The sequence below is a fragment of the Lepisma saccharinum genome, chromosome 27 (genome assembly GCF_977018435.1).
Source record: "Lepisma saccharinum chromosome 27, izLepSacc3.1, whole genome shotgun sequence".
Classification (NCBI taxonomy): Eukaryota; Metazoa; Arthropoda; class Insecta; order Zygentoma; family Lepismatidae; genus Lepisma; species Lepisma saccharinum.
Window position 1 is genome coordinate 51,228,647 of NC_139255.1, and position 72,089 is coordinate 51,300,735.

The 72,089-nt window shown below is 40.1% G+C and overlaps 2 protein-coding genes across 2 annotated transcripts; one reads left to right on the forward strand and one right to left on the reverse strand.

Annotated features, from left to right (window-relative positions):
• The first annotated feature begins 11,053 nt into the window (after nucleotides 1-11,053).
• Nucleotides 11,054-13,522, forward strand: LOC145980246 (XK-related protein 4-like). Its single transcript, XM_083113257.1, has 3 exons — nucleotides 11,054-11,294; nucleotides 11,871-12,023; nucleotides 13,068-13,522. The coding sequence occupies exons 1-3, from the start codon at nucleotides 11,054-11,056 to the stop codon at nucleotides 13,520-13,522; spliced, it is 849 nt and encodes a 282-aa protein (XP_082969383.1).
• A 2,702-nt stretch (nucleotides 13,523-16,224) lies between these two features.
• Nucleotides 16,225-16,944, reverse strand: LOC145980247 (uncharacterized). The gene has a single exon (XM_083113258.1). It carries the CDS (start codon nucleotides 16,942-16,944, stop codon nucleotides 16,225-16,227), a length of 720 nt encoding a protein of 239 aa, XP_082969384.1.
• Nucleotides 16,945-72,089: the final 55,145 nt, after the last annotated feature.

The following is a 72,089-nucleotide window of genomic DNA, read 5'->3' on the forward strand; positions in this document are numbered from 1 at the left end:
AGAAGATAGGGAGATGGAGAGAGAATGAGAGATAGAGGGACTGATAGAGAAAGATAGATGGAGAAAGAGGAAGAAATAGATACATAGGACAGAGAGGAAAACAGAGAGAGATAAAGAAGGATGTGTGGAGAGAGAGAGAGAGAGAGAGAGAGAGAGAGAGAGAGAGAGAGTAATATATGGGATAGAGAAGAAGAGCTATAGACAGAGAGAGTTAGAGAAAGATGGATAAAGTCCAAAAGAATTTATGATGGTGCAACGTGCCACCACTCGTAACTTCAGGGTATGGAGATCCGAATTGGCAACACACCACTCCTTGATCCGGCTGGTCAGTTGGAAGCACCAGTTCACACCCAGGGATCGGGATTAAGGCGATCCACATTCATCCAGGAAGGAAACCACCTAATTGCGACACGTGACAGTAAATAAAATTCAAATACTTTATAATTAAAATGTCCAAAATCTTTAATCACGAATCGCGCGCGTACATACTGATTCGCACAAGTTAAAATTATATTTTGTTGGGTCATGCACGCTCGCAGGCAGTGATAAGCAATTTATTTAACACGAGAGTCCGCGCACCGCCTTCACAGTTAATAGCAAGACCTCAACTGCCTACCTCAAGCGCAAGGCGCAGCATAACAGATTGTTCTATCTTACAATAATACAAACTCATAACATAAAATAACACAAGAAAAACTGATAATTTATATAACACATCAATGTTAATTATCGATAGTAAGCTTAAAGTTCAAGTTGGCAACAATTACAAATGTCAACGTGGAAGTTTTTACATCGCCAAAAACACGTAGCGTGGTTCCCCCACTAATAACATCAACAGCCAATAGGAAAACGATATTTTATTGAAAACGAGGGAGAAATACTTTGCTATAATATTACAATATTAAACTATATAGAAATAACTAAACTGATATTATCAAATAATTCATATTTGCCCTTGCACATAAAAATGATTAAATAAAGATTTAGTTTATAACGAAGACAAATTACTTCAATCTTGTACATTGTTGAACAAAAGTCGATATTAAGAAGAAATGTATTTAACTTGTGCTTAAACAACAAAATCTGCGTGAAAGATAGAAACAATCCTAGTCATTTTGGATTTGAAAAACAATGAAAACGTTGCATATATTATTTGGGATAATGATTAGCCTATAAATTCTGAATAAATGTTGCAAAAATACGCGAATAATATTATAACATAAGATAAAACGTAAATTAAGTATAAATAATTTAATCCAAGTTCTTAACTTGAAAGTATACGAATAAGATAAATGCCAATATACGACTGAAATCTGCCTAACATGGCGGTCGTTACAATGGATGATAGATAAAGAATATGGGGGGGGAGAGAGAGAGAGATAGAAAATAGAGAGATATGTAATGAATAGATAGTAATTCTACCTTTGTTCCTGACCACAGTAAATAATCATCTTTTAGGTCCTTCGATGTAGATACTTAAACATAGTTTGGTTGCATTCCTGATAAGATGTCAGAGAATTCCAAACGCTATCTCCAAGCACATATTCAGTGAGGAATTCTTATTCAACTATATTGTCACATTTCCTATTAAAAACAGATTTGACCATGGTGAAGATTGAAGACATCTCGTGGTTTATATAACAATGCATTTCCCGAACGATAAGATCTTGTCGATATCATAAGTCTCTTTCGGTAAAGTCATTGACCAGAATGATTACACTTGAATTGCACTCGATTACGTCATATTTGGATCTTCGATATTCCAATCTCGAATCCTAGAGCTCTGGGGTATCATTCTACACCCTCGATTTTCCGCACATTTTAAATATTTTCGTGAAAATATTTAGTCCCTTGTAACAAACAGTGTTTGTAAATAGCGCGGAAGGTAATTTCTTAGATCTACGTGCTACCAAACTTACGTTTTTCTTAAAATTAAAATTCCTTGCGTAACGTGAAAGATGTTTTTCAGGGCTTCCATGATGGCAGATGATGGATTCATGTCACAGGCGCACGTCTGAATTTTTTCTTTTTCTTCTTACGATTGACTTGTGCAATGGGAACATTTGCGATTGCGATATGTTATTTGTGTGATAAATTGGCGGGTTGGACATTTCAGACATTGGATTTCATTTATGCGACTTCAGAAATTGGAATAAATAATTTATTTTTGGCAACTGCAGGCCGAAAAGGGGAGGGTTGTATTTTCTAAATGACTTGTGGGATGGGATAATTTGCGACTTCTTATTTTTATGATGGGAAGGTAGTGGAGGGTGGTATTCTGTGGAAAAGGACAACAAGGACTTCCAACGTAGGATTAACTTCATTTTTGGACTTTGAAATTTAACTTCGACCAGCAATTCAGTGCCTGGCCTTGGCAAAAGGAGGTAAATTACCTTCTTAGGTTTAATTTTAGCCTTCAATGCGGAAAACAGTGAAAAATAGTGTTGGGGGCAGGTGACTCCGCCCAATTTCTAACATGCCTTTAAAAGGGGCCGCGGTAGCGGTAGGGGGCGGTAGGTCAATTACGCCAGGGGCGGAGCCCGGAATCGGTGGGAAATTTGGACTCGACAGTTTCAAACGACAATATCTCAACTTCAAACGGCTGTAAATTCGTAAATACTTGTTTCCGCGCTCCAAAGCTCTTTTCTTCATAATTAGCATCACATAATCTTCATAAAAAAAACTTTCGAAGTCGAGGGTGTAAATGTTACACCGGACCCGACCTATCATCTTAAGAAGTGCACAATTATGTGGCATAGGGTAATACATTTATAGAAAGGATATTTCTGTTGTTTCCAAATCAATAAGTGATTCTGGAAGTCTTATTTTGAATGCTGATCACGGAGATGACATCAATTTCCACTCATTACGTAAGAATGTTTACCTAAGTCAAGATTTTTCTCCAAGTCATTAAGTTCAATCAACCCACCATATCATCATCATCATATGGTCATCATCATTCTTATTGGGTAGGGTGGGGTGTAAGTAACGTCCCGCAGGATTCGGCTTTTCTTCTGAAGGGTGGTGCTAGATAGTAGAGGTAAATTGCGTGCGTTGTTTGGTTATTTGGGATGAATTGTTTGCTTCTGCAACTGCAACAGCTGGAATTTCAAGGGCAGGGAAGTGGTTTTGCTCCGGTTAACTTGGCTGGATCGTGGGGTTATGTCCTCGAAACGGATTGATTTGCCTTCTTAGATGCTGAGCGTGCTGTCAGTTCGTCGGTGGTGTTTTGCTCCCTCGTCCCAATGGATTTTAAAGAAATGAAATGTTCAGGGAAATACATAAAATACATGACTGAGATGGGCAGAAGGTAAATACAATGAAATCAATGGTACATACAAGGTAAATACAAGGTACACCCAACGGCGAAAGAAACAGTAGGCGAATTGTCCAACACCATTTTCATTCTGTCTGTATTACACAATGTGATGACAATGGATTGAAATAAAGACGTCAATAAGCAGAGAGCAATGTCTGCTTCGAACCACCATAGTTTCATTCCTTAAAACAACACAGGATGTAGAAATAAAAAAGTAGTGAAAATAGCGGTAGACAATTTGCCTACCATTATCTTTGCCGTTGACTGTACAAGGAATTGTAACATTTAGCACGTTTCGTGCATCCCCCAAACAATATTCATATATTTCCTTGTACAGTGTCTCTCAAAAGTATTAGGACAACGACATTTTACACTAGGCAACCCAATTTACACAAGGCGTTGGTGGGTTGCGTGTAGAGTTAGGCTCAATTTCAGGGTTGCCACATGCACAATAAATATTTATAAAATACGCGAAAGAAATAAAAACAAGTATTAGTGTATAAAAAGTATTAAAAATATCAATATTATATCGCAAGTGACAACATTCTTTCTGAAAGAAAAATAATAGCTTTTCTAGCATTTCATCACTGATGAGTCTACAGAAAGGAGAAGAGGTAAGAGAAAACGAGAGGTGACAAAGGACAGGAGAAAGAGAAAGCGAGAGGAGAAGAGGAAAAATAGAGGAGAGAAGGAAGAGAGGATAGACGAGGAGAGGAGATGTAGTGAGGAGAATGGAAAAATATTCTAGGAGAGATGAGGAAAATGGAGCAAAGAAGAGAAAAGAGTAGGAAAACGAGAGAAGAGTGGAGAGTAGAGTAAAGGAGAGAAAAAGAGAAGCACGAAAAGAAGAGGAGAAAAGTGAGTGGAATCGGAAATATAAGACAGGAAAGGAGATACGAGGAGTGGAGATGACTGGGATGGAGATAAGATGCGAGAAAAGTAGGGAAGGCGATATGAGATAAAAGCAGAGCAGAAGGAGGGGAGAGAAGAAGGAGAAGGAGAAGAGAAGAACATAAGGGACTGAAGAGAAGAGGTAGTTGCAGAAAATATCGTCTCAGCGTCAAGAATTGATGCATTGGTCAAATTATCGACATCAAACATTCAATAACATTTTGAAATGTATTGGAGAATGTATTAAATCGGTGCGAAATGCCTTTTGGCTTAGTTCAGAGCAAGGTAAAATCTTCCATGTAAGATCTTTGATTTTACCTGCGATTATACCACTAAAAACATGAATATAATTTTAATATTTATAAGAATTATCCAATTTTTGTCCACTTCTCGGTTCGTTGAAATGGATATTTTGTAATTTAATATTTCCCGTCACCCCATCGTTAATTCCAAACTGAATCATTCCGTTTCACACAGGGTGAACAATGAACACAATGGGATAGGTCTAAAACTTACGAAAATTTTCTGCCACCGGAAGGGTTTGAACCTACGACCATCAGATTGACAGTCCTGAACGTTAAACACTACCCTACAATTTTCGCTCCTGAAAGTAAGTAGAAGGAGCTGACCAATGTGAAATGTAGATGCAACTCTCCTCCTACATGTAATGTGCAAACAATACTTGTTTGTAACAAAGAAAACGAAGGTAATACGACTCGGAGAAAACATTTAATGGAGAATTACACATGATGAGAACTTTTCATTCGATATTTGCGGAGGTATCCTTGCATCGAACTCGAGTGGGAAAAGGGGTAAAATTAGTATGTCCTGAATTGCCACAAATATAAATAGTTCTTTCATTAATATTTGTCAATGTCTTTGAAGCAGTACACAATTATCGTTAAAGTATTATAATTCACGATCTTATACATGAAAATATCCCTTTCAACGTGTGTCAATTCATTTATTTGTTTATTTTTTTATAAATTCCATTTGCAGAACAATGTAGCTACTATACACTGCTATTACAAATGATGTTACCATGTTCTCGTTTGTAATAAAAGGAGAATTAAAAAAAGAACACCTCCTAAGGAGGATCGAACCTGGGACCACAATCAATGCTTTCAAGAACTCTAACCACTACATCACGCCTTTACTTTCGATAAAAACAACAATTTTTATGTATTCTGTCTCTTCAATATTGCAAATGAAGTTGGGTATACATGTGGTTGAACTTTTACTTTAATTTTGGATTGCTTTCTTGTAGTATAGCAGATATGTTCGAGAAATAATTTTCGAAGTGATGAAGAAAAACGAGAATATTGGTAGTTGTGAAAATGCGAGTTATTTCTTCTAACTTATTATTGTTATTAGACATTATTAATGAAAAATATCTATAGGCTTGAACATTGCAGGACGATGTTCTTTTCCTGTGATACTGCAACAGACGAAATGCTTGTTTACTGACGCAAGTCTGGTGTTCAGAACAGTCTTATGAAATGTATTTGCTGTTGCGTAAGGTAACACGAAATAATTACACCGTTTGCGAACTACCAAATCTGCGCAACGTTAAAAGTAAACAAGCGGAAAATTTTATTCTTCACACTTGACAGTATTAGTCAAGAGAGACTCGTGGGACACTGTGTAAAGGTGCTGGTGTAAATCCTTCTTATTTTTCTTCCTCAAAGGACAACAATTTTTAAAGTAGAATAACAGTAGTTCCGCTCTTTCTTATTTCTTTTAAATTCTTCCACATTCCTTTAATTGGGTTAAATATAAATAAAAGTATTGCTTGCATTTCTGTCATTGACGTAGACCAGGCCAGTACGCAGGATTTCTTTGAGGGAGTGGCCAGACCCTAATGTGCGTGTGTGTGTGTGTGTGTGTGTGTGTGTGTGTGTGTGTGTGTGTGTGTGTGTGTGTGTGTGTGTGTATGAGAGAGAGAGAGACAGATATTACAAAATAGTTCAAATAGTTCGAGCGCGATTCAAAAGTCATGATAATTCTATGTTTAGAAAATAATATATTTATAAATTAAATGTTGCGTACTAGGAATTATTATTACAATAAAGAACATGTCTAATTGTGAGTTAAGAAAACAACAATAACAAAGAGACATTCTCGCATCACGATTGCAGTTCGAAAAAGTCGGGACAGGGATTGAAAGTAGCGCACTGTCCTGTCTAAATCGGTGAATCGGACGTCTGCTAGCCTTGCATTATAAAACTAAAACCATCCAATATGCAGCCTGAAGACTTTTGCGCAAGAAACAGATTCATTTATGTAAGAACAAAATTGAAATGTTTACACATTTCTAAAATCGACGATGTTATTTTCGTAGTTATTGATAGGTTCACATTTAAATATTTCAGGGTTCGAGGAGGGCATGGCCTCCATGCCCCCCTAGATACTGGCCTGACGTTATTGACGTAGACTGTGGGAGAGAAATTTTGGAGAATCTTTGTATTAAATTTATTATTTACATCCACCTTATGCTCAGATAGGTTTATTGACAATCGTGAACTTTTCGTTTAATAGATAATATTTGGTTTTAAACGACGGGAGAACATTGGTCTAATTTTCTTTCTTGCTCTCTTGTGAGAATATATACTTCTACAATAGCAATCGCGTTCGGAAACGGTGAAAAAAAAATGACTTGGTTTTCAAAGGCAGACAACCTTGGTAGCGTAGCTTGCTCCCGTTCAAAGTGACTCACTCATGCTATTCAAGGCCGCTCCTTATCGCAAAACATTGTCCGTCGATGCACCCAGCAAGTTACGAGTGACCAGAGTCGAATTTTAAAGAGAATCTGAAGAATGATAGATTTCATCAGAGGCGGCTAGGTGGGCACTAGCTAAACATGCAATAGTTTAAGTGATAATTTCTGACGACCAAGAAACCTTATTGAATAAGTATTGGGATGGTAATACGCGTACCCGCTCCTTTTTAACAATGTAAGCTCGAAGACAATCTGTATTCCATTTCTTTGTATTGGCAACTTGTTCAACCTGAGGTTATTATAAGGAACTATTTCCTAGATGTTCATGTAACCGTTATAAAATTACAAATAAAATATATTCACAAGCTTAGATATACTAACAACGAAGAAATAAATTCAGAGTTAATTTTCAAATGCATGTGTATAGAGTAATTCTAGAAGTACAGAGCTAACTTATATCAGAGTATTGAACTTCTTTTTGCAGCATAACGTTTACAATAATGACGCGACAGAATAATTAAGAACTATTGCTCCAAGGGAAGCAAAGGGCGTAGTGTATTGGTTAGAGTTCTTGAAAGCATTGATTGTGGTCCCAGGAGGTGTTCTTTTTTTAATTCTCCTTTTATTACAAACAAGAGCATGGTAACATTAATTGTAATAGCAGTGTATAGTAGCTACATTGTTCTGCAAATGGAATTTATAAAAAAATAAACAAATAAATGAATTGACACACGTTGAAAGGGATATTTTCATGTATAAGATCGTGAATTATAATACTTTAACGATAATTGTGTACTGCTTCAAAGACATTGACAAATATTAATGAAAGAACTATTTATATTTGTGGCAATTCAGGACATACTAATTTTACCCCTTTTCCCACTCGAGTTCGATGCAAGGATACCTCCGCAAATATCGAATGAAAAGTTCTCATCATGTGTAATTCTCCATTAAATGTTTTCTCCGAGTCGTATTACCTTCGTTTTCTTTGTTACAAACAAGTATTGTTTGCACATTACATGTAGGAGGAGAGTTGCATCTACATTTCACATTGGTCAGCTCCTTCTACTTACTTTCAGGAGCGAAAATTGTAGGGTAGTGTTTAACGTTCAGGACTGTCAATCTGATGGTCGTAGGTTCAAACCCTTCCGGTGGCAGAAAATTTTCGTAAGTTTTAGACCTATCCCATTGTGTTCATTGTTCACCCTGTGTGAAACGGAATGATTCAGTTTGGAATTAACGATGGGGTGACGGGAAATATTAAATTACAAAATATCCATTTCAACGAACCGAGAAGTGGACAAAAATTGGATAATTCTTATAAATATTAAAATTATATTCGTGTTTTTAGTGGTATAATCGCAGGTAAAATCAAAGATCTTACATGGAAGATTTTACCTTGCTCTGAACTAAGCCAAAAGGCATTTCGCACCGATTTAATACATTCTCCAATACATTTCAAAATGTTATTGAATGTTTCATGTCGATAATTTGACCAATGCATCAATTCTTGACGCTGAGACGATATTTTCTGCAACTACCTCTTCTCTTCAGTCCCTTATGTTCTTCTCTTCTCCTTCTCCTTCTTCTCTCCCCTCCTTCTGCTCTGCTTTTATCTCATATCGCCTTCCCTACTTTTCTCGCATCTTATCTCCATCCCAGTCATCTCCACTCCTCGTATCTCCTTTCCTGTCTTATATTTCCGATTCCACTCACTTTTCTCCTCTTCTTTTCGTGCTTCTCTTTTTCTCTCCTTTACTCTACTCTCCACTCTTCTCTCGTTTTCCTACTCTTTTCTCTTCTTTGCTCCATTTTCCTCATCTCTCCTAGAATATTTTTCCATTCTCCTCACTACATCTCCTCTCCTCGTCTATCCTCTCTTCCTTCTCTCCTCTATTTTTCCTCTTCTCCTCTCGCTTTCTCTTTCTCCTGTCCTTTGTCACCTCTCGTTTTCTCTTACCTCTTCTCCTTTCTGTAGACTCATCAGTGATGAAATGCTAGAAAAGCTATTATTTTTCTTTCAGAAAGAATGTTGTCACTTGCGATATAATATTGATATTTTTAATACTTTTTATACACTAATACTTGTTTTTATTTCTTTCGCGTATTTTATAAATATTTATTGTGCATGTGGCAACCCTGAAATTGAGCCTAACTCTACACGCAACCCACCAACGCCTTGTGTAAATTGGGTTGCCTAGTTTAAAATGTCGTTGTCCTAAAACTTTTGAGAGACACTGTACCTTGTATTTACCTCGGTATGTACCTTATTTTCATTGTAGTTACCGTGTGCCAATTTCATTCATGTATTTCATGTAATTTCTTGAACACACCATATTATGTGATTGTGGATTAGACATTTTTTGGCGGATTTCGAAAATAAATTTTGTAACTAAAGTCAATATAATGTTCATTCTAATGTATCACGTGAAGGTGAAAGGTCTATGAAATTCACACAATTTCTACATGCATTCATTGTTCAAAATTGGGAGTATTTGTATTGTAGAAAATCAAAATTTTACTACCATCAAAACAGAGCTATCTATTGAGAAAATAGTGGAAATACATATTTTATTGTGAAAGATCCTGACGTGATGGGAAAAAATGGATTTCATTTTTGGACTCAGCATGCTGAAATTATTCAGAGACAACACACATCTGCGAGTTATCCAAACCCATGTCGACCAGTGTTATTTTTGCACCACATGATAAAGTTGTTTTTATCCTTATGTGAAGAGAGAATAGATCTGCTAGAAATAACTGGTAAATTTCCAAATAGTTGTAGCTAATATTGCACGAAATTGAAATTTTCTAAAGTATATTCACGTGTGAATGTATTATCTGTATTTCTAAAGGTGAGGTTAATAATATAAATGAAATATTACTATAAATGCCTTTTTCTTATTCCTTCAGGTATATTAATGACGACAAAGATGACTGCACGTATCCTAGTGTTTTAACCTGGATTGTTCGAGTCGTGGGTTTGGTTTTCAACCTTCATCCATCCTTCAGGTAAAGACACAATGAAAATTAATTCATGTTTTCAGGGTTTGGAAATAACTTGTTACCGTCTCTATCTAACCTCTATACTGTCTTTTGTTCTTCGTTTGTTTTTTGTGTCTTTCTTTGCTCGCGCCTCTTGTCTATCTTACTACCTCTTCTCTCTTTTACTTCGTTTATCTTTTTGTATCTTTATTCCATCATTTCTCTCCTTCTCGAGCTCCCAACGTGTTTCTCCCTATCTCTCTTTTTACAGACATGAACGCATCATAAGCAGATATTGTGCACAGGTATCAAACCACCTTTGCTATAGAGCGACCACAAGGAAAAAAAACCTTGGACGAAAAGTCCCCACGCAGCTTTCCCTTCTTCCGTTGAGCTCAGGTCATAAGGAAGCATGGTCCACTCTCACCCTCCCCTCCTTTCGGGAGTACGGTGCACAGGCTTAACAGGTCTGCGCAGGTTTTTTGCTTGTGGTTCCACTATATGAATTCCTGTCTTCAAGAAGTTCTTTCACTCAACGCTGAGAGGCGCCACTCGCACGTTTGCTTTTACCTGCTGACTAAATGGTTTGCAAGTTTCAACCCCAGATATCTGTTTCAACTCACTGGCGAAGCTTGATGTCACCAGAGCCAGTGTCCTATGTCCGCGATGTACCTAGTATGTTTGCAAACAAACTGTCACAAGGGCTTGGGAATTGAAAAAAAAAATCATAGCTAAGGGTTGAGGGATCTGCTTGTATCTCTCTTTCGTCTCCTTATGTATCTTTTGGTCCATTTCTTATTTTTCTTCTGCCTCTCCTTCTCTCTGTGTATGTTTTTCTCTCTCTCAGTTTTTGACTATCTCTATCTGTCTCTCTGCCTCTCTTTGCACTGGAAGAACCATGCCCAGGCCGGAATTTGAACCCGGAACCCCTGGCGTCGCAGCGCGTTGTGTTAATCACTACGCTACGGAGGGAGGCTACATACCAATGGAAACAAAAAGGTTCATGGCATTGACAGCACTGCGGTAACTTGTACGGTTGGAACGTCATGATTCACTGAATTGGTAGCGGGTCTTTATGAACATCCTATACTTTCTTTATTTTCAGGAAAGGAAGAATCATCTTGGATTCCCTGAAATACATGGATTCTAAGAGTGACAATGCCCAGGAACAAGAGGAATTGCTCCATAAGATTAACAGGGAGAAGGCAAACACAAAATACCTAGGTCTCACAGAGAGTTCCATTGAATCAGCCCCACAGCTCATTCTTCAGTTGACCATCATGCGAATCACAGGTGGCGCCACGAATGGAGCCAAAGATGGAGTCACATATGGAATCACAGATGCAGCCACGGATGCAGATAAAGTTCCACAAGATATATGTAATTATTATGTTTACATTTAACCTTTATCGGAAGGTTCTTTTACATTGTCAACACTGCCCGGAAGGAAAATTTTGCAGACGCGCCATCTTGAATATGCAAGAATGTACAAGAAAACAGTTGAAGAGAAACTGCTTATCGTAGGGACCTGAAGCTGAATTTCTTTTTCTGGTAAAAGAGTACGCTGTTGTGAAGTGGCGGTGATTGTGGGGAATAGGGGGGAATGAGGAGAAGGGGGGCAAGCGCCACTATTGCCCCCGCTCTATGCTAAACCTTATCTACAAAAGGGCAGGCAATACAATGTCCTTGCCCCCAGTTTTGGAACCTTGGCCCGCTGGTTTTGGAACCCAATCGCCGCCACAGTACAAAATGTATAAATACATAAAGAATAACGACACCCTGAGTCTCCAACATGTCTGTAAACTGCTAACATTGTAAGGTCAAATCAAAACTTTCATATGATTCGTTTAGAAAATACATAAGGTGAGAGTTTGAAAATGTTGCTCCCGTAACTAGGGATCTGTCCGGCTACGAGTTTCATATGTGTTTGTAACCAGCTTTCTCCTTGTGCTGCAGTGATTCAACAATGGATCAAGATATCCATCGCAATTATCAGGTTGGCCTGGAACGTTACTTCGTATCACGGTAGCACTAGGATTGTTCGTGCCTCCCAACAGATGTCATCAGCTGGAAAAGTTCTTCACTTCTTGTGGCACGCTATGGAAATTGGTAAGTCGAATGAGCCAGAGAGGATGTCCAGAACAAATGGTTTTAAAACATGTTTATAATAATTATTAATAATAATAATAAAGAGGAAAACAATGAGATATAAAATTACGAAAAGGAACATGGAAATAAAAAAGGTAAGAGACAGATAAATATGGAAATAGAAAAGCTAAGAGACAGAGTAATAAGCGGATGGAGAAGAAGATAAACAAACAAACAGAAAGTATGAAACAGAAACAGAGGAAAATTGAGAAAAAGAAATGTAGAAGGATATAGGTAGATAAAGAAAAGGGGAACATACAAAAAGATAGAAGCACACAAGAAGAGAGAGAAAGAGGAGGTTAGGAAAGATGAATAAATAGATAGAAAAGCGGTTAAAAGAAAATTTTGACTGAGGTGTATTAAGAATGGAATTGTTTCATCTCTGCTATCGTCTGATGCCTTCATACAACCAATATTGATATATTGAGTATCCTTTTGGTCAATTTGCAGGATTTGGAAGCACCCACCAGAGTGCAAACTCCAACAGCCAATGAAACCTTACGACACAACCGCCATCTGAGTATGAGAGAAACCACTTATATTCTAACCTAAGTCACTTGTGGGAGCTGCTTAGCAGTAGTAATGGTCCTCGGTTCTTACTTTTGTTGTTAACAGACACAAATTTTAAATAATAGTGGAATCAAAGTAGTTCATTAATTTCCCAAGAAATGAATTATTTTTTTTTTACTTTGCTACGAAATGAGAAATTCATAATGAAGTTGTTTCATCTCCATCTCGGTTCCAGAATGTAGTGTCCTATGTAGAAATCTCAAATCAAAGCTTGTGTTGCGTACAATTGTTCTATCTGAAATGTCAACAATTAATTACAGCATAAGTACCTAACGAAACAATGGCTTCTTTTTAGAGAGGCTTCAACATATCAGCATTTGCAACGATGCAAACCTTCAGCGTAATGGTGACAACTTCAAAGGCCTTTCCTGAAAAAATAGACCATTTACAGTCTGAGTAGACGATATCTCATAAACCTTTCCTCTTCTGTTGCAGTTTCGCGCATCATCATCTTATGGATGTTCGCGGAGGAATTCCAGACCTACGTTATCCTTCTGTTCGTCGTCCATTGGTGCATCATGATGATCTGGCTGTTCGGACTGAACGAACCACTTCAGAAGAACACGCGCTGGTCCAAAGTAGCGGAGGACATCTTCACCAAGGTATCAGCCTCTTTCATCTACAACTTCACCTTAGTAATACTCACAGACGGTTCCACCAAGAGGCACTACCTACCTTACTACATCTTAGTGATCTTCGAGAACGCTGGCATCCTGTCCGTAATCTGGGCAATGAACATTGACTCGGCGCCCGTCGAGTTGTACGTCAAGACGCTTATCCAACTGTCCTCCTTCGATCTCAGTCTTCTCTTTATGGTAATGTACTACGGTTTCTTCCACCACAAAACTAGTAAAGATTTATGGACTGACAAGACAGAATCGACAGTCTGATGTTTTGCTTTTTTACATTTTAATAAAGTAATTACTACGTACAGCTTTATTTCCTTCTCTTCAGAAATGATATTTTTTACTCATCTTTTTGTACAGTGTGTTCGAAACGTAACCATTCATTTTTCTTCGTCACTCAATATATATTGAGGATTTCTCAATAAGCACCTCAATGCCAACCTGGACAGGTTGATTGACCAGATTTTATATAACTTTTCTGCCATTTTGACGAACAGCGACGATGATAATGCCATTTACGAGGGGGCACTCTAAGAACACCCAGCATGGGGTTCGAACTCTGGACCCCTGGCGTCATAGACACAGAGAGACAGACAGACAGGGAGAGACAAACAGACAGACATTTTGAGACAGACAGACATACAGGGAGACACAGACAGACAAACAGGGACAGACAGACAGACAAAGAGACAGACAGGAAGAGACAGACAGACAGACAGACGGAGAGAGAGACAGACAGACAGACAGAGAGGTACAGACAGACAAGGAGAGACAGACAGACAGAGAGAGGCAGACTGGCAGGGAGAGACAGACAGATAGAAAGAGACAAGCAGATAGACAGAGACAGGCAGACAGTGAGAGACAGACAGACTGATAGAGACAGGCAGACAGAGCGAAAGAGAGAGAGAAAGTGAGGAGGAAAGAGAAAGGAAAGGAGAGAGACAAGGGAGGTAGAGTGACAGAGAGGAGATAGAGAGTGAGAGATACACAGACGGAGTGAGAGAAAGATAGAGACAGACAGACAGAGAGTGTGAAACTTTTAATGTCTTCACTTACACCTGCTCTCTCTCTCCAATGCAAAATTACCCTTTAGTAACTTATGAGGCTCCTTTGACAAGACCATGTTTACTGCAATTTCCTAATACTATATTCTCCAATCTGCATTACTGAAAGCAAAAGCGGGACAAAAACATAAAAATTCATATCACGATTCTTAAGAAAATATATTATAATGGAAGAGAAGACGTTATTATCGGAGATGCTACAACTATTGACATACTCACAGAAAAGCAATTTCCTTATTGCACAAGATATATTCCCAAAGTGCCAAGAGAAGGAAGACATTTTTTCGATCCTATCATGGTTGCCAGTACCTCTCAAATCATCTAAAAACTCATTCAGATAAAACGTCCCATCAATTTTTTCCGTCCGATAAATTAATGATAAACGATGATCTTAATTGCGAAATTAATCACTCTCGATTTCCTTTTTATAGCGGATCTATAAATCCTTTAAGCGTACCGTCAGGGCTGTTCTTGCGCGAGATCTTCCAAGGTTCTGAGCTCGTAATTTATCAGCCTTGATTCTGCCTTGAGTCGCGAGGCTATTAATTTCCTCATTGTGCGTGACGTTTTATCGACTCCTTGTCTCTTGTAGTAAATGGTGGCTTATTGAGAGAACGACACACAGGTGCGACGTGATAAAAGATAATTATGTATTTCAGATCTAGCCTAGCATTGCGAACCGAGTGACACGTTCCTTTAGTCAAAAGAACATGATTTAAATCAAACAGCAAGTAATAAGTTCACATGAAGATTCTCAGCATTCACGTGTTCCCTCTCAGGGTATGGGTAATATCTCTGTACGTTCGTTGGTGAAATAAAAATCACAGTCAAGTTGTCACTAAGAGAAAAGCAGTGTATTTTACTTCTTAGCGAAATAAAAATACTTATGTGCGTAGTTCCATTGGAATTTCAAAGAAATAACAGCATCTTACAATTCAGCTTGACCACTTCTTCTTCTTTATTTTTATGGCTCACACCACGTTTGCAGTTTCTAGCCAGAGTTGCCGAGTTCAGGTTCTATTGTTAATATCTATATGTTCCAAACTGTTGTTGAATATCATCACTATCTTCGAAACACTAATGTCTTCCTGTCCTTATGGTGACCACTCTTTTAAAACTCAAAGCCCGAAATAAAGACAAAACACAGTCGTAATTCCCATAGCAACAGCTCATACAAGATACGTATATACAGGTCAGTCACTAACCTGACATTATCAGTGATAGGTCTAAATATTACATACCACAATGATTGATTGATTAATTTGTTGTTTTAAGTCCACTTTATGCACAGTAAGGCTAATCGGGACTGGACCTACAGTTTAAAGTGGGATCCGAACCACTTGTGCCTCCACCGGGTATCGTACCCGGTACCCCTTTATTAGAAGGCGACGACGACATACCACATACCTCAAGAATCACAAAATAAATAACAGAGAGTTAAGATTAATAATAATAAACATTTGTAGAATAAGAAATGAAGTTAACAACAATAAATATTGGTCCAAGGAGAAAGTACGTGTCACGAGATTCATGGTACACTTAACGGCAAAAGTAATAGTAGGCGAAAATTTTCATTCAGTCTGTTTCCCAATGAGATTATCATGAATTGGAATAAAAAAAATCAATAATCAGAATTGATTCATCGATTTTGTTTATTTTACTTCGCTTTTCTGCAACTTTTGGCTAATCGCGAAGATGAGGATGAGTGATGATTAGGGGCTGAACCGATACCACTTTGTGCCGATAACGATACTTTCAAATTTCAATTGTGCTTATCTGATGCTCTACATACTTTGTACTGGAGATGGCATAGCCATCAAATACAATTGTCCCAACTTTATATTGCTTAGCAATATGACTGCTATATAGTTGAAACACATCTGAAAATTTCCCAGTTTTTCGTCATGGCAATTTGTGTAGTAGTGCACCCCCGTCAAGAACATACGATGTTTCCGCAGGTAACATGTAATTTAAACTATTTGCTATGTCATCCAAAGTTCTTGCCAATGATGATTTGTCACTTTTTCTCAATAACTGAGTCTCTGGATCAAATAGAGACGGAGGAAGTATAGATAATTCATAATTGAAGTTCTCCCTTAATTTTTGCAGATCAGGATTTACAGACAAACATACCAGCATTCTCTTGGTGAGGAGTCCTGTATCAATATGTTGAATAGCTCCGTCAATGACATTACCTTTTCTTAATATCTTCATTGTGACAGCTTGATCCTTTTTAACCATGGTAACAGAGTTGAAAGCTTTTCCAGCCAGTTTGGATTGGATACGAAGTCCAATTAACTTAGCTTCATCTGCAGTTACCTTGTGTTGACTGTCTACTAACCCACTAAAAATATTATGTAGCTCAACGCATTGTGAATCAAATGGATTGTGTTCTTCCAAAAATTGAAGTAGTGTAAGAAAATCCTTCATATCTCTAGATTTCCTAGCATCGGATATTTCAATGTGTTGTTCACTGCTAACACGGGAGACATCGGTGAGATTGCTCATAGCGAAAATAACTTCGCAGCATGCAGGGTGGCTCAATATCCATGAAGCTCGTTGACTATCACCCATGCTTCTTCCATGCAAGAGGCTTGCAACGTAATTCGTCTTGGGAATCATCTCGGTACTTCTTTGGGATCGGGTCACCTTTTCGAAAATTTACGCTGCATGCCTGGTGATAAATGGGATCTGCTGCTGGTAAATCATTAACTCATAGCAATCGTGATTGAACATTGACTGACCATAAATCATTTCTGGAGTTACACGCCTTCATAACAGAATTTTGAAACATTACTGTACGGACCTGTATAACGCCAGATTTAACCCGTTTCTCACTGTCAATAATAAAGCAACCACAAAACAAACAGTGTTCTTTAAATGTAAATGTTGGTATATCCGACCGTAATACTCTACTGCAGCTGGCTAGTGCTTCATCCTGAGTATGCAACTTCAATTTCATATCACTTTTGATATTTTTGGGATTCGTGTACAGACGGCGGCATTCGACATGGACACTCACAGGGTGATCAGGAAATGGTTCAAATAACTCATGGATATTGTCTTTTCGAATTTTACTTGCACTGATGATACCTTGCATACCTTTAGTAGACAACTTAACACACTTTGAAGTCTCGCTTTCACTTTCAGAGCACAAGATACAGTTCCTTTCTGCCATTTTCAATTTCTTAGAAGACGTCAATACTTCAAGTCACCAGAAAAAAAAAAGGAATTTAAATATTTTTTCACACCTACCGTGTAATTTGTTACCACACATGATGATTTTTCAAGATGGCGGCCAAAAAACGTATTTTGCACACTCAGATTTTTCTAGACTTTCAGTATATCAAAAAGATACCAACAACGAACTACAAAACTCAAACCCCGTCTTTGTGGGAATTAGTTCCACCCAAAAAACTATATCTCCTGTACTACAGCCCGAAACACCTTCTCCAACATAGCTGGTGTAATCTCAGCAACTGCGGCCATAATGCGTTGTTACAACTGGGCCATGCTGTGGATCCTCGCCCCGTACACTTTAGACTTGATAAACCCTCAAATGAAACAGTCTAATGGTGTCAGATCGAAGGGTGGGGGGGGGCAACTCCCCGTTGCGAGACACGACCAATCCATCTACCGGTGAAAACTTAGTTTAGGTGATCACGAACGATGATGGCAAGATGGGGTGGTGCCCCATCCTGTTGGTGTATAGTAAGAAGCTTGGTGTGCCCCAATCCACCGTGCTATGAGCCACGGTTGGTAGATGCTGGGATTGTGGATACTGAGTCGCGTGGTCGATGCGGTGGGGCTACGTGCGATCGCGTTCTGTACATTTTCCACAATTTGTGGTGTTACGGCTGGCCTACCAGGATGTTCATCATCCTCAACACTACCTATTCACTTGAATTTGTTGACCAAGTTCTTAATAGCGAGCCTGGTGGGGCCTGGTTTTCTGAATTTCTGAGTGAAGTCCGTCCGCACCTGTTCATACGTCATTCCACGCAGACGAGCACAAACAACGGCTATTCTCTCTTCTATAGAGTACATTTTATCAGATCACTTGGAGAAAAGAAAAGATTTGTCATTAGTTCATTGAAATGTTAAGTGACTTTATAGACACACTGTACTGGAGCAAACATTTCAGCTGGTTTTAAGGTATCGTGCTCGGGAAATTATTTAATGCAAGTTGTAACATGAAGGGTAGTTTTCTTCTTAGTGGCGACATTAGGGATGTAATTTTTGCTATTTTTGCCCACGTGCTATGCTAAACCTTATCTACCAAGAGAAAGTAAACTGTCCTTGCTTTCCCAGTTTTGAAAGGTTGCATGCGTGTTTCATGTTTTCCTTATTTTCAGAATCTCACCCCCTCAGCACCCCTACATGAATAATCCTGGCGCCACCGCTGCCACCCAACTCGCCAGATCTGAACCCGATTGAGAATTTGTGGCACATCATGTCCCGTCGGCTGCAGGGAAAAGTCCTTCAAGTCCAGGAGGCAGCTCATGGAAGCCATATCACCTAAAACACAGTTTTCGTTTTTCATATACATTTGGTGCAAAATAAAAAGGAAGTTTAATTTTGCATAATTTCAAGGATAATTAGATTCCCCGAAAATGTCGCGCTGCATTTTTGCGGACCCGTAAAAAAGTATCGGCTGGTATCGGTAGATGAATTCCAAACCGATACTTTCCGATGTATTGGTATCGGCACTGCCCTACTTATGATATAATGAAAATTATGATGGGACACTCATAAAGAACACTCATGCCTAGGACGGGATTTGAACCCGGAAATTCCATAGCGTGCCGTAAGAAGTGTAGAAATTTTCCATATGAGGACATCTGTGACGAGAAGGAATGAAAGCTTCAGTTGTAAATGAGTGTCTTGTTTTCGGGTCTATCTGTATATATAAAACAATATCTCGTTCTTCTATTGGTATCAGTTCAAGTCTCGAAGGTACATAAAATTTGGTAGTGTAAGGTAAACATGCACAATATCGGATACTTTTTGAAATCACCATAATTAACCCACGAAAAATTAACCCACAGAAATGCGTAATTTTTGGTAATTTGAATTATTGGTACCTTACACTTTGCCTTGTGATGTGTTTATCTCCCTTATTGTTCAATTATTTGTTGTACGGCACAAAATTAAAAACAATGCAAATTTGAGGTCTGGAAAAAAGCCGTCCTAATATCGGATAGGAATTTAACATTATATAATATATATATTAACATTATATTTGAAATAAAATTACATCTCATGATAGAAGCAATCTATTATTTATTTTGCTGGATGTTTGCAAATGTTCGAAAATAACAAGTATCACAAAAGTATGATTAGTAGAAAGGGCATTGAATGACATGTTATGCTTTACAGAAATAACATACATATGTCTTCCAGTTGTCATAATTCATGTGCCCACTGAAGGCAATGGGTGCAACGAATCAACTCCTCACCGCTGCTGTCATACATATATCCGATATTAGGCCGAATGCGACCTCGTGGGAAATAAAACCTTCATACCAAACAAAGACATTTACCCGAATAGGACTAGCATATCAACATACTCTATTATTCTATCTTTCTATGAAATATAAGTAGGCTTTAGTTTCTCGTTACCTTCAATGTGAAAACCTTTGATGATGAAATTCTTCCAAAAACTCAGAAACTGAAAATTTCGGTTTTCGTCGTTCGTGGAGGCGCAGTGTGCTCAACAGCGTTCCCACTCACATTGGAGCAATGGCGGCAATCGACAGACATAGTTAAGTGAATTGCTGCAGATGGCAACACCCACGATCCGAGAAACGAGGGTATCCGATATTGGGCGGGTATCCGATATTATGCAGGTTTACCTTATAGAGGGCAATAAGGCGAAACACTTTTTCTTTAACAAAGGTATTTGTACTTGACACCTCTCTTCGACGCCACGAATTGTGCTCTAAGTGTATGCAATCACACCACACAGGCTCACAATTGCTACTAATGGTTTGATTGATCGAGTTGGTTTATTTTACTTTGCCTTTCTGCCACTTTTGGCTAATAACGAATATCAGGATGAGTGATGAAAATGATGAAAGGAAACCCACAAAGAACACCCATGCCCAGGCCGAGAATCGAACCCCTGCCTTCGCAACGCGCTGTGCTAACCACTCCTCGACTGAAGTAGGCACTAATGGATCTAGTACAGAAGCGTATATTCTAGGCTAGCTAGGCTATCTGTGAAGCCAGAAGCCTAAAGAGTAAAATACACAAGACAAATATATTACAAACTGCAAATAAACCTAACCTCAATAAGAAGATAATGACGATTTTGAAGTTGGGAACACTTAATTCATAAAAGTTGACAACACTTAATTCATAGAAGTTGGCAACACTTAATTCTTAGGAGTTGGCAACACTTAATTCATAGGAGTTGGCAACACTTAATCCATAGGAGTTGGCAACACTTAATTCATAGGAGTTGGCAACACTTAATTCATAGGAGTTTGCAACACTTAATTCATAAGAGTTTGCAACACTTAATTCATAGGAGTTGGCAACACTTAATTCACAGGAGTTGGCAACACTTAATTCATAGAAGTTTGCAACACTTAATTCATAGGAGTTTGCAACACTTAATTCATAGGAGTTGGCAACACTTAATTCATAGGAGTTTGCAACACTTAATTCATAGGAGTTGGCAACACTTAATTCATAGGAGTTGGCAACACTTAATCCATAGGAGCTGGCAACACTTAATCCAAAGAAGTTGGCAACACGTAATTCATAGGAGTTGGCAACATTTAATCCATAGGAGTTGGCAACACTTAATTCACAGGAGTTGGCAACCCGAATTCTTAGAAGGCTGCAACCTGGCTACAGTTGGGATAGCAACGTGGTTTCTTGAAGACGTCAAGAATGAGCCTCGTCTTCTCCCTTCCTCCATAGCTAGTCCAGGTCTTAGACTCAGCGTACGCCACTGATCTAGTGTGCAATTACCATGAACAAAATACAATAACATATCTATAAATGATCCGCTAGATATCCGCTTGATATATCTGAAGAGGTATCACAGTAAAGTTTATTCGGTTCAAGTAGCATTTTTCACGCATCATACCCAAGGCTCGATCCAAGTCTTAATCTCGTTACGAATATGCAGCCGTCTATTTCGTTCTTATCTCGACTTTTACCATATCGTTTCAGAACCAAGCCTTGAAAGAATGCGTAGTACAGAGTACATATGTGCTAAAGCTACATAATTGCATTAATATCTGCACACCCTCATTTTCCTTCTGTCAAATCGCTTCAAGCTATCTGGCATCGTCCTCCCACCTCTTCAAAGTAAATCGAAGCGGCCAATTATGCTTATCAAGCACAGAATAAAATTTGAATGTGGTTAATTAAATATGCTTAAAAACAAACACCACATTAGCATACTGCATTAAGCAAAATAAACAGAATGTTGACTTTTTATATTTTGCACAATTATACAAAAATCTCTTCCGACTTATGAGGATCATCTTCAAGCAGTTCACAATGTCTCCGCTGGATGGCGCTTAAATCGCTCAGTCTTGCGCGCCATCTGTGAAACAAAAGTGGAACTAGCTACTATTCGCTCGTTGCTGAGTATCTTGCATACCTTATTTTACTTCGCTTTTCTGCCACTCTTGGCTGATCTCGATGATAAGGATGAGTGATGATATGATGAAATTGATGAAGGGATCCTCACGAGGACACCTAGGCTCATACCGGGATTAGCACGCGGAACCCCTGTCGTCGTAGCGCGCTGTGCTAACCACTCAGCCACGGAGATCGTCACGGCAAAATAAAAGGGTTTGTATAGCTATTATATAAAACGTATCAAAAATTCTAATTGATACTTGACGTGCTATTCTATTTTCAGTACACAGGGAAATGTTAGATGAACATAGACACATTTTAATGACTATAACTTTGTAAATTCTAGATTACGTTCCACGAAAATAATCCCTATTGGCACCCTACAGAATGTTTGCCACAAGTTTTGTAATTAACAAGGGAGGTTATCTAAGTGTCCCCCTGCGATTTCCATGAAACTTGGCAGGTGTATAGAGGAGCCCAGAGGAAGAAACACGTGTTTTTTGTTTCAGCTAAAAAACTGTTTTAGGGGGCAAAACCCCCTCAAATGTCAAGATGAGGACAACTTGAAGTGAGGATCTGACCCCTGTGTCCCCCTCCGATTTCCATGAAACTTCGCAGGTGTATAGAGGGGCCCAAAGGAGGATACATGTTTTTTTTTGTTTCGGCTAAGAAACTGTTTTAGGGGGCAATTCTCCCCCTCAAATGTCAAAATTAGGACAAATTGAAGTGGGCATTTGACCCCTGTGTCCCCCATCCGATTTCTATGAAACTTCGTAGGTGTATAGAGGGGCCAAAAGGAAGAAATACGTGTTTTTTTGTTTTGGCTAAAAAACTGTTTTACGGGGCAAAACCCGCCTCAAATGTCAAGATGAGGACAAATTGACGTGAAGATCTGACCCCTGTGTCCCCCTCCGTGTTCCATGAAATTTGACAGGTGTATAGAGAGGCCCTATGCCCCCTGTTTCTTCCTATACCATATGTACGTGGTTTCGGGGTCATATCCCCACTTCAATTTCTCCTCATCTTGACATTTGAGGGGGGAGTTTGCTCCCTAAAACAGTTTTTTTTTTTAGCTGAAACACAAAAACACGCATTTCTTCCTTTGGGCCCCTCTATACGCCTGCCAGGTTTCATGGAAATCGGAGGGGGACACTTAGATAACCTCCCTTGTAAACACAACGACGCGGGGGACTCGGGTTCGATTCTCAAGTGGGAACTTCTCCGGCAAATTCCTTGTTCTGGGATTCATCCAGCCTCTATGCCGCAAGGTTTGTTGCACTTCATTCAACCTGCATTTTCTTTTATCAAGATATGAGAAACAAAAGAAGGCTCTCCCCTTCAAGAACTTCGAGGGGGGGGGCGAACACCCTTTCCCTTAATTCGCCCTTCCTTGGAAAAGGAAATCTTCTCTACTTATGCGTAATTGTGTGTGTTGAGGGGAGGAAATTCTTCCCTCTCTAATTCCAAAGGTTGTTTTAAGGTTCGTGGAGCTTGTAATGCAGTGGGTCCCTTGGTAGCCATAACTGCACGCAACCACTAAAGAAACAATTCTGCAGTGAAACGAGACATCTTGCCTCTTTTCTCCGTAATCTCTCTCTTACAGAATCAACTCAAGTTTAATTCCACTGTTTTAACTTCGCCCATTTCACTATATAGCCCAAGAGCCAGTCTATATCTCCGTAGACACTTTTAGTTACAGAGAATTTCTCTGTTGATTTGGAGCTTCAGCCCCACACGAATTACAGAAAAAACTACGGTAGACATCTTGATTTCGGTGCGACATTTGTTTAGACGCATTTTCCGCAATGGTGGATTTCGACAATTAGTTCGATTTCTGTTTTTATTCAGTTGGTCTAAAAATTCAAGCTTGGAGTCAAAATCAAGCTTATCGAAGTTAATAAATATGAAAAAAATGTCACCTTCATAAAATTTGACATAAATTATGGGTAACAGTTCGTTATATCGGAGACACATTTAAATCGGATATTTTGTGTTTTGCATGGTTCGTGCTTGCCAATTGTGTATTGCGGAACATAGTTCAAGGTGCCATTATGCTTTTTACAAGAAAACAAACACAATGTTTTACATACAGAGTGATTTTTTTTATTCCTTTCTTCGCTTCCGGAACACACAATATGGCGGGCACATCTTGACTCACGTTGTAGGTATGCAGTGTTTCAATCTTCTTCACCGAAAAATATCTACTATCGTGTTCGTCACCGGTGGAAATTTTACAATATGCACGGGTAGCTGACGATAGCCCGGGTATCTGATGGATAGCGCCGCGAACCATTGACGGTTAGCCCCACGAACCAATATGCAAGGTAGCTGACGGATAGCATCACACGGACCATTTCCATAAGGTTAGGTTAGGTTTGGTTGGGTTAGGCAAGCATAGTAAAAAAAAAAAGTTTGAAACACTGACAGTGGGTTACGTCATCGAACGTGCGGAGCATGCAGTTCACGTACGGGAAGCATGTCAATTGTATGTCGGTGGGATATATCTCTTGAAAAATATATGATTTGCCGGTCAAATATATTCCACGATGAAAGAAAATACCTCCACGAACGGTGGAAAGCTTGGAGAAACTCATTTCCGTAAGTAGTTTCTTCTGTAAAAATGAAGAAATGTGTCTCCCATATAACGAACTGTTACCAAACTATGTTTTGATCTTACTGGTCTAAAAAAATTGCATCGATAAACGAAATATATAGGTTTTCGCAATCAGTTCTAGATCAGGATACCCTAACCCTCATATCATTATTTAATTGAAAAATGAGTGAAACATAAAATAACGTTGCGTTTATTTGTTTCAAGTTCACTTTATGCACGAAAAGTCTAATCGGAACTGGACCTACAGTTTAAAGTTGGATCCAAACCAAGAGGTGCCTCCACCGGGTATCGAACCCAGTACCCCTTTACCTCTTGATTACGAGGCGACGACGTCATCGGGATGTCCTCAATAATAAAATAAATCTGTGTTAACTCTTATTGCTGGTTCCATAACCGGTGGACGCACATAGTGGTTCGGATCCCACTTTAAACTGTAGGTCCAGTCCCGATTAGCCTTTCTGTGCATAAAGTTGACTTAAAAAGAAACTTAAATCAAAGTACAGTATACATCCGCAGCTGACCGAAAAGTTTGGAAATGAGACGAAAATAGTATTTATTCCAAAAAGCCACATAACTTTAGAGAAAATATAGAAAGAGATATGACGTCGTACTACTTTTGAATCGCCCTGTATTTAACGCTTAGAACACTCCTCACCGTTACATTATTACAGTCAAACAGGAGGCAATTACAGATACAAGGAAGATAATGAAATATAGATCAGTAGGTATGCATTTCGGTCGGTTATAACTTGCAGACCTAAATATAAGCTGGAACAGGTTTCTTTGAGAACTTTATTCAAAGCAATTTCCCACCTCAATGACTTAAGGTCTCGCCTGAACCGAATAAGTTAGCAGGAATGAACGGGGTAAACTAATTGGAAGCATATTGTCACGCGAATAACTTTCCTAGAGTTTTTGCTAATCGATTTCGCTAGGGTCTGGTGGATTGAGCAATAAAAGTTGGAGGATATGGAAAACCACTTAGAATTCACTGCCTGCCTCAACGTCATGAGAGACGCTTAGTATGCAGACGGTGCTTCCATCTGGTGGAGAGAGCGTCTCGTGTGCAATGTTGCTTAATAGCGCCTGCAAGTGGAAGAAACCGCTACCCACAGATGGCGCTGTACCAAATGGAGTAAGTTTGAGGTTTCACTTACGTTAGCTGTAGATTCGGAAATATTTTTTTTCACAGAAAATTTACATATATTTTATTGCCTCGTATCGATAAGACACGTATCAAGTTTCAAGCTGGAACACTTCAAAATGGAGGCAAATTTGCAAATAAACGAAGGCATTGTGTTGTGTGCGAAAGTATTACTGCCCATACATTCTGTTTCTTGACTCATTCGTAAAAAATTAAAGTCGCCTATCTACTTCTCTAGGTTAATCACGAGGTTGAGGATGATGTTAACTTACACTGCGACTGCTACTAGCGAATCACAGTTATTTTAAACCGTGATTTAAGTGTTATCACGTGATATCAAGTGATATTCACGAAATCTTTATTTGATGATTACAGTCTGTAAGATTCTTTTAAAACTTCAATAAGACACTGTGCTTAAACACACAATTACAGTTACATCCCTCATTACGGACTCCCTGATGGCGTAGTGGTAACGTCGTCGCCTTGTCATCAAGGGGTCTCGAGTTCGATAACCGGTGGAAGCACAATGGTTCGGATTTTAAACTGATCCAATCCCGATTAGCCTATATGTGCATAAAGTGGACGTAAAACAGCAAATCGTACCTTCTATTTGTGAAATTTTGTAACTTTTTCGACATTTCTTATTTCTATGGTCTGATCTGTTAAAATAGATGAAAGGTGACCATTGATTATAGCTTTTGTACGATTGAATCACAGTTGTGGTATGTAAATAACAGCGATGGAACAAACGTATCGGCAATTTTTCCTAACTCCATACTTCAGAAATCTCCAAATGATATTCATAGGCCATATCAACAATGTCCCGATCAGATCCGTCAATATTATGGATATCTCTTGGACGTGCCATGGATATCCAGCTGTTCTGGACATTCATGGGATATACGGTATTTATGCCCACGTGTTATTACAAAAATGAAGTTAATGTGTTGATATTCGTGGAAAGATTTATTGATAGTGTCTGGTCTGAAGTTAATCACGTTAGGATTCAAACTCACATCTGACACCCAGAGAGTACCAAAGACATCTATATCATCAGGAAGAACTCACAGCATCAGTATTTAAACAAAATTTAGGATAATTTTTACAACACCACGGGTACGTCCCCGATGGTGCAGTGGTAGCGTCTTTGCCTTGTAATCAAGGGGTCTCGGTGGAGGCTCATAGTGGTTCGGATCCCTCTTTAAACTGTAGGTCCAGTCCTGATTAGCTTTACTGTGCATAAAGTGGACTTAAAACACCAACTCAATCAATCAAAGCCACGGATACGTAAATATGCTACTATGTTTTTCGTTCCTCAAAACTTCTATGCAGTAGCCATCATATTGAATCTATATGTTATGACCAGCTTCTTATTGCACTTTCCACTAAGAAATATTGTCCTTCATTAGGACACAAGGCTTGCAACTGAAGTCTGGCAGAAATATAAAGATATGGCAGTAGAAGGCTTAAGCCGTAAAATTGATTGTATAGAGGTTTATTTAACAACAAAATGCCTGAAGGGCTTGATACTACATAAATAATGATTTTAAGAGTATTAACCCCCAATATAAATACAATAAATAATAAAGAAACAATCAAATTATCCAATTAAATCTTTACATAATTTAGACTTCCTTACACGTTATTTAACCAAAAAGTAATTATAGTAATTTCATTTTAATATTAATTTCCCCTTAAAAGACCTATCTCTGAATAGAACAAAGTGTGCAGTGCTTTAACTAAAAAGTGCAACTAAATACTCTACTTAAAATACTAAACCACTACAAAACAACTCCTCCCTGTACTTTGTTCCATTCCGAGATGACCCCTTTCAACACTCAAAAGAGAACACAACGTGTTTTAAGCTCTGCTAATCAGTGGGAAGTGAAGTTCCCACACGAGGCTTGCTTTCCTCCGACCTCCGGAATTTCAGCCACTTTTTCCAAATTAGAGCCATCTGGTGGCAAACTAACTAAACATACCTTTTTCTTTACAGTCGTACACCTTGCATATGGTTATAATGTATACTGCGCTTCCGCAATGTCTGCCCAATCTCGTTTAGGTATTACTATCCCATTTTCAAGTAAAGGGCAAGATAAAAATGCTGGTCTAATCTCTCTTCAGGATTCTGTCGCTGTCATCTCTCTCCAAAAGGAAACCATAAAATGTGTGACATGTGAGATGGGGAGAGTTATGTAACTATCATCGGTTGATTTTAAGGGGGAACAAAAGGCGAACGCTCATTTCCACAGTGACAACAGAAGCCAGTCCGCATCGATTTCAAAATTGTGGCAGGGAAAATACAAACCCTGGCCGCGGGATTAACCCTGGAGGCAGGGGCGAGTTTTCATTTTTGGACCTCCCTTCCCCTCCCTGCCTCCCCCTCGCTCAGTTTGATTTCCGCGTCGCTAGGCAAATCACACGCTCCATCGTTGACATTCCTGACAAACTCGAAACCACCCCCTTTTTTCTTTTTTTGCACACCCCTTCCCTTTTGACGATGTTTTGTTCCAGTTCTGTTAACTTGCACCAAAGCTGAAAAAATCAAAATTAAGTTAAAACAAAATTTGATTTTTGTTACGGAAATAGGTTCTCGATCTTGACCACATGACCACATGACCACGCTCCGGCCTACAAATCACGTACTGAAGATACGGGATCAACATTCTCTTCTGCAGGGCTATCCACAGCAAAATCAGTACCTGATCACTTAATCATCCAAATGAGAAGAATGGTATTCAAATTTATCTTTATTGAATACGCACATCCGCCGGCATTAATAGCACGAGTAGATCTTAGTAGCACATTTTCAGTGACATGTTCTGCCACCGCTGGAGAGTTCCATCTTATTTTATACAGTAAGAACTGCATATCCCGGAACCTCTATAAGAAGGAAACCTGTAAATACGTAAAAAAAAATCCCCAGAACGGACCGATTTTATACCTGAAAATGACCTGCTTAAGGCGGAAACCTCCTTAACGCGGAAACGGAACACCATTTAGAGACCAACGAGATGTATTTATTCTCAGTAAGACGGAAATTTCTTCCTTTATTTTTTCGCTCGCAAGAAAACAATGCAATACTGTAAGTGGAACACGCCTCTGTTGCCACTCGCTTATCGGTAACATTGTCGATATGAAAGAATGCGCTACAATACTCATAGCTGTTACGATTCCGTTTCTTTCTTTCATCTCTTACCCTCTTTCTCCACCTTTCTTTGTCTATTTCTCCTCTGTTCTTTCGTCATCTTTCTATTTTTCTTGTTATCTCTCTTTCTTTCTTCACTTTTATCTCAATCTTTCTTCACCTCTCTTATTCCATCTTTCAATCTTTCTCTTTCCCTCTATGCACATCGCGCTACGACGCCAGGGGCCCCGGGTTCGAAAAGATACATAAGTACTGTACGTTCTTACAATAGTGTAAAAAGTGTACCAACATGTTGTGTAGTTACATAATTGTAATCTCTGCTATGCTTATTGCGACGGTATTGCATTTTTATTCATGTACGTACATGCATTAGTACTCTACATTACAAGTAATGCGAAATGTAAATCTGTCTTTCCATTATTTCCTGCAGCGCTCTATACTGTATTTAAAGTCAACCCTGTATAAGAAGGAAGACTGTTAAGACGGAAAATTTTTGCTCGGAACCATCATGTTCCGGGATAGACAGGTTTTACTGTATTATAATAATATTAATATGAGAAGAGATAAGGCTACTCCTACGAGTCTCACACCCTCAAGCGTATGTAACATTTTAATGTCAGAATAATCGTAGACACATATATGTAAAATATCCGTCCTGGCCGTTTCAGCCCACAATCATGTCTCATTGTCACATGTCGCTGTATCGGCAAGACAGACAAAACTACATTTTAACATGGAGATGATGACTTTGTCTATTTAAGTTTCAATTTCACTGCATCTACTACCACAGACAAATTACGATTACACGTGTACTACTGTGCTTCGAGCGCTCGTTTTGCCTGTCCGAGCGTTATTCGCTCGAGCGAAGAAGCTCTCAATTCCGTACGCCATCTAGTGTTGTCCGTGCGAACTATTTGGCGCTCGAGCGAAATCCTCTCCCTCCAACACTCTAGAAGAGCCATAAATAAAACAAAAGTAAATCCTCATATATTTAATTTGTTGCAATTAATGATCATTAATTGTGTGTAATATGTTTGCAAGTAACTTTCCAGAAAAAGGTAAGAGTAACTTGCAGTACATTTTAAGTACAAGTAACTCTAACCGAGTTACTCCATAAATTGAGTAACCGAAACTAAATTACTTTTTGAAAGTAACATCTGATAACTTACTCATTCTCTTGTCAGATTACGATTCGAACACTCAACTTTGTAATATCGACTATTTATTGACATTTTAAACACCTCTGTCACGTGTGGATTGAAGGTGATTTTTACACTGTCACCTCACATCGCACAGTCAGGTACGTTCACCTCCTTGACGTTAATGTGAACGCGCATCGTCATGCAGGAGGCAACCTCAAACAAGCAATGTTTGTCTCGTCGACACGGAGCGATCACAGGAAAATATTCTACCTTTTTATTGTAACCCAGTCAACACGTCAGAGAGGACGGGGCCTGACAAATTTGCCGCTGGCTATTTTGAAAGTCGATTGCCTATCACTTTGAGCGACGCGACTTGTTATGCGTAAATCGACATTAAATTGAAATAATAGCGATTGCGATCTGACCGAAGCAAATGCCAAAGCGTTGTGTGAAATTGTCCACTATTGAGTCTTCACGCACTGCAAAATATACCGTTCCACTTGACGTGGCAATAAATGCAACCAATTGTCACGGTCCTGTGAATCCGCACAATATAATTGTTGTACGTTTATTGAAATTATTAATTTCATATTATAATTACTTTGTACAACGTTAATTATGTTTTATGTTATTCATTGCGCTATACGCTGTATAAACGAGATATTTGGAATTCTAACGTTGCTATAGGAACGAGAATCAATAGTCATTATGTGTTAATGTGTGTGACAAAAATGGAAATATAGGTAATAGTGAACTGCATATTGCTCAGTTATTTCACTAATATATAGACCCATGGAAGTTGTATCTTCACCTTCGCGTTTTAGTTTCAAATATTTATGAACGTGCAAATGATTGACTAGTGAACGTCACACAATGATATTTTTTCCTGTATAATATTTATGCAAGGATTTGACCAAATTATGTAGGTATTCAGTGTAGAATAGAAAATGAGATACTAAGGAACACACTGATGCTTAGTGCAAAAAAGAAACAATATTTATAATCTTCTTGTATACATTTGTTTCTAGAAATATTTTGCGTGACGTTTGATTTCCACAAGAATCAGGTTTACGTTGACACTTTTTGCCTAAATAGTTTCACATTTCAGCGTTTGAAGTTCATTATAATTTAGTGAAGATAAATGCTAACTTTACATGATCACATGAATTAGAAAAGTGTTGCCATCTATTAATTCAAGCATGCACCACATTCTACAAGTTACGAATTACAACAGTGGCGCAACATTGTGGATTGTACCCTCAAATTTTCTGAAGGGGGTGCAGTATCGCCATAAGCTCTTTGATTCGTCTTAAATCCCTTGTACTTTACCTCGAATATTTCGGCAAAATCGGGAAGTTACCTTTAATGTAATTTCTTTGTAGGATATAAACGGGAAAAAAGTATATTTCGTCTACATTAGGCCGATGTTACGGCACTCGTGCGACGGTAGGTGTGCACTCGATCCCCGCTAAAACTTGACAACTTTGCTCGGTGATACAAAACGTTCTCATAGAAGATGAAAAAATCATGGGAAAGATGTACGTAGTTTTATGTAGGTTTAGGAGAAATTACAGTTGTCACATACACCATAGTTCTTTTAGGATAAATTATGTGAAAACATACACATATGGTACATTTTATTTTTTTGACCTAAAGCACAGTAAACGTTACATTCTCGAGGGCATATTTTGTCTTATAAGCAGGAAATATGTCGCGAAACAGGCTACAATTCGCATATTATGACAAATTCGCGTCATTTCTCGATTTCGAGTGCATGAAAAATGTGTTGAGAACATGTTACTGCGCATGTACGAACATATTTTTGCAGTATTTAATATATTTTCGGTGTTTGAAAAATCAACGTCGCTACATATTCAGCACACGAGCTCCAGTGGTCTAGTCAGGATCGCGCTACGACGGAAGGAGTCCCGGGTTCGAATCCCGTCTCGGACGTGGATATTTGTGATTGTCCTGAAAGTCAGGAAATAGAGATTAAGTGAAATGATATGAGTAAATGAAGTGTGATGGAAGAATCTTCCGCTTAGGGGCTTTCCGTTATATATACAGGGTGTTTCGTAAGTTCGTTTACAACGCTTGGGAGGTGATTGTACGAGTGAAAATAAGGTGGAAAGTTCATGCAACGAAATTCCGGAAACGGCTTTGTTGCCGAGTTATTGACGTTTGAAAACGTGGGAAAATGATTTTCCGAAGTGAATAATGGCAAAACGGGTGGAGAGAAATCGTCGGTGTTGGGCGGTCCACTAAGAAATTGGGTACGCTCTTGTCAAAAAATCACGCGGCAATGTTGTGCAATGTCGGCGCAAGGGATTCCCCAGATGACGGGAACGAAGATGTTGACGGGAATGGGGTGGGTGTGCGTTCTGCGGGAGCTGGTATCGACGAAAATTGGCATGTGTTCAATGGCACCAAAAAACAAAGAAAATTTCCTGAGCGAAGGGCACCATGACGTAAAAACGAAAAAATGAACTATCATAGGTTGCATACCCTAAAGGGCACACAGTATGCTTAATGATAGTGTCCACCATGTACTTCCAATCAGAGGCGACAACGGCGAATCAAGGATTGTCTAGAGCGACACAACAACCCCGGCGTTTCTGCTATCAATACTGCAGCTACATTGATACGGGCAACGAGGTCCTCGGCTGACACGACAGGTGTTTCGTAAACGAGGCGTTTCATCTCTACCCAGAGGAAGAAATCCAGGGGCGTAATATCAGACGATCGAGGTGGCCATGGTACAGGCCCTCCCCTGCCAATGCACTGGTTGTAGAATACGGTATTGAGGAATGTGGAGGTGCACTGTCATGTTGAAACCACAGTCTTTGTCTAAGTGCCAAGGGCACGTCCTCTAGTAGTTCAGGCAAAACCTCACTGAGAAATGCTTGATAAGTGGGTCCACATAGGCGAACAGGGAGAATGTACGGTCCAATCAAATGGTCATTCAGTATCCCGCACCACACATTCACTGCAAATCTGTGCTGATGATGTGCCACTAGCAGTGCATGTGGATTTTCATGTTCCCACACATGACTGATTTTACTATTGGAGACACCCGTTTTCGTGAAGATAGCCTCATCAGTCCATAGTACCGTATGCTGAAAATTGAGGATAGTTTCAATTTGATGAATAAACCATTGGCAAAAGTCGTCACGTGGGCCAAAGTCCCGAGGTAACAGATCTTGCACTTTCTTCAATTTGTACGGGTGCATCCCCTCTTCTGCCAGGACTCGCCACACATTTACATGGGAGGTGTTTCGTTCGTGTGCTAGTGCGCGCGTACTGGTGCCTGGATGATCCATCACTGCAGTTAGCACATCTTCCGCAAACCGTCGTGTTCGCACACTTCGCGGTGGTCCAACTTCTCGACGAGGTGGCAACACTGATCCTGTTTCCCGAAGTCGAGTGTCTACAGTTTGAAATAAGTTGTGCGATGGTAACACCCTATTTGGAAAACGTGCCCCATACAGACGCCTTGCAGCACGGCTATTACCTCCAGCCTCCCCATAAATCAGATGCATGTCCGCCAGCTCTTGGGACGTGTATGCAGCCATCCCTTACACTGGGCTACAAGTGTGTATGGCCGTTAACACTAGTACACTTCACAGAACACGATGGGCTGTGGCTAAGAATTAACACGTAACACTGCTAGGTCAAATGTTTGCCCAACACTACTGGCCAAGAACCTCACGTCTTTCCATTCAACCGTGAATGTTTAACAACCTGCTGCTGGCACAGCACCTGAAGCACGAATGGCACAGACACGTGCGCTCCTTCATCAGGAAATCCTACACTGTTGGTGCCCCTAGCGGGAAATGTGGTACTTCACGTCAGATCACACGGACACCCGTCTGCTATTCAGGGTATGCAACCTATGACAGTTCATTTTTTTCGTTTTTACGTCATGGTGCCCTTCGCTCAGGAAATTTTCTTTGTTTTTGGTGCCATTGAACACATGCCAATTCTCGTCGATACCAGCTCACGCAGAACGCACACCCACCCCACTCCCGTCAACATATTCGTTCGCGTCCTTTGGGGAATCCCTTGCGCCGACATTGCACAACATTGCCGCGTGATTTTTTTGACAAGAGCGTACCCAAATTCTTAGTGGACGGCCCAACACCGACGACTTCTCTCCACCCGTTTTGCCATTATTCACTTCGGAAAATCATTTTCCCACGTTTTCAAACGTCAGTAACTCGGCAACAAAGCTGTTTCCGGAATTTCGTTACATGAACTTTCCACCTTATTTTCACTCGTACTCTCACCTCCCATGCGTTGTAAACGAACTTACAAAACACCCTGTATATATATATATATATATATATATACACACACACACACACACACACACACACACACACACACACACACACACACATATATATATATATATATATATATATATATATATACAGGGTGATTGGTAATTCGACCTATTCCTGGAAAGGGGTAATACTAGAGCACATTTGTAACAAATTTGACCCTATGCACCGGGGGTCGGAAATCAATGGATTTCGAGTTATTGCAGTTTGTAGATTTTCGTGACATATTCTAACTTGCGACAAAAAAACTACTAATTGTGAAAAAACTACTACACCCTGGACACTTAATCGACACGTTGCTAACAGCTGACGAATGAGTGACTACTGGCGAAAAAATTCATGCCCAAAATTCCCATACCCACAGAAAGAAACAGTCATTGGTGCACACGTCATGAAGAAATTTGGAAATTATCGTTTAAATCGAAGAGGATTACTCAAAAAATTTGTAACACACTTAGCGTAAAAATAACGGAAAAAACTTCCTCGTTTCATAAGCTCTCCAAAAATATACAAATGTTGTCAAGTGGCACACGGGTTGGGTGAAAAATCTGAATGAAAAGCGAAGAAGGCGCGTTGTAGACCTCTTTGTAAAGTGAAAAGAAGTTGTCGGTTGTGAGAAATAAAGGAACGAAAATGAGTGAAATAATAATGTTATTTACCATTCTCATGATACCTGGTTGTCAGCATTAACTGTTACAAAATCTACAAATCCTGTTAAAATTGCCTCCCGCGGTTACGTATGCAAGCACGCAGTTGACACTCTGTCTCTTATGTATCAATTCTCACTCTCAACTCTTCTTGGGAATCCACTGGTGTACTGTAGACTAACTCTTACATGTGACCCCAAATGCAAAAGTCGTATGGCGTAAAATCCGGACTCCTCGCCGGCCAGGGTTTCGGGCCGCCTCGACCAATCCATTGCATGGAATATTTGTCGTCCAGCCACTGTCGCATACGCTGGAAATAGTGGGCTGGGCAGCCATCATGTTGGTAAATCATACTCCATCTTGTGGCGAGCGACACACATCCTCCAGCAGCGTCGTCAATTCTTCCCTTAGGAAGTTTTCGTAGGTAATGCCGTTTAGGTTTTGTGGCAGAAGGAATGGCCCCATCACATGATTGTGGATGATTCCCATCCACACATTTAGTGAGAATTTTCTCTGGTGAGCCTTTTCTTTAGATTTTCTTGGGTTATGACCCTTAGGGGCCCAAAAAATGCTCATTATGAAAATTCGTAATACCATCGCGGTCGAATTTGGATTCGTCCGTTCACAGAATTCTTGTCAGGTGATGGCGGTCTTCAGTGTCGGTATGTAGTAAAAATCGACAAAAATCCATCCTTCTGACAGGATATCCCTCTTCAATAGCATGTGACTTTTACATTTGGGATCACATGTAAGAGTAGTCTACAGTACACCAGTGGATTCCCAAGAAGAGTTGAGAGAGAGAATTGAGACATAAGAGACAGTGTGTCAAGGCGAGTGACTGTGTCTGAAGTATGCCGCAGGCTGCGTGCTTGCATACGTAACCGGGGAGGCAATTTGAACAGGATTTGTAGATTTTGTAACAGTTAATGCTGACAACCAGGTATCATGAGAATGGTAAATAACATTATTATTTCACTCATTTTCGTTCCTTTATTTCTCACAACCGACAACTTCTTTTCACTTTACAAAGAGGTCTACAACGCGCCTTCTCCGCTTCTTATTCACATTTTCCCCCCAACCCGTGTGCCACTTGACAACATTTGTATATTTTTGGAGAGCTTATGAAACGAGGAAGTTTTTTCCGTTATTTTTACGCTAAGTGTGTTACAAATTTTTTGAGTAATCCTCTTCGATTTAAACGATAATTTCCAAATTTCTTCATGACGTGTGCACCACTGACTGTTTCTTTCTGTGGGTATGGGAATTAAGGGCTTGAATTTTTTCCCCAGTAGTCACTCATTCGTCAACTGTTAGCAACGTGTCGATTAAGTGTCCAGGGTGTAATAGTTTTTTCACAATTAGTAGTTTTTTGGTCGCAAGTCGGAATATGTCACGAAAATCTACAAACTGCAATAACTCGAAACCCATTGATTTCCGACCCCGGTGCATAGGGTCAAATTTGTTGCAAATGTGCTCTAGTATTACCCCTTTCCAGGAATAGGTCGAATTTCCAATCACCCTGTATATATATATATATATATATATATATATATATATATATAAAAAGTTGGTAGGTAGGGCGTCTGACTACACGCGGGAGACCCGAGTTCGATTCCCGGGGTGGGTGTTCTAAGCTAGGTATTTTTCCGATCTTATCCCCGCATAAAGGGGCTCTGGGGCTCGCCCAGCCTCAATTAAATGGGTACCTAGGAGCAGCAAAGTAAAGGTGGTCAGAGCGTGGTGCTGATTACATCATCTTAAAAAGAAAAGGCCGAGATCGATAGAATGTAGGGGTCCTGCCCCCACATCCTCCTATATAAGCCTCGTGGAATTGCAGGTAGAACTTTACCTTTTACAGTAGCGGCGATTAGATGGAAGGGGGCAGTTGCTCCCACACTTTTGCCCCCGCACTATGCTAAATCTTAGATACGAAGGCAAATATACTGTATTTGCACCCCCCAGGTTTTGGAACCCAATCGCCGCCACTGCCCTTTACATAAACAGCATTTCTCACATATTGACAGGCACTCGTATAAGAACGTTGTTTCTTTTCAAGTAAAATACACTCGGAACTGTTCAGACGACAATGTGGAAATGATTCTCCGATGGAGAAGTGTGTTTCTCGATTTCAATAAAGAAAAGGAGGGGAGCAGAAGGGGAAAAGTTCCCGAATTCGTAAGTTTTAAATATTTGGAGGTGACAGATGTACGGAAGAAAAAACTTTTGTTCTGAATTATTACCGTGGAATTTCAATTTTGCATTTTCTAACCTCCTCCACTTCTTTGCTCTTTCTCTCTTAAGGACGAGAGCCGCAAAGAAAAACTCGGATGAACTGAATATTAATGAATCATATGGAAACCATTAGTGGAAAAGAAGTTAAGAAGATTTCTTAAAGAAAGAGTTCAAAAACCTCACGTTTCATGTTTTGCCAGATGAAGCTGGTCGTCGCAAATTTAGAAGACACTTCCGGTGGACGGAAAAGGTAAACGAATTTGATTCTTCATCTCTTCAATCGCCTATTTCCCATTTCGACTAATTTAAGATGAAAGGGAGATTTGGGGAAGCAAAGACCAACAAATTTTAACACATCATTAATACGGACAGAAAATGATATGAAGTTTATATACAGGGTGATTCATTAAACTGCGCACGATGAAACATTCCAGTGGCAGATCCTAACAATATATACAGGTATTATAAATTATCTCGCGAACGGTCCATTCGCGGACAAAGACGCCTATGCTTCTGCTACTGTGTACTTTACACTCTCACATTTTCGACCATCACTTATGAATCACCCTGTACACAGTAAAGCAATCTCCTTACAAAATGATACATAACAGTAATATAACCTTAGGTTAGGTTAGACTGGTTTAGTTAATATTTTGGTCAATAGCCTTGTACACCCAACGGCAAAAGAAATTGTAGACGAATTGTCCACCACCATTTTCATTCGGTCTGCATTACACAATGTGATGACAAGGAATTGAAATAATAACGTCAAGAAGCAGAGAACAGTGCCTGCTTCGAACCAACATAGTTTCATTCCTTTACACAGCACAGGAAGTAGAATAAAGAAGTAATGAAACTAGCGGTGGACAATTTGCTTACCAGTATCTTTGCCGTTGACTGTACATACCTAATGAGTGATGTTATCATGATAATGAAGACACTCACAAAGAATACCTATGCTCAGACCAATGTTCGAACCCGAGACCACTGGCTTCGTAGCGCGCTGTGCGCCACGGAAATGGGTGGAAAGGCAAGAGACTTAAACCCAGAGGCGTCTCGTGAATGCATGCGGTGCATGCTGCGCATGCGTCAATTGTGGGAAAAAGGACAGCTTGCTCTGCGACGACATTAATGAGCATTTCTACATTCTAATTTCTTCATGCGTCAATTGTGGGAAATAATTATTACTTTCTTTCACTTCAGATCCAAGAAATGAAATATAAGCTTAGTTCAGCGCTCTCGTGTAAAATAAACACTTCTCCTATACGAAGAAATTAGAATGTAGAAATGCTCATGAATGTCGTCGCAGAGCAAGCTGTCCTTTTTCCCACAATTGACGCATGCGCAGCATGCACCGCATGCGTTCACGAGACGCCTCTGCTTAAGCATAACGCTCACTGAGATGCGGAGAAACGCGGAAGCAGAAAGCAACAGAACTTCTGTTGTCTGCTTCTATTGAAAACAAATGGCGTAACGCCCACTACAGGGAAACGCGCGAAAGCGAAGCGGGGAATTTCCGTGCCAGAAGTCAGCAGGTTCTCATAAAGATTATCGCCCACTGAAACGCCTGAAATGGGTCTGTCGCGTTCTGTTGCGGCGTCTCAATGGGTGTTAAGCTATTGGCCTCTTTTATCAAAATAGGATACATTTATACATTACACGGTGTCTGGAAATAAAAAAAAAGCAAAATTTCGGTTCAAAAACGGAGTCAATTTCGGGCTCAAAAGCTGTCAATAAAAGCAACTTTCGTTGTCATAGCGGTGAAAAATGACATTTTGGTTTCAAAATTATGAATATAATCCTAAATTTGGTTCAAAAACGGCATTTATATCCCTTCTAATAGCACATTTATGTAGTTACCAGAGTATTGAGTTTATACGTACATAAATGGGTCAATTTTTGCTTCTCAAATATTTACATCAATTTTTCTGTGAATTGCATAACTCTCAGGATATTCAGACTTCAGAAAGTGTCGCGTCGGTAAATAAACTCTACATTTTGTGTTTAAGAGTCTATTTCGCATTTTGCAGTTCATTTCGCATTATTTCGTGACAAACAGGGTAGGAAAATGCACCTCACACCTTTCAGAAACACGAAAAAATAACATGTGTTGTTTAGTGTTTTCGTCAAAAACGAAATATAATCACGAATAGATGGAGTGAAATTTGTCACAATTTTTTGTGTCCTACAGAAACACTACCCCAAGATACTTTTGTCTTCAAAGAAAAAATCACTATTTCTCCTCCTCTCCTTAGGTAACTTCCCTGCTTGTTCCTTCAGGAACCAAAGAGCTGGAGAGCGGGCCTAGGAGAGAGAGAGAGATGCGTGAATAAAGGTCACATTAGAGTAGATCTTCCTTCGACCCCCGCTGCGAGCTTTATGAAGGCCTCAAGCATCTTCTCTTGTTCTCCTTCCTCGGAGCTGAGACCGTAATCTTCTCCCAGGCTTCCAAGTACCTGGAATTAAACGCCAGCTTTAGGGGATCTCGGAAATAATCCTGGGAGGCTGCGATTCTCAAGTGGGGTTGCGGGTGGACCTTTTCCCCCTCTCCTCACGGTTTGGTCGGGTGGTTCCAGAGACCATCTTCTAAATCACCTGGCCTAATCAAGATATTCTCCTGGATCCTTGCCCTTCAAATATTCAGTTGCTAAACTTTCTTTTGAGGGGAAGGGGCGACCTGGTAATACGCCCGTTGAGCGAGTGGAGATTTACGGTACATCTTGAAGATTTGCGGAAAGGCTTCTTCTGTTAACCAGGTCGTAAAGTCTTTCTGATTGTATTGTATCACTGGGTTTTGGCTATGAAGTCAGTTTCTACGAAAAATACCATCATATTGTGTGTACAACGAATTCTGCTTACAATGAACTCTTATGAATTCAGATATTTGGTTCACTACCAGGTGTGCGGGTTAATAATTCTTAATTTCGTCGCTGGATGGTGCTGGAAGCAAGGGTTGGTACACAGTCTCAACTGTCACGTCAGTGTGTTGCCAGGACAGTACCTGTCAAAACGCCGTGGACGTGCAACCGAGTGCGAGTGATCGTGATATTGGGTTTGTGTGGTAAACATGTCGACCTTCAAACCAAATAAGGAGCATGTGCGGCACGTCCTGCTTTTCGTGTTCAATCAAAAGGAAAACGCGAGTGAAAGCCATCGTATCCTTGTGGAAACGTACGGTGACAATGTCCTAATGCAAGACGCGTGTGTGCGTTGGTTTCGACGATTCAAAAGTGGTGATTTCGACTTGAAAGACAAAGATCGCCCGGGCCAGCCGAAAAAATTCCAAGACGCCGAATTGCAAGCACTGTTGGACGAAGACGATACGCAAACGCAACAACAACTGGCAGAGAAGTTAAATGTTGGTCGCCAAACCATATCTGATCGTCTTCATGCCATGGGAAAGATCCAGATTGGGCGACAAGACACGGACAAGTGATTTTTCAGCAGACAACGCCTCATCACACACAGCGAAAAGCGTCAGAGACACCATTTCTGCACTTGGCTGGGAATTCTTGCCCCACCCGCCATACGCACCAGACTTAGCCCCTTCGGACTACCACTTGTTTTCATCGATGTCTCACTCACTTTCCCAGCAACACTTCAACAATTACGAAGATGTCGAACAAAGGCTTGCTGACTGGATCACCTCAAAATGTGAACGATTTTTCTGGTAGGGCATCCACAATTTGACGGACAGATGGACACAATGTATAGCTAGCGATGGCGCATACTTTGAATAAAGCATTTGTTACCTTTCTCCCCAGATACATTTGTTTTCTTTCGGATGAATTAAGAATTATTAACCGGCACACCTGGTATATACGAGCCGGCGCCCGTGGCGGAATGGTTAGCACATCGTGCTACGACGCCAGGGGTCCCGGGTTCGAATCCCGGCCTGGACATGAGTGAGTGTCTATCAATTTTATCATATCATCACTCATTCCCATCGCAAATTAGCCAAAAGTGGCACAAAAGGCCAAGTACGTAATATAAAGCAAATGAATCAATCACTATATCCGAAGTTCCCGTTCCCTAAAATAGACATGAATTCCCATGACCTTAACTTAGGTTAGCAAAGATACAGGAAATTCAAGTCTCATGGCTGAAGTAATTTGGCAGAAACTATTATTTGATTTTTTTTTATGAATATTTCACCTCCCCTTCACTGTGAATGTCACAAACAAGTGTTCAAATTCCCCTCATAGAGGGAACAGCGACCTTTGGCTGGTAGTGAGCAAAGCACGTGCTGTCCCCAGCGCTCCCGTCATTGGGTGGAAGCATTCACGTGACGGCTGGCAAGGTCTTTCAGTGGATGGAAGCTACAGTGTGTCGGGAACTGTACCACGATAAACCTTCTGATCTAGAGATTATCTTGTTTTCTGGGGAGAGTGTTTGAAGAGGTTAACCGTTTCTCTCTTTTGTTTCTTACTCTCTCTCTCTCTAGTTCTCCATTTCTTTCTTCCTTCTTTCCTCCTCGATTCTCTCTCATCAATGTCTTTACCCCTTCTTTCTCCAACTTCTGTCTCTCACTATCTCTCTAACACACTCTCTTTTTCTGTTAGGGAGAGATTATTTTCTCTGTTCTTCTATCTCCCTTATTCTTTCATCCTTGTGATGTTCAATTTCCCATTTTATTTCTTTTCTCTGCTCTTCTATATCCATTTTATTTCTTCTCTATGTTCTTCTATCTCCCATTTCTTCCTTTTCTCTGCTCTTCTATCTCCATTTTCCTCTGTTCTTCTATTTTACCATCTGTTTCCTCTCTCTATTCTTCTACTTCCATTTTATTTCTTCACTAAGTTCTATCTCCATTTTATTCTGATCTTCTATTTTCCCTTTTCTTTCTTCTCTCTGCTCTTTTATATCCATTTTATTTCTTCACTAAGTTCTATCTCCATTTTCCTCTGCTCTTCTATTTTTCCCTTTTCTTTCTTCTCTCTGCTCTTCTATTTTATTTTATTTCTTCATTATGTTTTCCTATCTCCCTATTTCTTCCTTTTCTCTGTTCTTCTATCTCCATTTTCCTCTGCTCTTCTATTGTTCCCTTTTCTTTCTTCTCTCTGCTCTTCTATTTTATTTTATTTCTTCACTATGTTTTCCTATCTCTCTATTTCTTCCTTCTCTCTGTTCTTCTATCTCCATTTTCCTCTAATCTTCTATTTCTCACTTCTCTTTCTTCTCTCTGCTCTTCTATTTTTATTTTATTTCTTCACTATGTTTTCCTATCTCTCTATTTCTTCCTTCACTCTGTTCTTCTATCTCCATTTTCCTCTGATCTTCTATTTTTCCCTTTTCTTTCTTCTCTCTGCTCTTCAATTTTTATTTTATTTCTTCACTATGCTTTCCTATCTCCCTATTTCTTCCTTCTCTCTGTTCTTCTATCTCCATTTTCCTCTGATCTTCTATTTCTCACTTCTCTTTCTTCTCTCTGCTCTTCTATTTTTATTTTATTTCTTCACTATGATTTCCTATCTCCCTATTTCTTCCTTTCCTCTGTTCTTCTATCTCCATTTTCCTCTGATCTTCTATTTCTCACTTCTCTTTCTTCTCTCTGCTCTTCTATTTCCATTTTATTTATTTACTAAGTTCTTCTATCTTTATTTCCTCTGATCTTCTATTTTTCCCTTTTCTTTGTTCTCTCTGCTCTTCTATATCCATTTTATTTCTTCACTATGTTCTTCTATCTTCATGATTCCCCTCATCTTCTTCTGTTCCTTTTCTTTCTTCTCTCTGCTCTACTATTTCCATTTAATTTCTTCACTATGTTCTTCTATCTCCCTTTTTCTTCCATTTCTCTGTTCTTCTGTCTCCATTTTTCCTCTCATCTTCTTGTTTCCCTTTTCTTTCGTATTTCTGCTCTTCTATTCCCCCTTCTGCCACTGATACTACCTGAGCCTCTCAAAACAAGCGCTCACTGTGAATCCACCAAGGACCCCCCCTCAAAAAAATAGCCTGGCAGCAAAGACACGAAACACCTCAAGCATTTGCATGGAGCGACTGAGTAAATACCACCAAAGCCAGCAGCCAGATTGCTAAACTTCGCTGACCTCCGCAGAGCTAGTCCATTATCATGTCCGCCAGCCCCATCCAACCTGCCATTAGGTGCACCTCCATTAAACCGTTGGCTGCATTACCCGAGCACGTACGATACGTTGTTATGCCGCGGAGATCACCGAAGCCGTTACTATAGGGCAGGAGCTAATAGCCACAATTTCTCCATGACCTGGGAATCACAGGTGCTTTAAATCACGGCGTTGAAAGCAGTCGGATTACAGTCGGCAGAAAATATGAACCAAGCCTGATTATCAATTAACTGCCAGCGCCATGCAGACCTCGCTTCGAACGTGGAAGTCACTTTTCGTGACTTCAGCTCTAATAATTTACACCCAAATGCAATTAAAACATGTATATATGGATATCGTGCTGTGGAAAAATGCTGAATAGAAGAGTAATGTGCACTAAAGACCAGAATCACCTATGAAAGCAATAATGTAAACCAAAGTGAAGCAAAATGGAGAAAGAGCAGAATGACAGGAACAGGAAAATGATGCCTAAAAGATGAGATAAGGAGAAGCGAAAAGGTCGAAAGAATAAAAGATAGATTGATTGATTTTACATCGCTTTTCGTGCCACTTTTGGCTAATTTGCTAAGATGGGGATAAGTTACGTGTCGTAGCGCGATGAGCTAACTGTTGTGTAAGGTGCTGCCACCTAGGCAATCAAAGCTGCACTATGCAAGTGCCTTGTGCCTCCGAACCACAACTGGATACCTCGCTTATCTCTCGATCCTGCTAACACGACACTAACCACTCCGCCACGGGGGCAGGCAGAGAGAGGGAGAATAAAAGAGATGAATATGCTAAGAGAGAGTAAAGAAAAGGAGATAAGAAGAGCTAGGCTGATAAAGAGAAACTACGTCCATCTCATAGAACAGAAAGAGAAAATGAGTGAGAAACAGAAAAGTAAACATACAGACAGAGAGAGTGAAAGAGAGATTGAGAGAGAGAGAGAGAGTGAGAAAGAGAGAGTGGGAGAGAGAGAGAGAGTGGAAGATGGACTGAGAGTGTGAGAGAGAGTGAGGGTGAGTGAGAGAGAGTAGGAGAGAGAGTGTGAGAGAGAGTGAGAGAGAGAGAGTGGAAGATACAAAGAGAGAGTGAGAGTGAGTGAGAGAGAGTGAGAGTGGGTGAGAGAGAGAGTGAGAAAGAGAGAGTGAGGGTGAGTGAGGGAGAGGAGTGAGTGAGAGAGAGTGAGAAAGAGAGAGTGAGGGTGAGTGAGAGAGAGGGGTGAGTGAGAGAGAGGGGTGACTGAGTGAGAGAGAGTAGGAGAGAGTGTGTGAGAGAGAGAGAGTGGTAGAGAGAGTGAAAGTGTGGAAGAGAGTGAGTGAGAGAGTGGGAAGAGTAAAAGAGAGAGTGAGAGAGTGAGTGAGAGAGAGAGTGGTAGAGAGAGTGAAAGTGTGGAAGAGAGTGAGTGAGAGAGAGGGAAGAGTGAGAGAGAGAGAGAGAGAAGGGTGAGAGAGTAAGTGAGAGTGAGAGAGAGAAGAACAAGAGAGCACTTCAAAAACAATATGCATCTGTAGACCATGACTCAAACCCACTACCTTGGCTGGCAACATCCTATATGAGCCACTCCACGTTCTCGTCCACCGAGGCGGCTAAGAACTCATATTTGGAGTTCATTAAAAACAAAAATTGTATTGAAAATAAACCATCAAAATGAAGGAACGACTTTCCCTCTGCAAGAGTGTAACTACAAATATAACTGTTTGTTACTGAAACGATAATAGCAACAATAACAAATTGGACGCACAATTGCAGCGGAAATGTACATTGTTATGCCCCCACGATTGACATGAAAGCAATTTTTTATTAATTCTTTTGCAACGCGCTGTTTATATCCGGCCATAAACATATAGACACGCTGGGGAAAATTGCAGCCGACAATCTTTCCACATAATTCGTGCAAGAACAACCGGTGAGGCACAGAGATCAAAAAATTACCTCGCCAAAAACCAACTGGCGCCTGTATGTATGCAACCCAGCGGAGCAGTTTCCCAATAATTGGATGAAGGCCCTCGCACCATCGGAGCTATACATGGGAAGCATGACGTACCATAACCGTTGTGTTGGGCCCTTTTGTGTGGCGCATTGCTGTCCTGCATACATCCAGGCGCGATGCTCCTTTGTGCAGTGTCGATATGCGGATGTACCAATGCATCGAACGGATTGTGACGCAACCTATAAAACGCAGATGTAGAATGCACGACACCCAAAATATGATTCTGCGGTTTGTCTGTTTCAAGCTCAAGATATTTCTCGAAGCTGCGACTCATTTTTATCTTATGTCGATTCTATTTTTCGAAATGGCATTGTTGAGATTTTGAAATGCATAGATTTCAAAGTTGTAAAGTTCGTGTTCTCTCATACGACAGGGTTGTTGAAGGTTCGGAAACTCATAAATTCTAATGGGTTCTTTTGGGTTCCGCCGAAGGACCGGAATCGTTTTCCTAGAACAATTTAAATTCGGTACAAGTTGCGCATTGTATCAATGGAAAATTATTCATTGGCCGAATTTAAATTCAGCCGGAAAAAAATGTTCCTGGACCGAATTTAAGTTCAGCCGGCAAAATGTTCCTGAACCGAATTTATGTTCAGCCGGAAAAATGTTCCTGAACCGAATTTAAGTTCAGCCGGAAAAATGTTCCTGAACCGAATTTATGTTCAGCCGGAAAAATGTTCCTGAACCGAATTTAAGTTCAGCCGGAAAAATGTTCCTGGACAGAATTTATGTTCAGCCGGAAAAATGTTCCTGAACCGAATTTATGTTCAGCCGGAAAAATGTTCCTGGACCGAATTTATGTTCAGCCGGAAAAATGTTCCTGAACCGAATTTATGTTCAGCCGGAAAAATGTTCCTGAACCGAATTTAAGTTCAGCCGGAAAAATGTTCCTGAACCGAATTTAAGTTCAGCCGGAAAAATGTTCCTGAACCGAATTTATGTTCAGCCGGAAAAATGTTCCTGAACCGAATTTAAGTTCAGCCGGAAAAATGTTCCTGAACCGAATTTATGTTCAGCCGGAAAAATGTTCCTGAACCGAATTTAAGTTCAGCCGGAAAAATGTTCCTGAACCGAATTTATGTTCAGCCTGAAAAATGTTCCTGGACCGAATTTATGTTCAGCCGGAAAAATGTTCCTGAACCGAATTTAAGTTCAGCCGGAAAAATGTTCCTGGACCGAATTTATGTTCAGCCGGAAAAGAGTTCCTGGACAGAATTAAAATTCAGCCAAAAAAAGGTTCCTGGACCGAATTTAAATACTTTACAGATAAAAAGGTTCTTTACGGTCCAGAACCCATTTACCCTTGATGATTCTCTCTCCTGGATCGGAATTGAATTTATTTAAAATTCCTTGACCTCTAACAACCAGACTAACAAAATAGCTTCAAGCAGTACACACTGAACTACACATGGCGAACTAACAAGGGTCTGGCGACTGGTTTTACAGCCAGTGTACTCTGTGAGATTGGTGTTGTGTGCTGTCCATGCGTGTTTTCTGATTGCTCTTTCATCAATTTTGTTATCATCATTCACCATCATCTTCGCGATTAGTCAAAAGCGGCAGAAAAGCGAAGTAAAATAAAACACGAAAATTCACGAGGATATGTATTTTTTCAGATTTTGTTATAAAAGTTTTTTTTCATTAAGAGCACTCGAACTTTGAAATGAAATATAATAAATTGTGTAAGTGATATCACCATGCTTGTACTTTTAATTTGAAGCCAATTCGATGACATTATGTTTTAAAAATTATATCAGTCAAATGGCCGCACAAAAGGCTCAATTTCACCAATGACGCGAGTTATGTTGGCCTTGAGAGCGGCAATCATCTGTGGTTTGTCGGCATAGACCCAAGATTTCGCGTAGCTCCACAAAAAGAAATCTAATGGTGTTAAATCACAGGATCTGGGAGGCCAGCTGATGTCGCCACCTCGCGATATAACTGAGCCTTCGAACTTCTCATGCAACAAAGTCAGGGTAAATGTCTGTTATATCGGAGACACATTTCTTCATTTTTAGAGAAGAAACTACTTACCTTATGAGTTTCTGTAGCATTTCGAAAGTTCGTGGAGGTATTTTCTCACCGTAGAATGCTGCACAACAAGAAATAAGCACTTTTGATATAATAAACTTGCATTTGTGCAAAGCGACAACTTTAAGCCATTGTTTCCATTATGTACCTGCAGATGACAGGAGCGTCGAAAGTTACGCGATCTCGCCAGTGTTTGCAAACGTACCTTTTTTTACGAGATTATTTTAAACTATGCTTAGCTACCTAACCTAACCCAACCTAACCTAACCTTGCCGGAAATGGTCCGTGGGGCTGTCGTGAATGGTTCGTGGGGCTATCGTGAATGGTTTTGGGGGCAATCCGTTAATGGTTTGTGGGGCTATCGTGAATGGTTTTTGGGGCTATCCGTCAATGGTTTGTGATGACATAATGAACACGAAAGTAGGTATGTTTCGGTTAAGAAGGTTGGAAACACTGCATACCCACTCCCAATCGACAAAACACAAGCACGACGCGCGATGATCCACCGCTGTGCGCGCCATATTGTATGTTCCGCAACGGCAGAAAGAAACCAAAAGAATTACTCGTAATGTAAAAAATCGAAGTTATTTTCGTGTAAAAAGGATAATGGCACCTTCAACTATGTTCCGCAATATACAATTGGTAAGTACGAACCATCCGAAACACAAAATATCATATCTTAATGTGTCTCCGATATAACAGACATTTACCAAAGTCAGTGTATCGCGTGCAGTATGGCACTTTGCGCCGTCGTGTTGAAACCACATGTTTGTCAGATCCATCCCATCCAATCTAGGGCAAACGAATTGTTAACATCACCCTCAAGGCCAACATAACTCGCGTCATTGGTGAAATTGAGCCACTTCTGTGCGGCCACTTGGCTGATATAATTTTTAAAACATAATGTCATCAAATTGGCTTCAAAATAAAAGTACAAGCATGGTGATATCACTTACACAATTTGTTTTATTTCATTTCAAAGTTCGAGCACTCTTAATGAAAAAACTTTTATCATAGAGGACAAAGAAATTAAAAAAGAGCCGCCCTGGTGTCCAGCCGAGCTTTAATCGAGAGAATACAGGTTTTGGAATAGATTTGGTTGGTTGGTTGATTTGGTGTTTTAAGTCCACTTTATGCACAGTAAGGGTAATCGGGACTGGACCTACAGTTTAAAGTAGGAACCGGACCACTATGTACCTCCACCGGTTATCCAACCCGGGATCCCTTAATTACAAGGCAACGACGCTACCACTGCGCCATCGGGGAGGTTTTTGAATAGAGAAATAACAGTTAAGAAAATAAAACAAATTATTGTAGTCTCCCCTTTCCGCTTACATTTTGTTTATTTCGGACACCACGGACTTCCTCGATGACGTTGTGGTAACGTACAGTGAGATGCACAAGTATTACTTGGCAAATTGTGCATGACTATTTTCATTAATTTTCCTTTTGCATCCTACATCCTTAAATAATTTTTAAGCATGCTGGTACAGAGACTGTCAGCAACTTTTACGGCGATTTGATCCACTTCTTACAACACTAATTAGGTTAAAAAGGCGTGAACATGGACATGGACATTATGTTGCGTAATAATTATGCATACCACTGTACCGCAGGGGTCCAGGTGCGTTCCCGATGGAGGCACATTCACAACCCGGACGCGTATTTCACATATGCACATTGAAATAGAGATTGGGGGCGTGGCTTGTAATGGAGAAGTTTCTTGTTGGCTGGTCTATTTTTTCGTTATTGAGTACTTCTATGGCGTGCCTAACAATTGACTACAGGCTTTAACTTGTTGAAAGACGTAAAAACCACTTACATTTTCCTTTTCCATATATTTTCTACTTTTTATACATTGCTTTGATCTTGTCTACATCTTTCCATTGTAATTTGCTTTCACTAAATCCATACTTATCCTCCAGCGATTTATTTATATTCCTTCACCTTGTGCTGCCATCTACTTTTCTTTTTTGAAACTCCTCTCTTTTCATTTTGTGTTGTTGTTTCCAGAATGTTATATCTGGTTTGTAACAATTTTTTACAAAACAAATAGCCGCTCGCTTATATAGTCGAAATTAAGGTTTTGGCGCTACTCAAGGTTTTGACAGATTTTTAAAGTAAGAATTAAAAATGCTCCTTGTTTGCATCTGACGAAAAGCGGAAAATGACCCCACATATTAAATAATTGTATAAGAATTTTCATCCAACGCAACATTTTAAAAATTATTGCCGCTTTTATTTCCAATAAGAAAGTCTATTCGCTTTTCGAGTATTGATTACTATCCGATTGCGTTGTATTTTTCCCACTAGATGGTTCTGCTTGTAGTCTGTGGTTTACAGAAAGTGTTCGCACAAGTCAATGAAATAAATGCCAATGTCCTATCCTATATAATTGAGGCAGTCTGCTAGCCAGTAGCGAGCATTCATACACAAACCACGCCCCCACTCTTTATTTCAATGTGCACATGTGAAATACGCAACCAGGGCACTCACTTTGAACTGTGGGCCCAGTCTCGATTGGCCTATCTGCGCATAACAAAAATTCAATCAATTTCAAACATCACAAAGGGCCTCCCCGAGGACGCAGTGGTAGCGTCCTTGCCTTGTAATCAAGGGGTCCCGGGTTCGATACCCGGTGGAGACACATAGTGGTTCGGATCCCACTATAAACTGTAGGTCCAGTCCCGATTAGCCTTACTGTGCATAAAGTGGACTTAAAACACCAAACCAATCCAATCCAATCGAACATCACAACCTCAGAACTATAGAAATGCAAGGAACATAGCCTTACAAATCCAATACTCCAGAGAAACTCAGCGAAAGCGAAGTTATTTTCTGTTAAACTAACTCCAAACAAGCTCCGCCAATATTTTCCTTCCCATAAATTTCTCCAGAAACATCCGTTTGCCGAGAAAGGAAAACAAGTGTTCGCGTTTTGTGGAGACGAGCGATGCACAAAGGAGATCCAAGGTTCAGATATAAGTTTACCTCGCTTATATCACCCCCTCCTCTTCCCTCGGGGAATCTCCGGCGATGTGTGTCAACACGCAGGAAAATAGGAAGACACATTCCCCTCCCTTGCCTGCGAAGTCCCTAGGGACAGGGAAACAAACTCGTCGTCTCCTTTTCTGTTAGCTTCCCTTTGTGTGTTTGCAGAGATATCCGTCTGCGATTTGCCTGCGTCCCGTTCTGTTAAACGGGATAGAAATAGCATTGATGGGGTGTCGTACAGTTTCCACACGCAGATCTGTAAGTTGAAAGCAAGTTCCAATCATCATAGGCGCTGAGAGATTGGTTAGTTCATTGAACTCTCCAGCCTAACTATTGCCTTGACATATCTCACCCAACAGGTCGTTAGGTGCCATGGCTTGCTCCAAGTTGATAGTTTCCTGGAGATGAGGCCTGCTCGAAAAGGTTTACTATCCCATGAAAGGCGCTGACTTTGAGGGGGGGAAGGGACTCTCTGCCCCCCCTAAGCACGTCAAGAGGGTAAACTGCCGTTTTATCCCCTCTTAATATTCAGTTAGGAATGTTTATTTTAAATAGACAGACAGATATACAGAAACCTTGACAAGATTTCCTTTTTTGGCATTCATGTTTTCCTTTCGTTGTTACTAACACAGACATTTGGTTAAAATAAAACAGTGAATGACGCAAACCCAATTAATAATAAATTAAACTGAAAATACAGGACCATGAAACGTTGTAAGACTTTTTTCTTGTTGTTGAGTTGATGTTTTAAGTCCACTTTATGCGCAGTAAGGCTAATCGGGACTGGACCTACAGTTTAAAGTGGGATCCGAACCACTATTTGCCTCCACCGGGTATCGAACCCGGGACCCCTTGATTACAAGGCAACGACGGTTCCACTGCGGCATCGGGGAGGTCTAACTTTTTTCTTGTGTACGATATAAACTCCTCACCAAAAGTCTGGAATATTCCATTTGTCGGGGAGAGAGGACATGGGCAGGGTGCAGTGCGGGTGAAATGTAGTTGGAAACATGAGAAAAGAATGCAGGAAGAACACCATGTGATGTACGTGCATATCCGGGCAACAGCTAGCGCCATCTACAATGTGGTTCAACCTATCAGTACCGGCCGAGTTTACCTGGCCGTCACGCAGCATGTCAAATCCAGTGTCTTCGAAGCAGTGCAAGCGTTAAATGGATATCTGGCGTCAACGATGGTGATAACGCAGTTTGATCGCACCAGGATTGTGACATTGTTGCAACAAGGGCGTACACAGGCGGAGGTTGCACGTGTGGTCGGGGTCACCCAAGGAGCGGTATCCAAAACATGGAAACTATTCAGGAACACGAACAGTGTATCAGACACGCCGAGAAGTGGTCGTCCAAGAGTGACAACACGCCGTCAGGATGCATACATTACTGTGACTGCACGCCGAAGGCCAACAGCGACTGCCCGGGAGTTGCAAAAGGACTTGTTGCAAGCATCCGGCGTTCGTATCGCGACCCAGACTGTGCGTAATCGTTTGCATAGTGTCGAACTAAGGTCATATAGGCCGCCGAGACGTGTGCCACCGCGACCTCACCATCGGCGGAACGGACGAATATGGGCCGATGAACATCGTAGGTGGGATGTGCAACAATGGCGGAATGTGATGTTTTCCGATGAAACAAGGATCTGTTTGCGGCCTGATACGCGACAACAACGTGTTTGGCGACGTCGCCAACACCACGGGAGGCAGCAGCATGTGCAAGAAGTCCATCCCTTTGGTGGTGGTGGAATCTTGTTTTGGGCAGGTATCATGTACGGGCGACGGACACCTCTCGTTCCACTGCGAGGGCGGTTGACGTCTCGACGCTACGTGGATGAAGTGCTACGGCTTTTCGTGCTTCCATTTCGCTACCAGTATGGTGCCGACTTTGTCTTTGTGGACGATAACGCACGTCCACATCGTGGAGCACCGGTGACCAATTTCCTGCAGGATGCTGACGTTCGTCGTATGGATTGGCCAGCACTCTCCCCGGACATGAATTGCATTGAGCATGTGTGGGCGATGTTGAAGCAAGCCATTTCACGTCGTCCACAGCCTCCGCAATCACTGCCGGACCTCATCCAGGCTGCCCAGGTTGAATGGGACCGTCTCCCACAGGATGCCATCGATGCACTCATCTCTGGGATGCCACAACGTGTGCGGGAACTGCACAGTGCAAGAGGAGGCCATACACATTATTGAGGGACTCACTTTATGTGTGTCACACACTGTGGCCGTTTTGCACAGTTCATAGGGAAGACGTTTTTTCCTTCCCTTGATTTTGGTTGTTTTTCGTTCACTATATTTGGTTGCTTTGGTGAACTTGGCAAGCTGGCATCGTCACTTCTCCTCTATTTTTGCACTTGTTATATCACAGGGTGTATCATTTTTGCTACAATAAATGTCTCTGTTCCCATTTCTTCACTTTCTTCTTATATTCCAAACTTTTTGTGAGGAGTTTATATAATATTTATTGGTTGTGGACAAAATCAATGCACCAGTTAACAATTTATACATTTGTAATATATACATGCATGCATATAATATTTATATACAATTATTCCTTTCATAATAAATAATTTCCAAATTTCATTACACTTTTACAGAATTATATTCGACTTATTAAGATATTTTGTAAGAATATAGATTACCGAGGATGAAGGTGAAGTCAGTAAACAAGGCAGTGTCATTGGCGCTTGATGTCCACTCCTGTACAAGTCCTGTAAAAATTGTTCTGTGTGTGTTTCATAAAGTTTACACTGAAATATTATATGGTTCGGAGTTGCAATATATTCACTACACAAAGAAACTGGTCAAGGCACAAAACAGAAAAGTATAAGGTTTTGGGAGTAACAGCTACATCATACCAACCCAACCATCGGCAACATTGGTCAACGGGATCTTAGAAGGCGGGTTTATAAAATACCGACTAAATTAACTCATAAATAACGAATACACAAAGCAGCAAGTCACACAAGACAATACACACTGCAATAGGCTTAATGGAACGCAAGTTACGCAGCGTATTCGCTGGACAGTATTCGGATGGTTGACCGTCGCAGTATATGGTTCAATATACAACACTACATTGATAACACCATTAAGCCTTGTTTCCATGATATGAAAAACTCAAAATGCTGACCAAGGCTGTAATTTATTTTATTATAAAACATAAACTAAACGTAACGTTTCAACCTTCTAGCAAGGTCTTCTTCAGACTCTGCCCCAAGTACAAATGTAACAAGGTACAAGAACAGGACGATATATATACACAAATATTACTCCCCTCCAGACTATTAGAAAGTTGTTCTGGAACATTGGAACACAGTTGACAAGGGAAAGCCACCTGCTAGAATGTTCCAGAACAACTTTCTAATAGTCTGGACGGGAGTAATATTTGTGTATATATATATCGTCCTGTTGTTGTACCTTGTTACATTTGTACTTGGTGCAGAGCAGTGTTGCCACATGAAGGGAAATTTCCCTTTTGGAAGGAAATTCGTTCCGAAATTTTAGCCAAAAGGGAAAGGGAATTTCGATTAAGAATACCACAATTTCAGGGAAATTTTAAGACATCTGACTACATTATGACAGTTTATGTTAAGTTGCAATTTCATATTCATATTTTCTGTTCTTTTTTCTGCTCCCTTGAATATAGCCTGTATCTATTTATATTTCTGTTAAGTATCGCTTTTCTGCACCTTCGGATAATAGTAACGATGAGGATTAACGATTAAATGCATTCCTTACAAGGAACCAAACCTGGGACATCTGGTCAGGAAGCGATGAAAGTGACATGTATGTGAAAAATTTAACATTTTTTATTCACACAGACATGAACCAACGGAAATACTACTACTACTGCTTCCACCACCATTAATAATAATAATAATGCTACTACCACTACTAATACTTATTATTATTGTATGATTTGCTGAGGTGAAGGGAAAAATTGGTTCAAAAAGGGAAATTTTGCCCCTTGGGAAGGGAAATTGTGCCCTTATATTGTGGCAACACTGGTGCAGAGTCTGAAGAAGACCTTGCTAGAAGGTTGGAATGTTACGTTTAGTTTATGTTTTATAATAAAATAAATTTCTGCCTTGGTCAGCATTTTGAGTTTTTCAGTAAATTGAGTAAACCACTTAGGACAAGGGCAGAAGAAAGACAAACGAAAATATATGTAATGAATAGAAATGATCAGGACTAGCTTACGTGCTTTACTTACTTAATCCGTCCTCTTCTACCTCGAGCTGTAGAGGTTTTCCAGAAGGGTTGCCATCTGTCCCTGTCTTGCACCAGATCTTGCACTTCTTTCCAGTCGCTGCACCTTACTTCCACACAGTGGGATGGCGTGACTTTTTCAAAAGTGTTACCGGCCATCAGACGTTATCATCTCTACCCAACCGCCCCCCCCCAACATGCCTTTGATCTGTATTTTTGTTCTCTTTTTTTTTTTTTGCAATGACGCTCAATGATTTATTTAGCCACAATCACTCCTAGAAAGAACTACCACTCATGAGAGAGATACCGGGAAAATCCAGTGAATAGTAGTCGAGCCTTGTCAACCATCTCTGTTTCTTTGCAAAGAGGTGGAAAGGGGAAGAAGAACCACACATTCGGATCAGTTTGACGTTTCTGCGGTGAGGAGACGACAGAATTCCACTCCTCCAGCGGTGGAAGGGATGTCCAGATGTACGTTCTACTGTTGCCAACTTAATTTTTTGGAGCAAGGTTTGTTCAAATCACGAATCGCATCAAGTACTTTTATTTTCGTCTATTACGTCAACGGTCTCAGTTGTAGTTAAATCCAGCTTTGGCTTTACAGTCTAGCTATTGTTGCTCCAGAGAAATAGTATCCCAGTTTTAGGCGGGATTTAGCTCTTTTCTGGAAATCCAATGTGACAACACTTGCTGATCCGGTAGGCCGCAGCGGCAACAGGGCCCCTAAACAGGCATATGAATAACCCCGTAGCACACTTGCCTCCTCAAATCTTTCCCCGCTGTTCCCTTGCATTGGCGCCCTTTCCTCCTGTTGCCTCTTGAGGGTAACGCAACGGCCTGTCTCTTCGCTTTTGTCTGCTGCAGAAAAAATGTCCTCTGCAATATACACTCAACTGCAACGCTGTCGGTTAACTTATTTAGCAATGTTGTTATTTTATTGAGAAAAAAACTTTTTAATTTCTTTACATTTTGCTGTTACCTGCGGTAACACCGGTTACATGCACGCCACCCCTCTGCTTCCACAGCTCTCTTTGCATCGTCTTCCCACACTTTTCTAGGTCTTCCTCTTGGCCTTGTCCCCTGCATTTTCACTTCGTAGACCGCTTTGGCTACGTGCATTCCAGCCATTCTCTTCACGTAACCAAACCATCTTAGTTGACTCTGTTCTACTTCCTCTAGTAAGGGAGAAACTCTCAAACAATTTCTTATGTTATGATCCCTCACTCGATCTCTTCTTGTATTTCCTTCTATCTCATTTCCATTGTCTGCAGTTTACTTTGGTGTTTTGATGTCAATGTCCAGAGCTCGCAGCTGTGCAGAATCGTGGGTATGTATACGGTTGTATACACTGCTAGTTTTGTTCACTTCGTTATTTCCTTTTTATTGAGGAAGTTTCTCTTCAAGGCATTAAATAAGCGTTAATTTCGTTGTCTATTTTACCATCTTGCTGTAGTGTTGCTCCAGATATTTGAAGGTATTAACCTGTTCTAATTCTTGATTTTCAAGGTATATTTTATGCTCTATCTCTTCACTTGCTACAAATTTTCACATTATATTGTAGATTTTTCACGGAGCTTCCTACAATTAGGATATCGTCTGCATATGCAAAATGTGACAGTTGTACAAGCCTCATATTTTTATATCCTAGCTGTGACTTTTTGACCTTTTTGTTACATTCATTTATGACTTCATCCATTAATATGATGAAAACCTCTTGTTGTTTCAAACTCTTCTGATTTAGCATTTTCAGTTGCGGCATTTTTTATACAGACTCTTTATGCCTTGTAGCAGATCTTCCTCGGCTCCTCTTTGCTTTATAATTGCCCAGATCTTTGTCCTAGGTATCGCGTCAAATGCTTTTTCTACATCTATGAAGGCCATGTGTACTGCTTTTCCAAATTCTATAGCCTAAATGGGGTTCAGTAGTTCTTAAACGTGATTCCAGTATTCGAGCATAATTTTTTCATGAGTAAGGTAATCCCTCTGTGGTTTTCACATATTCTATTGTCTCCTTTTTGACATATTGGTATTATGATACTGACTTGCCAATCCTCAGGTATTCTACTCTCCTTCCATACCAGGTTGAATACTTGGAGCAGCATTTGTTTACCTTCCATTCCCATGTATCTCAACATCACTGGCGTTATCTCATCATGGCTTGCTGACTTTCCTAGTTTCATCTTTCATCATCAGGACTAGCTACTTAGCCTAATTCTAGTATAATATAACTCCTGCAATGTTATACAATGCCCTATATCTCAAATGCCCTATTAGCACGACAGTGGTGCAAAACGGGAAACTGTCGAAACAAAGCAAACCAAGACAGGGGGAAACGGCTACAAATATCAAACCTAGAAGACGTAATGTTGCCGAAACTTCAACAAAAATGCCAAATAGCCATGATTTATCCTGTCATATCTCCTGTTCTGTTGAGAAGAAGATGATGATAAGTAACTAGGACCAGGTTCTTGATGCAAATGCATTTTTTTTGGTAAGGAAGAAACATTGCATAAGTAAGTTTTACACGTAAGTCAATAAATTGGGATGCCTTTGTGAGGGCATTTTTTTACCCTTTTTGGATTAAAGGTCATTTTTTAAACTTTTTAAACTACGATGGACGTTCATTAAAGATTTCCCCTGAACCAGTTAGCATGGACGGAGATAAACGAAAATTGGTACAGACATTAGTCCTTCTCTACACAGGAACCACCAATGGCCACTCACTTTTCCCATCGCTTTATGCACCCGTGGAGACCTTGTTTCCAGGTTGCTCCAGAAGCCATGGCTTGACCTCAGAAATCAACGTTTCATCGTCATGGAAGTGCGTTCCTTCCAGAAATGACTTCATGGTTGGGAAGAGGTGGTAGTCTGATGGTGCGAGGTCAGGAGAGTACAGGGGATGAGGAAGGATTTCATACCCTCAGGACCGTGCTTCTGTCTGGGCAACATGAGAGTTGTGAACTGGAGCGTTGTCTTGCAGGATGCGGACGCCTTTGGTCAGCATGCACGCCTCTTGGTTTTGATGGCCTTTCGCCATTTCTGCAGCAGTGAAGCGTAGTATGCCCCAGTAATTGTGGTACCCTTCGCCAAGAAATCCATCATAACTACTCCATGCTGGTCCCAAAAAAACATGAGCATCACTTTGCCCGCCGAGGGTTGGACACGGGCCTTCTTTGGTGGTGGTGAGTCAGGATGCTTTCATTGCTTTGATTGGGCCTTGGCCTCTGGGTCATAGTGATGGATCCACGTTTCATCCTGGATGATTAGTCTGTCAAAAAATCCTCCTGGTTTTCGTGGCACATGGTCAAATTAGCCTGGGAGCACGAGACTCGTTTCTGCATTTGGAAAGGTGTGAGTAGTCGAGGAACCCATCGGGCAGACACCTTCTGCATGTGCAAATGGTCATGGATGATTTTTTCCACAGACTCCACACTGATCTTGGCATCTTCAGCTAGTTAGCGAACGGTTATGCCGCGATCCTCCAAAATGGCGGCTTTCACTTGCCCAGTGGTGTCTTTGTCAATGGCTGACTGGGGTCGCTCGAGAATGGGGCTGTTTCTACTGAAGTTCGACCACACTTGAACTGATGATGCCAGTGCTTCACTACGTCATACGATGGGGCATCCTCTACATAAGTCTCTTTCATCTCATTAAAAGTTTCCTTTGGTGTGCAGTCTTTCAAGTAAAGAAACTTTATGACTGCTCGGCATACTACTGGATCCATCATTACACCTTGCCTAAATTTAGTACCTGTAAGACAAAAACTAAGAGGAGTTCAGAATTGCAAATTACCTCATGACCTATGCACATATGTATCATTACACACATACAATTTCAGCATTCTACATTAACTAGAACTGGGTCAGGGGAAACCTTTAATGAACGTCCCTCGTATTTAAGTCATTTTTCGGCCTTTTAAAAGTCATCTTATGCATTTTTCACATTTTGGTGAAAGAAGGGGTATTTTACAAGCGAATGCAACCCTTTGAAGGACAGAGGTTCCCCACTCTCGTCTCATTGCCTTCAGAGCAGTTCTGTGTTTAAAGAAACAAAGAAAGTATGTGCTGAATTGTTGACACAAGCTGTTGTGTGACAATTCAGCTCAAACATTGTGATTTTCAACTTTATCAAAAAATACATTGTCGACAGACGGATTGTTATTAAAAAGCAAGGGGTACAAAGTTTTGTGCTCTGTATCGGACATTTTGTCAGGGAAGCAATTTGCACTCTATGGAATTGAAAGTGACTTAACAGCAAGTGATATTGTTCATTTCAAGTAAGCTACTCTTGTGTCGGTGGAAGTCGACAGAAGTTTTTCCATGGGGCTCTTCTCCGAAAACCGACGATCATTCACTTTTGAAAATTTGCATATATGATTTTACATTGTGTACTGTAACTCAGTACATAAAGTGTAAAAGATGACAAAAAGTGAACTTTTTTACTTGTAGTGCCATACGCAATGAACATGTGATAGATACTATAACGTTATTTTTGTAATTTGAATTTCTCTTGGTAGTTTATAAATTTGTTTTACAAATATTTTAGAATTTTTAGGTCATTTTTCTAAGTTTATGGGTCATTTTCTTGCATGTATTAGGTCATAAATGCATTTTAAAGGTCATTTTTTGGCAATTGTAAGGTCATCAATATCCTAGCCCTACTAATAACAATATGTGAGAAATTCTCTATGCAAATTTCTTTGATATAAGAAGCTGTACATTTCTTGCCTAGAGACAGAGTACACCCAACGGCAAAGGAAACAGTAGGCGAATTATCCATGACCATTTTCATTCGGTCTATTTTACAAAATGTGATTATAATGATTTGAAATAAAACGTCAATCTGCAGAGGACAATACCCCACTTCGAATTAACAGAATTCCATTCCTTAAAACAACATAGGATGCATAAAAAAGAAGTAATCAAAATAGCGATGGACAATTTGGACTATTATTATCTTTGCCGTTCAGTGTACAAGCGTTATGTAAACAGCTGTCTACATGGTGAAGTATTTCTTAAGCTTGTTGGTATATAGTGTTGTAATCCCGTCTTACCAGGGATGTGAGGTCCCAGGGATGCTTCAATAACACATTTAGGTAGAGCTTAAATATACTTGAGTTGAACCTGCTCCGACCAAGAGTAAGGAGATATGGAAGATTGAATTTAAGGTTATTCACGCTTGTTCATACCTGGTAGACGAATGATGCTCTTGTCCAGATGCTTCTTGCAGACCGAATTGTGACTGATGCCAAGGTTCGATACTGTGACCCTTGACTCACTATTCCGAGGAATCCAGCACGAATGGCTGCAGGCTGATGCAGCCGTAAACTTCGTACACCGTCGTTGTAGTTTGTTCGTTGTAAAGTGCGTGAGTAAAATAAGAGACATGAGAGCGAGCTCTGGGGGCGAGCTTGCTTTTATAATCTTTTGCTTCGAAAGGTTAATACACCTTTCGAACACGCTGGATCATGTTAGATCCACGTATTTGCCTCTCAGTCAATGCTTCGAGGAAGTTACGAAGTTTGCGCATTCTTGAGATTGCACGCCGGTCGGACAATTCCAGTGAATAAACAAGCATAAAATAATCTCTTGACGAGGTTTTCTCGTATTTTTAATCACCATATCTCTACAATAGATATATTGCTATGTCAAACGCTCGAGGTGACACAGTTTTACTACTGAAATACACTGCTCAGCAGAGATATTCATTTTGAAAACACCCAGTGGAGATAAAACGAGAACTTTTTCCCCCTCTTTGGAACACATTCTATGGTCCACGCCGAAGGAGGGGAGGATACGAGCGGGCGAAGATGGAAATGGAGCTCTGGAAATTCAAAAGGAAGAGGAGGAGAAAATGGTCCATCTCCAAGAAAAGAACGAGAAGATGTAAAAAAATGAAAAGGCTCCGTCTATTGTAGTCCACAGTACATTAACTTTCCTTCGCAAGCATCACGTATACACGGCCAGTCACCCAACTATTCTGTAAGGGGGGGGGTAAGACTGACTGAGGAAGCGAGAGAGAGAGAGAGAGAATATCATCTATTCACTCCTTTCATATACCTTTCTGGATCTCAAGAATAAACGATCCAAGGTTGGAACGTCACAAACAGTAACAGCGATGCTTTTTTTTCATTTCATTTCTCTCCAGGAAAATCTGAAGGGCGTTTTCATTTCTGTCTCTTATGCACACTGGCAGCAAATAGAAAAAGGACGCATATATATTGATATCGAATGCATTTATTGATATTCAGGGGTAGAAATGGCGACAGTTCTATTCTGGGGAAATGCAATAAAAACTGATACAGAATGGACAGTCTATGGACGGAATATTAATGTGCAAATGCTGCAAGGTGGAATTGATTTATGCCTCTTTCTGGGCGCATGTCAAAAGTTTGTTACAATACATCCCCCACTTTTAATTCGTCAGTGAAATTGGAACCTCCTCTTTAAATATCAAACAAGTATGGGTGAAGGTGATAAATTCATCACAACTACGGAGATACCTTGGAAAATTGTGTTTTCCTCTAATATATGGACTTCTGTAAACTTCCATTTCAAAAAATATAAATTATGTTTAAAGCATTTTGCAGTAACTAAAGGATAGATTCGAATAACAGAACTGCAATTATGAAAGTTTAACAAATATGTGAAACGATTTTTCAGTTTTTGGTGAGAACTTTACAATTTTGTTAAGTTGATTTGATTGATCTGGTTTATTTTAGTTCGCTTTTCAGCCACTTTTGGCTAATCGCGAAGAAGAGAACGAGTGATGATATGATGAAGTTGATGAAGAGACCCGCACAAGGAATCTCTACCCAGGCCAGGATTCGTACTCGTTAATTTAATTACGAGGGTTAAGAGATTTACTTTAGTTTGTTTCTACTTTCCTTCATCTTTCCACGTTGTGCCACGTGAAAGAGGTTGGCACATGGGTACCTTCCGAAAACGTCACTTCCGTACACCAATCGGTTTGTTCAACATTTGTACAATCACGGGCATTTCTGGGTTATAATATAACTTTTCTGTCTCTTTATATTACTCGCGATCATGGGGATGAATGATGATTTGATGCAACTGATGAAAGCATACTAACACAAACACACACGGGGTCATACCGGGACTCGAGTTCGGAACCTCGCAAGTCGAACACTCAACTCACACTGTCGCCGAGATAGGTAAATATTAAGAGTTGGATTTTCCTTTGCGATTTCATCAATTCGCCATTATTTACCTACAAAGCAAGGTGAGCTACGAGTATGTAAAACAAACAACACTTACCACAAATACGTCATTTCTACTGTCTGGAATTTCCTGTATTCTTCTGATTTTGCTGCGTTTCTCTACTATTGTACACCTTTTATTAGCTAACCAATTATATGTCGTTACTCGTCCTTCCCGCCGAAATGTGTGACGTGGAAGCAAACACGTGAGTTGATTAGCCAATCAATTCTCGTACCCTATCGCCAAGGTTGTTGCTGATTGGTACGGGCGCGTTCACGTAGCAGATTGGATAGGTTTTGGCGCGAATCAGTAAATGTTAGCGAGAAAGTTCACTTCGGCACAGTGAAGTGCTATAAAAGGGTAAAAAAAGGAACTTAACTGAAGAATAACTCGGGTGTTTCGTGCGGATAGAAGTTCCCGAAACTCCATTCTCCAGAGAAACTTCAAGAGCCCCATTGTCTGCAAAGGGAACATCCCGAAGTTTCTGGCGAAACAAAGAATAGGACGACAATGGCTTAGCACGAATCAGAGATGTTCTTAACCAACCGCCATATTGTTCGCGCGGCAATAATGGACCCAGGCAGGCTGGGTGGATGGCGGAGGAAAAGTTGAGGCGGGGTAATAATTCCCGAAAACATCTTTGAAATGGAAACTGAAGCCGAACTGGTTTTACCTTGTGCCTCATTCGAATGCGCCGGGAATATTCTTACTTGTGGCCAGCACTGAATACGTTATTTGATCCAAATCTTGGGCCACAATCACAATACGATGATTTCCCTATGAAAGTCTGAAGACTGCAAATGGAACGAATACTCTCAGTATGGTTGGGATGCAATTTTATCGACGAAGAAATAAGGGGGGAAAGTTTGCAGTATCGCTGAGAGAGAATTACACAGAGTGTCCCATAAGTCTGAACCCATAGGAGTTTGTTCAAAGTGTTCGACATCGTATCGCATACATAGTTGAAGAGGAAATTTCCACTCCTGCAACACTTTGTGGATCACAGTCGAAGAAATTTGCAGATACGTCTGCATAGTGCGTTCTTTAAGATTGAGAATGCTTCGAATTTTGATCTTGTGCACAATGGCTTTTAGGTAACCCCACAAATCCAAATTGCGTTGAGTGAAATCTGGGTTCCTTGCAGGCCACTTCATTTATTCTCGGCGTACAGTCAGTTCAATATGCATTCACTCTAACAGACAATACGGATAGCAATTAAGTTGATACATTAGTTTTTTCAACTTGTCGATCGAGTTAGTGTGTATTGCACTGATATATTATTTGTTAAACCTATCAATCCACAAAATTCCACCGAGCTGTCAATTGCTAAACCTATCAGTTTACTAAATTGCACTGAGCTATTCTTTCCTAGACTTATCAATCCACTAAATTGCACCGAGCTGTCAATTGCTAGACCTATCAGTCCACTAAATTGCACTGAGCTATTCTTTCCTAGACTTATCAATCCACAAAATTGCACCGACCTGTCAATTGCTAGACCTATCAGTCCACTAAATTGCACTGAGCTATTCTTTCCTAGACTTATCAATCCACTAAATTGCACCGATCTGTCAATTGCTAGAACTATCATTCCACTAAATTGCACTGAGCTATTCTTTCCTAGACTTATCAATCCACTAAATTGCACCGAGCTGTCAATTGCTAGACCTATCAGTCCACTAAATTGCACTGAGCTATTCTTTCCTAGACTTATCAATCCACTAAATTGCACCGAGCCGTCAATTGCTAAACCTATCAGTCCACTAAATTTCACTGAGCTATTCTTCCTTAGACTTATCAATCCACTAAATTGCACTGAGCTATTCTTTCCTAGACTTATCAATCCACAAAATTGCACCGAGCTGTCAATTGCTAGACCTATCAGTCCACTAAATTGCACTGAGCTATTCTTTCCTAGACTTATCAATCCACAAAATTCCACCGAGCTGTCAATTGCTAGACCTATCAGTTTACTAAATTGCACGGAGCTATTCTTTCTTAGACTTGTCAATCCAGTAAATTTCCTAGACTTATCAATCCACAAAATTCCACCGAGTTGTCAATTGCTAGACCTATCAGTTTACTAAATTGCACGGAGCTATTTTTTCTTAGATTTGCCAATCCAGTAAATTGCACCTAGCTGTTAATTGCTACCTTTCAACTCACTTAATTGCACAGAGCTATCAATTGTAGACCTATTAATTGCTAGATCTATCAATCCACTAAATGTTGTCTTTGTAGCACTTGTAATTTTCGATTCTCTTTTTTTTAAATATCATGTTCAGTATAGCGTAAAGGAAAGTCAATGCCTATAGTTACAGATCTACTGCACAAGAGAGACGGAACTTGGCGGCATCTAAGATGAAGACAAACCGAAAGTGTCTCCTGTTGTCCCTTCTTCCCCTCCACATAAAAGCTGGCGAAACCATTATTAGGGTACCAAAGTGAAATTTACGCTTTGTCCCCCAGCTTTGAGAAAATCCCAGAATCCTTTGCGGACTGGGGATGTCTCCCCCTTGTCGTAATGGTTGTCCACAATCCTCCTAAGCCGTATGTTTCATCCTCCCTTCGCGGTTAACCTAAGCCGTTGGGAGATCCTACGAGCCTCCACCTCCTTTAGCAGAGCCTCCCCTGTGAGTCTTACCCCGTATTCACTCCGTCTCCACCGAAGGGCGACAAAGGGTTTCTTTAATGCTGGAGATATCGTCAACGGTAGTACCATGATTTACTTGCAAGTTAACATTAACATTATTCAAGGCACTGTGGACGAGCCCCACACCAAAAGTTTCCGACTACATCAAAACTGCTGTCGCTTAATAGCAGCAGACCAGGTACTCGGCAGATAATTTCGTTGAGATGGACTCTGTTTCTCTTCTTCGTTCCTCATTCTCTCTTTCTTTATCTGCTTCTCTATCTTTCTTTCTCTGTTTCTTATCTCTATCTTTATTTCTTTCCTTCTACGTTTCTGTCATTCTTCTTCCCTTTTTTATTTTTCTATTTTCTGTTTCTATTTTTCTCTCTTTGTTCATCTGGTCTTTATGTAATTTTCTCTTTACATGATTCTCTTTCTTTAATTCTTCATTCAACTGTTGCTCTATCTTTACTTCGTTTTTCTTCATTCCCTATCCTTTTCTTTCCCCTCATTCTCTTTCTTCTTCCATTTCTCTATTGCCTTTTGCAATTTTTCTCTACTTATCTTCTTCTTCTATTTATCTGTTTTCTTGTCATTTTTCTTATTTTCTGTGACTTCCCTTTCTCTCTTTTCCCTCCTATTTATCTATTGCCTTCTCTCATTTTCTCTTTCTTCCTATAACTTTGTCTTTCTCTCTTCTATATCTCTTTTGTTTGTCATTTTCCCTTTGTCTCTGTGACTTTCTCTTCCTTTTCTATTTCTCTATTGCTTTTGTCAATTTCTCTCTCTTTCTCCATCTATTTTTCTATCGCCTCTTGTCATTTTCTTTCTATCTGTGAGTCCCCCTTCTCTCTCTTTACCCATAGGTGCTCATGCAGGTTAAGTGGTCCATTTTCGATCTTGTCACCAAAGTTCAATGTTCCAAATCCCGGCGTGGGCATGGACATTCTTTGGAAGTGTACCTTCATCATCTTCCAATCATTACTCATCCACGCCCATAAGCCAAGAGTGGGAGAAAAGTGACGTAAAATAACAAAAACAAATACCCTCTGTACATATATAAGATTAGGTGAGGGTAATACTGATGGCATGTTTGAATTTTGAAAACTAAAATAAATCAGACTATTATTAGTAACTTCCTGATTTGAAAGGGGCATTATGCCTGGGTATAAATGTAATTAAAGGGTGTGAATTTTACAAGAGGAATTTCTGTAAGAGGAAGTTCTAGTAAAAATTGTTGCTCACAGGTACACTCCCTAAAATATTCTATCAAAACGGATAAATTGGAGTAATTTGGAGTAAGTAACCCGTATGACCCAAATAACTCTGGCTCTAAAAAGAAACATCCCAGTGGACACCCGTGGAAACAAGACTAATTCCAACTTTCGGAATGGATGCAGCGTCTCGGTGACGCGTCGTGCTGTTCCCCTGGGTCTGGCCGCCATAATGTCGGTCCACTTTATAATGAGGCTATGAATATTCATTCGACTCCAGGTGCGCCATTGGGGGGCGCAAGCTGTGGGAGGATTTGCTGGCAGTTAGAGGCAAGGAAGATTGTTCAGGAGAGTGATATTATGATTAGTGACGTCAGAAGTCTGTTCTTTCATCTTCGTCCCCGAGATCCTCACTGGAAAACCCTTCACTCTTTGCTGGATTCGCGGTTACATTGTCTTAAGGGTTGGTTGTCGGAAGAAAAGTAAAATACCGGGTGTTTCATAAATCATTGAGGGGTTAAACCAGTCCAGTACAGTATGTGCAAGTATGTTTTGTTAAGCTGAGAGTTCACATCCCTGCCACTAGGCGATACTCAAACCACCCACATCACTTACAGTGTTTTGTGCAATGTTTTGGTCCCCAAGATCATGGGATTTTAAACCGTGAGACTTCTTTTTGTGTGGTTTCATCAAAGACACGGTATTCGTCTCACCGCTGCTGCATGATATCGCAGCCACAAGGGAGCGCATAATAGCAGCGGGGACACTATCGACAAACCCATGTTGATACGAGTGTTGCAAGAACTAGTATATCGTATCGATGTGTGCCGTGTCACCCGTCGTGCACACATTGAACATTTGTAGGTGTACAAAAATCTGTTTGAATTCCTCATTCGTTCTGGACTGGTTTCATTAACGTAAGTTTAATACTTGACTTGCAATAAATGTTTGTAACCCCTCAATTATTTTTGAAACACCCGGTAGTATAGGCTTCTCATAAAATGACGTCAGTTCTGGTATACCTATATTACGCAAATGTGGTTATTGAATAATCTTGTTACGCTCTTGTACAGTTGTGTAACATTTAAGTGTTCAAAGAAACGTGCAATGCTAAAAATATTATTTGGAAATTTTCTAAAAAAATTGATATTTCTGATGGCGTCATACATCACAGTTGAAATATCTTAATGCATTAACCTGAATGTAATTCACTAATCTGTTATGCGCCTCCCGGTGGCGCAGAGGTAGCGTCGTCGCCTAGTAATCAAGGGGTTCCGGGTTCGATACCCGGTGGAGGCACATAGTGGTTCGGATCCCACTTTAAGCCGTAGGTCCAGTCCCGATTAGCCTTACTGTGCATGAAGTGAACTTAAAACATCAAATCAATCAATCAAGTTAATCTGTTTAACGAACTCGCTACATATAAATTTGTTAGAAATTATTGTCTAATGATTTATCATGTTTATCTCGTTAATTTTGGAAAAAATTAAAGTGATAAAAGATTATGCCATTCTGATGATATCATAGGAGTGCGAGATTCAAACATGTTACAGGCCGACAATGCTCTAGCATCTGGACTCACAGAAAGTATAATATTCGGTGGAATTTGTGTTTGTGATTGTCCTTTCATCAATTCATCATAACTCTATTCATCTTCGCTATTACCCAAAAGAGGCAGAAAAGCGAAATAAAACGAACTAAATCAATCAATCAATCCTTCAAGATGCAAAAAAATACATTAAAATCTTACAAGCTCGCGCATGAAAAATATAGCATAGGTTGCAACACTGACAACACGGATACTTGTTCCGACAGTTTTTCCCGCATCCCTGTTCGGGCGCCAGCCTCTTTCCAACTGTCACCGATGCATGTAACAGTATTAGAATGGTACAGGCCCAATCCTATCAGAATCCGAACCCCCCCCCCTCCCCACAGCTTCCCCTCATCGTACTAGCGATTTGTCATCGCGATGCTAAATATTGAAAATCGATTCTAAGCCTCTAACAATGCCCAAAAAGGGCTGGATTGCGCCACGGGTAAATGTGCTGTATCCGAGCATGGACCATTTGCCCACCCCCTCGTAGCCACCCCTCCCCGTCCGCAAAAAGCATTGTCGTTACATACGAAGATATGGCTTATTGTGTTTTAGCTGGACAGCGAATACATCATCAAAGCTTTGTCTAGGCGACCCTGAAAAAAACTACACCAGACAACGTTGAAAGAATGCATGAAAAATATTCATTTCTGTCGATCCTCATTTGTATAAGTTGAAAAACAATATTAAAATCTCGGAGGGTAATGAATTAGAACCACCCAGGAGATTCGTTTTCATTTCAGCGAGGATTACCCTGGAATTACTCATCCAGCTATACCGGTGCGGATCACCAGGTTGCATAAATATAGGGGTTCGCGGAATAAACGAGTATGGCCTTTGTCAATATGGTTGGATGCTGTGAGCATTTGAAGGGAAAGAGTACACAATCAACTAACCATTGAAAACTGGAGCTCGAAGAGGGAGAATAAATCGAAAAAAATGGTCTTATTTCTGCTCAATAGATGGGGTGGTAATCTGTAATAAGACATTTTCAAAACAGGACAAACAGTTTGTATAAGTGGTCTGTTTTGTTTTTAGTATCTTTTTTGTATATATTTAAGTTATTTAAAGTTGCTACATTGTTTTTTAAGTTAACCGTGATACTCTAAATTGAAGAGTGATGCAATGCAAGTACAACATGTTAATTTTTGGTGATTTGTTTAATATTATTGCCGAAAATTGCATAATATGACGAATCTCCTTGTCAAGAGCTCGCTCCCTTATAGCCTGACAAGTTAAGTCCCGATATGCTCAGATCGCTGCGGAGCACTTCCTATTACGTCATCGTTACTGGCCTCGCCTTGAAAGTACGAATGGTGCCAACTCAGCAAAATTAATCTAAAACAAATATGACAAACAATTTTTACTGTGTGGTTTGACGGTACCGGTTCATATCAGTTTATCAGTGGTTCCTTTGATTTAATCCGGTCTTTGGAAATGTGAGCGGTGCGCGGATCGTAAACTGTAGTATTACGTACGCGCGTTAAGGTTTATAACGAAGAGAAGCTTCTGGGCGAATGACTTCATTTTCTGAATGCGACATCGAATAGTGGCCTGGTTTTTTTTAAAAGCCGAGTGGGGTGGGGGTTCTTTTGTTTATCGTACAACAATCACTACGAGAAGGCAATCTGATAACATGCTTGCCTGTGTTCTTTTTTGAAGCATTGAAATGTTCTTGCTCTTTACTTTTGGCTGCATATTTTTGAAATGCAAAAATAAAATCATGCCGGTTCCAACGAAATCCACAATCTGCTCTGGAAAGCCCCTTAGAGGACAGGCCAGATATATTGTTTACAATGTTACAACATATTTGCGAAATCAGAAGGAATTACATAAACTTAAGTATAATGTTGTCGAGTCCACAAGCGCCTCCACGGGAGTATCTAAATGGATGGTTTCTCAAGTTTTAAAAGAATTGGATTGGATTGATTTGTTGTTTTAAGTCAACTTTATGCACAGTAAAGCTAATCGGGACTGGACCTACAGTTTAAAGTGAGATCCAAACCAATATGTGCCTCCACCGGGAATCGAACCCGGGACCACTTGATTACAAGGCGACGACGCTACCACTGCGCCATCGACGAGGCCAAGTTTTAAAAGAAAGAAAAGAGTCATTGGCGAAAGGTGAGCTGAATTTCTGTACTCCGACAGTTAGAAAACAGCCCAGGAAAAAGCGAGTACAAATTTCGTTGAAAATCCTGACACCATTTCGTTCCCTCCAGGTTGCAACACTGCGAACCAACGTCGCTGCTGAGAATGGAGTGGGGAAATGTGGTGCGACATGCGCAACAGCTATTTGCAGCGTCTTGTTTTTAAACTTGTCAAGTTATAGCATTCTCGAATTTGTAAATGTCTTGAGGACAATATAAATCTGGGCATTTTTTTACTGGAACAATACCTATTTTAGATTTAAATGGTATTAACGTGAGAATACACACACGGTACTTGTACATATGGTGGGGTGTAGCGTATGCATACATGTTTCAGGTGAAATTTCTTTATCTGTGACGCCATCCTTTGCATTCAAAGTAAGGGCAAAGTGCTTCTCCTGGAAGTAAAATAACTTCAAACGTGTAACTTTCGCAGTAACTTCTTCAACTGTGGCGCGGACAAAGAATCAATTGTCAGTCAGTCAGTCCTGTACTTGGGAAGGGAAAGCAGGATTCGAAAATAATGATCAAGTTCAATAACGATTCACAGTAAAGTACACTTAATTAACTTTATTTCCCGTTTACTTAACTTTCCCCCTAAACTAAAAGAGACGTAACAATGTTTCACTGCAAGCGGTCAGCATATTACGATAGATCGATTTTCTCTACAGAAAGTCATTCTCATTCTTTCAGTTTCAAATTACCTGTGAAATAAAGGAGAGGCAAAAATAACGAGACAATGAATTGATGCAATCGTCCAAATTCGTCTTCTCTTCCAGAGATATTGTGTGGAGAACTGTTGCTTCTTTCCACAGAAAGATGCTCTCCTTCACCCATTTTTCCGTATTTCATATCATCCTCTTCTCAAGGACGTATTTAGAGGGGTATTCAGGAGGTCTAGACCCCCCCCCCCGCCACCGAACGAAGGAGTGTCGCAATGAAAAGGTTATCAAATGAAAGCTACACGTTTTGTTAGAGTTACCCATAAGCTTTATTACTGTAAGTCATATAGCAAAAGAACAAGAGAGAAAATACACAAATGAACGTCAATTTGGGCAAATCACCCCGTGTTCAGGGTAAAATGCCCACCCACTAGGGGTAAAATGCCCAATACAAGAAACAATTGTTGTAATACTTGACATGACATATTTAAAGGAAAATAACAGCATTAACTGGAAGATTATTAACGTTTGTTTCATAAACAGAACATCATTTGTACAGACAAGCATAGCGTTTCTAACAACATTTATTTTGAATTTACCATAGCCTCTTTTACTGTTTACATTTGTGAGAAATTGCATTGCACTTTGGACACATGGACGTGAATTTGATACATATTTCATGCATCCACATACTACAACGAATACACTGGATCCAGTCACATTGTGGTTCTTTCTTATCATAGTAATGCCCATGGGCACATTGTACTTAATTCTGTGGGCATATCACCCCACAGCTACAAGCGGAAAATTGAATCACTGAGTTGGAAACTCTGAACACCATGCGGCAGTTTCGCTCTGCAGATATGTTTCCCTGACTCTTGATCTTTACACCAAATATAATTCAGTTTCTTTTTCTCTTGGGAATATTATTGCACACTGTCAATACAACAACGTCCAAAAAATTATTACCTCAAAAATTGTCTTCTTACCTCATGAAATTAACCCTGAATGGCTTCAGATTCCGCTCACAAGCTCCAAACCTGCTGCCTCGTCTCACCACGGAGGGCGCTTTCAAACAAGAGTTGCCATAACATTAACGTTGCGCGAGTTACGAGGGGGTGGGCATTTAACTCCGATGGGCATATTCCCACGAGTGACTCTAAAGGTAAGGATTAGATTGTGAATAAACTGTCTTACGTTGTCAGTGTTTGGGAAAACTGATGAGCAGAAAGAATATATTTGGACCTAAAAGGTATGAGGAGACAGGTGAGTGGAGAAGGTATAATTTAGAACATTATAACTTGTATTCCTGTCCAGATATTGTTAGAATAATTAAATCAAGACGACTTAGGTGGGCAGGCAATGTGGCACGAATGGGAGAGGAAAGAAGAGTTTACAGGTTTCTTGTTGGGAAACCTGATGGTAAGAGACCTGTAGGATGGCCAAGACGAGGATGGAGGGATAACATTGAGATGTACCTAATAGAAATCGGTAGGGTTGGAAGAGATTGGATTGATCTTGCCTAGGATAGGGACAGATGGAAGGCTTGTGTTGCTGCAGCCATGAACCTTCGGGTTTAAGAAGATAGAGAGTTAGTTAGTTATAATGACCAGAGATTCTATATTGCATCAGTTGGACCTAAAATGTTTCTTTTACATCCAGTAAATAATCCAGTTTAAATTCTTTTGACATTAACATCTTTGGTAGGGCAGCTGTTTCATACAATTTTAGTAAACTTCCTTAGACATAAACAAGGTACTAATTTTTAATTTACCTACGTTAATATTATGATTATTAATAGTTATTAATCTTATTATTATTACATGCGAAACATTTGTTCGGACTCTTCCTGTTTCTTCTCACTACTTTCATCCTTATTTAATTTCTTCCTTCCTTTTTTCTCGTTTCTGTTCTCCCCCTTTTTTCTTGTTCCTTTATGCTTTCATTTCTCATTTTTTTCTTTAGCAACTTCTTGCAGTTTTTCTGTTGCTCTTATTCACTCTATCCCTTGTTATATCTTTTCCTCTGTTTCTTTCCAATTTTTCCTTCTTTCAGCTCCTGTCTTTCCACACTCTATTCCTCATTATTCCATCTCTTATTTTTCCCCTTTTCAAA

What these genes read in the sequence shown, in the direction of transcription:
- LOC145980247 (XM_083113258.1), bottom strand. Translation starts at nt 16,944, where the DNA reads ATGATTCCCAAGACGAATTACGTTGCAAGCCTCTTGCATGGAAGAAGC.
- LOC145980246 (XM_083113257.1), top strand. Translation starts at nt 11,054, where the DNA reads ATGGATTCTAAGAGTGACAATGCCCAGGAACAAGAGGAATTGCTCCAT. An exon ending in TAAAGTTCCACAAGATATAT is followed by an intron (nt 11,295 to 11,870) that starts GTAATTATTATG and finishes CTTGTGCTGCAG; the next exon opens with TGATTCAACAATGGATCAAG. An exon ending in GTGGCACGCTATGGAAATTG is followed by an intron (nt 12,024 to 13,067) that starts GTAAGTCGAATG and finishes CTTCTGTTGCAG; the next exon opens with TTTCGCGCATCATCATCTTA.